This window comes from Lactuca virosa, chromosome 1, assembly GCF_052849685.1.
Source record: "Lactuca virosa cultivar CGN04683 chromosome 1, Lactuca_virosa_CGN04683_v6, whole genome shotgun sequence".
NCBI classification, from domain to species: Eukaryota; Viridiplantae; Streptophyta; class Magnoliopsida; order Asterales; family Asteraceae; genus Lactuca; species Lactuca virosa.
Genome location: NC_136426.1, coordinates 109,007,668 through 109,079,756, shown reverse-complemented (window position 1 = coordinate 109,079,756; position 72,089 = coordinate 109,007,668). Strand labels below are relative to the sequence as shown.

The following is a 72,089-nucleotide window of genomic DNA, read 5'->3' as shown; positions in this document are numbered from 1 at the left end:
AAGAGAGTTGCAAATGACGATTTTCTTGAAGGTTTTTTTTGGACATTTTGAAGACTTTGTTTCATATTTTGAAGTTGTTAATGTGTGGTACAATTAAACTATTTTTGTTAGCTTTAAGTATGCATGGCTAAGCACCCATTACCCAAAAAAAAAAAAAAAAAATAATAATAATAATAATAATAATAATAATAATACTTAGTGGCACATCTTTTTTATGTCATTATATTATATTTTTAGTGGTATATTTTATATGCCACTATAAAGTTAATAGATTTAATGATACTTAATAATTTATGTCACTAATATTAATATTTATTAATGACATAAAAATTTAAAATGCCACTAAAACTCTATATTTTATGTCATGTATTCTTTTATATATCACCAAAGTTTTATTGTGTGATTTTGAAACATCCCAAAAAAATAGTCTAAAATTTTCATTTTAAATCATTAATAAAAGCCATCAATATCATCTTTCATATAAAAGTCATAACCATGTATCTCAAAAATATCACAATATTTGTCAATATATAAAAATCATATGTCAAAATCAGAGTAAATCCTCCCAGACTAAATACTGTGGTGTGTGTCATGCAGTCATCCCGAGCTCTTCCCCTTGCTAGCGGAAGTACCTGAAACCAAAACTGAAAACTGTAAGCACGAAGCTTAGTGAGTCTCCCCAACTACCACATATCATATAACATATCTTGGGCCCCGCCCCTGCTACATCGAGTCAGGCTCGGCATCGGCTTTCCCAGCATCGGGCCCCGCACGGCATCGAGCACATCTCGGAATACATGTGAGCATACTCAAATAATACACATAAACCTAAACATATAACTTTAACATTTAAACATTCCTCGGGCCCCGCCCGGCATCAGACTGTAATCCGGAAACATACTAACATTCCTCGGGACCACCCCGGCATTGGACCGAAGTCCGGAAACATACAAGTACAAACATATGCAAGAATCACAAAGATATCAAGCATACAAGCATTCATCGGGACCACCCCCGCATCAGATCGAAATCTGGAAAAGCATATAAACCTACATCGGGCCCCGCCCGGCATCGGACCGTAGTCCGGAACTACTACTAACTAAACGGGCCGGCCTTGGTGCCTTGGACCCGTTCCTACTGGAGGAAACTCACCTCGAATGCTAGCTGTGAAATCTCGTGTGAGGAATCTCTGACGGCTGCTCCAACGACTCCACGGCTATCAATTTCACAATAACACTTAATCAATATCTGATAATCTTTCTTAGGGTAAAATTTTCATTTTACCCCTGGTCAAAGTCAAAGTCAAGGTCAACTCCCAATCGACTCAACTCGTCGAGTTACCTCCTAACTCGGCGAGTTCCTATACTACTCAGACTCGTGGTCAACCGAGTCAACTCGTCGAGTCCCTTCACAGACTCGTCGGGGTCTACCTGGCATAGAATCGGGACAACCCGACTTCAACTCGTCGAGTCCCTTTCTGGACTCGCCGAGTTCCCCTGTCTGTTTGGGCTATCTTAATGGATTAAGCCCCTACACTTCAGATCCTAGCTTCAAACTTCACATAACCCTGAAAATGTCCTTTTAAGGGTAAAGTTTCTAACTTTACCCATTAATACATATTCTTAAAGGGTTTAGCTCAAACCCAAATTCCTTGGGACCTAGAACTTGGTCCTTCAGCCATCCATACACCCAACTAAAGCTTACAAGCTCAGATCTAAACCCCTAACACTACTTGGACACGTAAATTTCCCACCTTTTTCCACATACATGGCCTTTTGGGGCTAAAAATGCCAATATGACACACTATGGCTTGCATGGGGCTCCAATGGCATAAAGTTTTCACCTTTATGTCATATCAGACCCTTTAGGTCCTAGATCTGGAAGAATACCCACTTGGGTCGATCATTCTCCAAAAGCTATCATTCTTGGACCAAAAACCCTCATAAAAATGGACATAAAGAGATCTAATGAACTAATAGCCAAGATAGAAACTTGATTACCAGAAAATGTAGCAAATGGAGTGTAGTTTCTGGATCTACTCTTTCCTTCTTGAGCCCTCTATCTTCTTCTTCTTCCACAAGCTTCAAAAGTACACAAAGATCACTCAAAATGGCTCACACTCTCAAATAAAGCTCTAGGTTTCGTGGATTAGGGTTTGGGACATGGAGGCTGGAAATGAGGCCAAAGGGTGGGGGTTAAGGAGATTAAATAGGGTGTAAAACCCCGAAATTAGGGTTTCACTATGGCCGATCTACTCGCCGAGTCGAGAGCTCTTGACTCGTTGAGTAGATAGCTAAAACCTCTCATATATTCTGCCCTCTACTCGACGAGTTAGGGCTACCAACTCGTCGAGTTACCCTTCCAAAATAAATAAATTAATGAGTGAATGCATACCAGGAACCAGGCGTTCAAATTTTACCTTGTTTGTTTTTATGCCACTAAAAAAATTGAATTTCCTTTTATTATTACCCACCCCAAATGGAATCAATGTTTATTTCTAAAAAACAAGAAAGAAGTCTGGTGTTATAACATAGAAAATTTGTACATTTCCTCCATTTCTTATACCATAATTGATCGCATTTCATTGGACTTCCCATCTTCGTCAACGGTTGTGATGCACAGTTGTAGTTCATGGTGAGTGTCGAATTCTGGTAGTTATAACTATACAAATCAAAGTAATTTGGATTATGAATCGTCTTTCAGAGCTACAAATTTAACTAGTTATGACTATACGATCTCATGACCGCTGATCACCTCCAACTGTTCTTAGTTAAGGTTTAGAAACAAGACAAAGCTACGGTCGAGGAAGCTGACGCAATTATTACGCATAATTCCCCTTTTATCTTCCATCGTAAGGGGTTCAATCTCGAAGCCTTCATCAGATACCTCTTCGGTGCTTTTAATCTTGTTTTATCTCGATTTGGTTCAATAATCATACTTTAATTCAAATTTCATCTGATTTCATCCTTTGTTTATGCACATTGATAAATTATTGTTCGGATTTCTACGGTTGAGTTGTTTTCTCTCAATTTACTTTGAATATAGTCCTGAAGCGCATTATCTTGTTTCTATTTTTTTCGTGATTGTCATGATGTGAGTCGATAGTGATTTATGTGGAAATTTTAGCTTCTCTTTTGATAAACGCTTACTTTTAATGTTGAAATATTACTTCCAGCTCATAGTTTCTCTTCTTAATATGGTATTCTGAGTCCTTAGAAATCATGACCGTGTTATAGTTGTTCATGCCCTCCTCCCACCCACCTGATAAATGGGGATGGTACTTTCAATAGAATTGGAGTTGATTTCAAATAGGTCAAACTAGCAGAATGTGGACTTTCTTCATGTGCCTGATGCTCCCTAAAGGGTTTCCAAATAGTGTTACCAGTGATTACTTGGAGTATTCTCTCTTGAGAGGCATTCAGGGCATCGTTGCTCGGTTTAGTAGTGCTCTTGTCACACAAGTAATTTTAGTTGATTGGGTTTCCCTTATTGATTCATCATAGTTGATTCTTTACGTTTGCATCAATTTTCGATTAAGGTTTTTTTTAATATGTATCTCTATATGGGTATATGACCATTTTGAAAATGACTATATAATAAAATGTAATATCAAAGGTGTTAGAGGCAAGATCCTTGACTCATATTAAGGATCCTCAAATACTTCTGAAACCTCAAGATCCTCAAACATATCCTAGGATCCTGACTATTATCACTAATATTTCTAACACATGTAACGACTATATTTTCTCTATTTATCTCACATGTGTAGAACTAGTCAACACAAGACCCATTCTCAACGGAGAGTCATCTCAATCAGGCAAAAGACCTGGAATACTTGTACTAACTTTTACACATTCATACTTGTAAATCAACTTTGCATATCAATAAAAACATCAAGGCATGTGATTATTATCAACTTTGTAACTTACTTGTGTCACTTTGATCACCATTTCATACTTGATTTACTACGAACATCACAGCCTCTCATACAATTTAGTTGAATTCTACTTAGTCGATTTTTGACCAAAACAATTTGGCGCCCACCGTGAGGTCGTGGTGTTCAAAATCCTTCAGGAATCATGTATACCCAATCGACCTTATCCTCTTTCTTCATTCCTCCTATTTCCTCTAAAAATCTTCCTCCACCCCCATGGGGAGCTCCCAAGAAAGCCTCTGAGGCACCAAAGAAAAACACCTCTTCGGTCGCTACCCAAGGACTTCAGGATCCTCCTGTGCTGATTTCCAATAATGAAATCTTCACTATGATGAAGAGACTGGAACGACAATTCACTCAACAGCAGGAGGATAACAGGACAATACTCAAAGAAGTGGAGAGAATGAGGGCAGAAATCCACAAGCCTCAAGAAGTAGCATCCTCGATCTTGTAGCCTGAGATCCTGAACTTTGATAACACGGGATCCTCAGCGAATCGCTGCAAGATAGGATCCTCAATACCGGCCTTTGTTCCCGCTTGGGGCGCAACTCCAAGAGAGCAAGCCCATACGACCCAGGATCCCAGCGAAACCTTCATTACTCCCAATAACAAGGATCCTGGTAACTTTATCGATAATAATATCTTTACTACTAACTCTATGGATATTGATGTTGGAATGAGCCCGCTCATAGCCAAAGAACTTCAACAGCTACGACAGATGATCTCAAGTGTACCTGGAGTAGTCCAACCCATACCGGAAGTCTCCCCAACAAGCCACATGATATCGAGATTCGCTCCCACAATCGATGACACCGAGGTCCCAAAGCGCTTCCAAACTCCCAACATGAAGCCTTACGATGGGACCACGGATCTTGAAGAACATGTGGCACAATACAAGGAAAAAATGGAGATCATCCTTATTCCCACACACTTGAAGGAAGCTTGTTTGTGCAAGGGTTTTGGTTCCACCCTCACATGATCAGCCTTGAAATGGCTACTAAATGTTCCTCCTTACTCTATTACTCCGTTTGCATATTTAGTTAATATTTTTAACAACCAATTTTCTTGTAGCAGAACATTCGAAAAGATCATTAGTGATCTTTATCAGGTGGTTCAGGATTCCAAGGAATACCTCAGGGATTTCATGAACAGGTTTGGCAGGAAAGCTCTGAGTATCCCCAACATCAACAAGGAAATTGTTGTGGAAGCCTTCAAAATAGGCTAAAGAAAGACTCCCCTTTCTACGAAGACCTTGTAATGACCCCATGCAAGAGAATAAATGAGGTCCGAAGCAGAGCACTAAGATTCATAAGGCTCAAAGAAGACACGGAGATCCAAAAAGGGAGCAACCCACCAAGCTCATACGATCACCCCAATAGGAAGTTCGACTATTCGGCACAAAGATCCTATAAATCAAAACCATATTCCAAACCTGATCATCATAGGTTTAATGCCCTTGAAGATGAAGGAGATGAAGAAGAATTTCCTAAGATTACTGACTATTGCTTTTCTGTGGATATTTCAGGTATAATATTTGTTATGCAGGATCTTGGCGACAAAGCAAGATGGCCAAGAAAGGGAGAGAAATCCATCACTTGGAAATACAAATCCAAATGGTGTGCATACCAAGAGGACTTTGGTCATGTCACAGAGGATTGGATAACTCTCAGGAAGGAGATCAGCTACCTCTTAGGAAAAGGATACCTCAAAGAAATCCTCGGAAGAAGAAAGGAAAGATCCAAAGAAAAATGTCAGGATCCTCAGAAGATCCTCGATAAGCTAGGATCCTCTCATATTGATGTCAATGTAATCAATGTGATCATTGGAGGATCTGACATTTGTGGCACCTCTTATTCTGCAACAAAAAGGCATGCCAAGGTGTCAAAGACAGAAAAAGAAGAAAGGCCACGGAAGAATACGCCAATAACAAACGAGAAGGAGACCACCTTTGACGAAGCATATAGACAAGACATCCAGGATACTCACCACGACAGATTGGTGATCACTCTTTACATCGCCAACCATTTCGTCAGAAGGATCATTGTCGATGGAGGTTCCTCAGTCAACATTATACTCGTGGATGATTTAAAAAGAATGAATATCTTAGAGTCTGAAATAATCGGAAGATCCTCAGTATTCATAGGATTCAGTGGCGAAACAAACATACAGTTGGCGAAATAAAGCTACCTATCTACACTGAGGGGGTAAACTCTATGCAACGCTTTTGTGTAATCGTTACATTTTCCTCCTATAATGCTATACTAGGTAGACCATGGATCCACGATATGAAGGTTGTCCCCTCGACATATCATCAGTGTGTGAAGATGCCCACCCCTTGGGGGACAGTGAAGATCACAGGTGATCAAAAAGAATCCAAAGAATGCTACAATACCTCGATGAAATCTTCAACAATACCACGACAAGCATAGCAATTAAAGCAGGGGGTACAAGATGTGCTAGGAACAAGAGAGCAAGATGTAAAGGAAGTGCCCCTGAACCTTGAGGATCCTGATGCCAAAGTTCTCATTGGATACTCAATGTCAGAACCAATCGAACAAGGACTACTAAAGTTCCTCAGAGCAAGAAGCAAGACATTTGCATGGAAGCACGAGGACATGACAAGTATAGACAAAAGTATAATAACCCATAAACTTAACATTAATCCTTCTTTCAGACCAATACACCAAAAGAGAAGGAAATTCGCACCAGAGAGAAACCAAATCATACAAGAAGAAGTAGAAAAACTTCTTAAAACAGGAATGATCAAGGAAGTGAAGTTCCTAATGTGGTCGTAGTACAGAAGAAGAATGATAAATGGAGAGTATGTGTGGATTGTACGGATCTCAACAAGGTTTGTCCCAATGATTATTTCCCTCTACCACACATATACTCCATGATAGATGCTACAGTTGGCCATGAATTACTAACGTTCATGGATGCACCATCAGGGTTCCAACAAATCCAAATGAAACCATCTGACCAAGAGGATACTGCATTCATAACCCCAACAGGTATATACAGTTATACTTACATTCCATTTGTGTGACATCCCGTCGATAAGGTACTTCTAATTTTAACCCTTATGATTGTATTATTTTGTAAATTGGACCCTAAGGGCATGAATGTGTTCAATTAAGCCATAGTGGCACTTCAGTAATTTTAAGGTTAAGGGGGTACGCCATGCGTACGTGAGTACGTTGGGCGTACGCTCGTATGTTGGGCGTATGTAGATAGATCCCAAACCCTAGTTTTGAGGGTTTTGCACATATTTAAGCAACATTAAGCCTCATTTCTCTTCTCATTTCCATCCTCTATCAACATACTCGTGTTCTCTTGCAAACCCTAGCCTCATTTGAGCACTTGGAAGATTTAGTGTGAGTTTTTGTGTATTCAAAAGGAAGAGGAAGGTGGTGGTGAAGCTTGGAAGCTAGAAGCAAGCTTGGATCTGGGAGTTTTGCATCTTTCTCTGTCATTATAATGTATAAACTTCAAACCTTGATGTCCAGTTCTCTAGATCTTACTTGTATGATGATTTATGTCCCTTTTTGGCCCAAGTTGTTAAATCTCGAACATGGCATGTTCTTGACTCATTAAGTTGTATTTTCAGACTCTAGTAGTGGGGTTAAGTCATGAAAATGAAGCTTTGATGGCTAGTTTTGGCCCATGCATATTAATAGGAGTCTTAAGGCTTTAAGGTGTTGGGTCTTTAGGGATTAGGCACTTTGTGTGCATGCAATGTCAAAAGTTCCCAACTTTATGACTCTTTATGGCATTTGGACCTTGAATCTGAATTTGGGTGCATTAAGTCATTACAATAAGATCTTAATGAAGGAATCTTAATTTATGGTGTTACGCCCCGCATGCCTGGGAGTACGCCCAGCGTACGCGGTCAAGGGTCCTGATGCGGTCAAGGAGGAGTAAGCCCAACGTACCTCCAAAGTACGCCCAACAAACTCGCTCTAGGTCGACTCGAGTGAGTTGACTCTGATGGTTTGACTCAGTTGACTCATATGTTTGACCAATTTGACTTTGACCTTTACCTAGTTTGACCAGGTTTGACCTTAAGGGTATTTTGGGTATTTTGGATGATGACTAAGAATCGGTCATTGTGATGATTAGGTGTCAGATTGAGCTGAGATTCGGAGTTAGTACCTCAGCAACAAGTGTTCAGTCTGAGGTGGGTTTTCCTCACTGTATCCGTGGGTCGAAGGCACCAATGCCGACCCATTCTGTTATGTATCCTAAATTCCTGATATGTAGGGTGTTAGCATGCAGTAGTGATCTGTGGATCTATTATATGTTTACATGTTGCCCTATTAGTTGTTTATCTGTTATGCACATGTCGACATGCTATGGTGTATGGTGAGACTGGACTACTCTGTGCGTCAGTCAACAGACCGGGGGTATTCCAACCCGAGACTGATTGGCCTGACATGTTGGTATTCCAGCCTGAGGCTGATTGGGCCAACATGCTTATGACACAAGGGTATTCCATCCCGAGGATGATTGGACCCATCATGGACATGCTTGGTATTCTATCCCGAGGCTGATTGGGCAAGACATGAGTGTTTGTGTATGTGCTTTGTTTTGTGGTGGTATTTTAGGGAACTCACTAAGCTTTGGCTTACAGTTTTAGTTTATTGTTTCAGGTACTTCAGATGACGGTGGAAAGGCGAAGGCGTGACCGTGCACATCCTCTTGTTTATGGGTTTTTATGATTTTGGAATACTCTGATATTATATAAGTATTTTGGAACAATGGTTTTGTAAACATTTTTATAATTGTGGGTTGGTTTGAAAAGTTTAAAATTGTTGTGATATTTGAGAGCGTTACAATTTGGTCTTAAAAACACAAGTGCAACATACCAAAGGCTAGTCAACAAGATGTTCAAGGAGAAACTGGGGGACACCATGAAAGTATACATTGATGAAATGGTGGTAAAATCAAAGAACGTTGAGGATCACCTCAGGGATCTTGAAGATGCCTTCAAAATACTAGACAAATATAACATGAAGTTGAACCCTTCCAAGTTCCACTTTGGAATGAGGTCAGACAAGTTCCTAGGATACATGGTGACTAAAAGAGCAATAGAAGCAAGACTGGAGAAAATCAAGGACACCATCGATCTAAGATCCCCATCCTCGATAAAAGATATTCAGAGACTAACAGGAAAAGTAGCAGCGCTTAACAGGTTCATCTCAAGATCCTCAGAAAGGTGCAAACCTTTCTACGGCATCTTGAAGAAGAACAAAAGGTTCGAGTGGACCAAGGAGCATGAATATGCTTTCTATGAACTTAAAAAATATTTAAGTTCAGCACCCCTATTGGTAAAACCATTAGATGGGGAACCACTCATACTCTACCTTTCAGTATCCTCTAACGCTATAAGTGCCGTTTTAGCCAATGATCTTAATGGGGACCAACATCCTATCTACTATGTAAGTAAAAGTCTACTAGATTCGAAGCATTCAGCCTAAACAAAGTTCCTAGAGAAGACAATGCTGAAGCAGATGCTTTAGCCAATCTAGGATCTTCTCTTAGGATCCCACCAGAAATTAAGATCCCGATAATCCACGTGTTGATCCCAACAATCGAGGATCCTGCCAAAAAACTGAAGGATCCCGACCATCACGAGAGGAAACAACCAACGTCGCTACAATCGAAGACCTTGATCCTCAACTTCCTCATCAGGATCCTAAAATCAAGGATCCTTCCCCAACCCCAGGATCCTGGATCCAACCCATTGTGGAATATCTCCAAAATGGTACCATCCCGAAGGAAGAAAAAAGTGACAAGACATTCAAAATGAGGGTCTCACAGTTTGTGATGATCCAAGATAAGCTATACAGGAAATCCATGGCAGGTTCATACCTTAGATGCCTAGAAGATCACGAGGCTGCAGAAGTTCTCAAAGACATACACGAAGGAGATTGTGGTAACCATATTGGGGGCAGATCCTTATTCTCCAAGTTGTTGAGGATGGGATACTACTGGCCAATAATCAGGAAGGATGCTTTCCTACATGCACAAAGATGTGATGCTTGTCAAAGACATAACAACATCTTACACCAACAAACGGAACCTTTACATCCCATCATCTCCCCTTGGCCATTCATGAAGTGGGGGATGGATATATTAGGAAAATTACCTAAAGCACTAAAGTCTTCATGATGAGATTATATGCGATAATGGATCCCAGTTCATAAGAAAAAGGACTAGAGAATTTTGCACTAGTTGGGGGATTAAAATGATAATGTCCACTCCTGTTCACCCTTAAGCTAATGGATAAGACAAATCCAACAATAAGGTCATAGTCAACAATCTAAAGAAAACGTTAGATGAGAAAAAAAGATGGGCAGAGGAACTCCCCCTTGTCCTATGGGCAGATAATACCACTTCGAAGGCAACCACGGGTCAAACTCCATACTCCATGATGTTTGGGAAGGAAGTTGTGATCCCTACTGAGGTGGTGATCACAACACCAAGATATCAACTGCAAGATCAAGAGACCAACAATAGGATCCTGTCCCAGGATCTTGACACTATTGATGAACTCAGGGATCTTGTCAGGATCCACATTGATGCTCATCGATAGAGGATCACCAAAGCATATAACAAGAACATTAAAGTCAGAAGATTCCAGGTAGGTGACTTGGTACTTAGGAAAACGTTCCAAAATACCAAGGATCCTAGTGCAGGTAAATTGGCACCTAAATGGGAAGACCTTATCTCATTGATTCAAAAGTAAAAAAAGGGGGCATATTGGCTAGCCACCCTTGAAGGTCTATGATCTTTCAACCTTCATAAATTTTTGTTTCCTGATCAAAGTCAAACCCAACAAATCACATCTTATTCTGAAATCAAAACAAAAAGATGGTACCTAAAAAGAAAAATATTTCTTTGTGAGGTGTGATTCTATTCCCAATGGGGATCCCTTGCCAAAAACCCATATAAAAAGGGTAGGATTTTATTCTATTATGACAATGATCTTGAAATTCACATTTTCTTATTTTGTTTGTTTTGACGCAGCTTTCAAGTTTGAGGACGTTTCTACAGCTGCTGAAGATACTGAAGAGAAGGTTGAAAGCTTTCTTTCTTTTCCCGAGGCTGAAAGATCTTTTAGATTCGAACAACCCAACTTACAAGAAAGTTCATCCGCTACGGCATCAATGTCAACAGGTAAGGACCCTTTGTCTATCTATTTTGTTTTGTTTTATTTGAGGGATCCTGAACCTATTAAATCTCATTATTATATACATGATCCAAAGCTATTCGCTCCAGCTCTCGGTTCACTCTTGTTGATATCGAGTACGGTGAACAAGGCCTCATCTTCTATTCCTCCAAAGAGGGCTTCAATTGAATTGACCGTCAAGACCCCAATATCCAAGAAGAGGAGGCTGAATGGGGCCTAGGATCTTATCCTGCAAAACCTTGCAGTAGAGGATGCACTATTGAAGCAAATTTATTTCTCGTAATTTGTAAGTTCTTTCGAGCTCCTTTTTTTTCTTTATTTTACTTACCGTGACCTTTTAAAGGCTGTTGATCATGTTTTTCGATCCACTGAGGATCTATGGCTCATAGATAAATGGGTAGAGTATGCCTTGAAGGAGCAAGATGGTACCAACAGGGACCTTATGCAGAGAGTAAAGAAGTTGAGTAAGGAGAAAGTAGAGAGAAAGGAAGAACACACCTTGGTAATTAAAGAGGTAATTTTCGAGCTCAAAAGCATTATCGTTGAGGCCATCTAGGAACAAAGATCAAGTTGGCAGAGGATATGGAGAATGCATAATCCTCGAATGTGGCAGCTTGGCGTGAAACCCTAGCTAAACTTACTGGCAAGCCTGTTAATGTTGGTCATGATCCTGTAGAGAAAAAGAAATAGGAGGAAGAAAAGAATAGGAATGAGGTAGAGAAGAAGAAAAAAGAGACAGAGAAGACCCCCATTGGGGGTGATCAAGCCTAGGATTAGGTTTGATACATTTTTAAAAGCAATATTTTGGTTTGTAAGACAATATTTTATTTTTTGTAGGGTTGGAGGGAAACCCCTTTTATTTAAATGCTTTGATTGTAACGCCCCGATTCCAGGTTTGGATTTAAATAAAAGGTTAATTGGTTTAATGTCCTACTCAACGAGTTGGTTGCCCTACTCGTCGAGTAGCAGCGGGGTTGGAACGCGTGTTTAGTGACCTACTCGAAGAGTCCACTAAGGGACTCGACGAGTAGGAGCTGGCAGATGAAACCCTAAATCTCGGGGTTTTGCACCCTATTTAAGGAATGATAAGCCTCCTATGGCCTCCTTGCAGTCTTTGAGAGCCCCTTAAAACCCTAATACGTGTGTGTGTGTGCCCATTGTGTGTTTGAAGCTTGAAGAGAGGATCCTTGGAGGGAGAAGGCTTAGAGGAGAAGGAGATTGGAGCAAGTAGAGTGTGGGAATCAACTCTTATCTCAATTATCATCTTCTGGAGGTAACCAAATCGCCTTTTCTTTGTGAATCTCTTTTATTGGTTGAGTTTTAGGGTTTTTAGTGAGATATTAAGTTGGAAAGATGAGCTATGGGCTAGATCTGAGGTTGTAACTTCAGATATGGACCCTCCTTGGATTCTATAAGCATAAAGTTTCAGTTTTGGTCATGATTAAGGTCCCTCTTGAGCATGAAGTTCCATTAAGAACTTAAAATAGGCATTTAGAGCCTTTATAGCCATGCATGCACGTAAAGTTTGCAACTTTACGTGATAAGCATGCCCTAGAAACTTGGATCTGTGATTTGGAGCCGCTGCATGGCTCAAAACAAGTCTGTATGGAAAAAGGACTGAATGGACTCGGCGAGTCGCAAGGTTGACTCGGCGAGTCACATGAAGATGGTCGTGAACTCGACGAGTTGGATGAACAACTCGGCGAGTCCGATGAAGATTACCATAAGACTCGGCGAGTTGAAGAACAACTCGGCGAGTCGGATGAGTTTTCCCCAAGTTATGAATGTGTGTGTGTCCATCGTGTGCAAAAAGGAAAACTCGACGGGTGGCCTTAGAGTTGGTCGAGAATCGGAGAAACTCGACGAGTCACCTCGATGACTCGGCGAGTGGGATAGTGCTTCAAGGAACTCGACGAGTAGCCGAGGGTACTCGGCGAATAAGGTCAACATGGACTGTTGACCTTGACTGAGGACTTTGACTTTGACCAGGGGTTGACTAGTGGGTTATGGAGTACCTTATAAGGTTAAGGACTTATGAGTATATTGTGCTATGGTATTAGGTGGTGGAGCCTATGCCAAGTGATTAGAGAGTTGGGTTTTATCTTCCGGGTCGACATTTGCGAGGATAGTTATCCTCACTATACTAAGGGGTCTAAGGCACCAAGGCCGGCCCATTGGATATGATATCCTAGTAGTTGTATTATGTTGAGTATGAGTTGGTTATGCATGCTAGTTTGATATGCTAGAGGGTAGGTCTGTAGGACTACCTGTGATACTGATTGATTACATGTATGTGCATTTATCTGTTACATGTCGACATGTTATGTGGGATGGGTTGAGGTTGTACTGCTCCGTGCGGTAGCCAACAAACCCCATAGTATTCCAGATATGAGCTGAGGGCCCGGTAGGCATTCCAGACTCATACTGAGGACTCGGGAGCATTCCAAATACGAGCTGAGGGCCCGGTAGGCATTTCAGACTCGTACTGAGGGCTCGGTGGCAATCCAGATGTGAGCTGAGGGCCCGGTAGGCATTCCAGACTCACACTGTGGGCCCATGGGTATTCCAGTCTGTAAAGCTGTAGACCCGTTACGTGCTGTTCTGTTCTGTTTGTTATGATATGTTATTGCTGACATGGTTATGTGGACTGTATGTGTATCGGTATTTTGGGGGTAACTCACTAAGCTTTCAGGCTTACAGTTTCAGTTTATTGTTTTAGGTACATCAGGGGATCACGGCAAGGCGAAGGCATGATCGTACAGCTCCTCATATTATGTTTATGTTTCTGGGAATACTCTGATAAATAATATTTTGAAAACAAAGTTGTAATGTTTTGATGAACTTGACATGTTTTAAAAGTTTAAATTGGTTTGAAATTTTTGGGTGTTACATTGATTGCTTATATATTTCTTGCGTGGTTGATGTCGTTGTAGAAACAGGGTTAAAAAGGTTTTTCTAAGGGTTTTCAGATGATTAGGATCCTAAGAATTTTAGGGTTTGCAAAAATTCTTTGGGATCCTAAAGATCTGAGGTAAATAGCTATTCGACCTGAATCTTGAAATAGTCAGGATCCTCAGATTCAAAAAATATAAGTTTTGATCTGAAAAGTAGGAAAGCCTTAGTTTTCTCTTTGAACTTCTCTTTAGGATTCTGAGGATAATTTTTCTAAATATGTTCCCAACTTTAGAATTTACTAGGAAAAGTCCCAACTCAGGTAATATTGGGAATGATTCACCATAGTAATTCATTGGGGAGGATCCCAGCCTAGAGTTTACTGGGGAATATCCCAACTTAAGAGATATTGGGGAATATCCCAACTTAAGAAATATCGGGGGAGATCCCAACTGAAGCTATTATGGGGAAGATTCCAACTTAAGATATTTTGGGGAAGATCCTAACTTAAGATATTAAGGATCTCGACTTAAGATATACCGGGGAAGATCCCAACTTGAGATAACATGACAATGTTATAAACCGTAAATTAAACTTTAGGATCTCAAAATATGTTCATAAATAAGAGGGTTTCCAAGTAACTAAAGCGTGAAATGATCCCCTTATTCACATTCCATATTTAGATATTGTGCGTCCAAGCGAGGTGTAGAAACCTAAACATGGATGAAAGAGGTTATTAATTCTTTAAACCTTAGAGGGTATTAAGTACCCTTGATCGTGATGGGTTTTGAGCACTACATCAATCCTATGGTGTACATGCAAACCCTAAAGCTTTGGATCTAGTTTGTCTAATATACATGCACTAATCATCGGAAGCTCATAAACCCTAGATCTAGCATATGATAAACGATATTAACATAAGAATAGGGTTTAGATCTTACCTTGATTGCTATATAGCAATAACAATCTCAAAACCTTCTTGATCTCGACTTCTGAAAGCTTAGTGCCTCAAATGTTGCACCTCTAATGGAGTCACAAACACCATGTGCAACAAGATGACTTAGGAGAAGGAGGAGGAGTCACAATAACGTCTAAGAACCCTTAGGGATTACTTCCACCCGTTTTTGGGGCCTTAGGGGTTCCTTATATAGTTAGGCTATTAAGGTTTTCAACCAGGAAACCCTAATCTGACTGCTTAGGCCCTAAGCAGCCCATGACCTCCCTCCTTAAAGGCCTTGGACGAATTCTAATGGGTTTCTCCATAGATTTCGTCCACTTCAACTTCTATGGAGTCCATTAGCCCAATTTATGCAATTATCTTAAAATTACAGTATCAGTCCCCTTTATTTAATTAATCTCTTTTAGCCACAAAATTAGTTCTTATTAATTCTTGACTAATATTAATTAAACAATATGATTTCTCTTTTAATATATTATTCATATAATATATTAATAAATCATAATTAATCCTCTTTCTCCTTAGTTCATTCTATCAGTTGCTATGGTGAAGGCAACCCAAAAGGACCATGCTCACAATCGGGCCAAGTACATACCAAAATAGTTATGGGCTTAGACACCTAATCCAACAGTCTCCCACTTGGATAAGTCTATAACTATTCTGTGTCTGACTTCAGAACCTGATCAACAATCGTAGCTTTCAAAAGCCGCTGTCGAACTCTGATCTTATCAGAAACGTGTCCTTTAGATAAGGGATCATATATTCCTCCATTCTAGATATCATATGAACTGAGACATGGATTTAAATCATACTCTATGTTCATGTGTTGTTTCCCGATTTCCGATTTATGACGACTGACAACAGACTACAATTGAACACATTAACTTAGTCCAGGCTTGGCCAAGCCTGGACATATCGAGGCTGAACACATTAACTTAGGGTGTCATCACTAAATTATCGAGGGGCCCACATATATCGCTTTTATCCCACATTGGGTAAAAGGAACGGATAAACTTCGACTCAATGCTCGCTTGTACCTACTCATCAAATCACACACAACAGTATGTTTTATGACACCAAGTTACTGGTGCGTTTACATATTATCAATGTGCGACCGACTTGTAAATTACAACTCACACGTCTCGGTTTCAAGAATATAAGATATTATCGTCTCACCAATCACTCGTGATAAAATCCATTAAGCGATCTAAGTGAGTGTGGTTTTAATCCAATGCTTAAATCTTAATTCATTAGCACTCATGAACATTGTAGCAAACTTTTGCTATGTCTAATACACTTTAGACAATCTACAAGCCAATTCATGACAGTCTTCTTTCATACCTACTTCCAAAGTATGAGCGACTGTGGATGGTTTGAATAATCTCATTATTCGGGAAGTCAAAACATGCAAAGTGAAACACAATAATAATTGAATCCAATATGGCCTCAAACTTTTGAGTATAAATAAAACCCCTTTTAATTAGTCACCATATTGATTACACATTATTCATTGTATAATGTTTCGGATAATCAACTTATTACTTGAATTATAACAGCAGTTGTCCCATGCACCAAGCATGCACACTCTGTTTACCTGTGGTCCATACTTTGTGAAATAGATCAACTGAAAACATTTCCAACGATGCTCATTCCACAATCCCTAATCCTTATCGTTAGTGTAAGAACACAAAATTCTCGCCACTACTAGAATATGTTAGATTCTAACATTTTATGCAATGATCCTTTTGTAATCTTATTGAACAAAAGTCACCAAGACTTTGCCAACGAAATTACAAAGTGTTCTATTGGAGATTGTTACAAGACTATTCCATAGATATGAAGTCTCACATTCAAAGTACATTCCTTTGAACATCCTTCTTGCATAAAAGTTTCTAATCTAGACATAAATTCTTAACGTCCAACTCTCAATATGGAAACATTTCCATATTTTCCATATGACAACTCATTATTAATAGAATCATATCTAATCATAATAATGTCATCATGGTCAATTCATTACTATACTTCCAACTACTCACAAACGACCAATCCTTAGCGAACCTTAGATTGTCCTTTATAGTTGTTTAATTATTTTAGTCAAATCCGGTTCTAGTCCTTTTTCCCTCTTGATGCCCTAGGCATTTGGAAAATTTTAGAACAGTCAAATATTACAGCATATGGAATCGAACCTATACCCGAAGCGTATGAGGCACGATTCATAATGAAAAACGTGATACTTTACCAGTTTCTTGCTATAATATTGCCATATATAGGATTCCCATATGTTGAATCTTTTCAACATAACATCCATATATGTCCTTTGACTAAATTTAAATAAAATTTCTCGATCCAAGCCTTTAGATTTTGAAACGAAGTATAATATTCTCTCCATTAATTATAGAAAAACAACTTTTCAACCCCTGCAACTTTGCAAAGTGAAATTGTTGTTTTCTATAATTAATATTGCTAACTTGCAATACTTAAAATAATAATAATCATGCTCCCACTAACATGATGATTATATCCTTACCAGCATAACATTTATGCTCCCACTAGCTTTGACATGTATTCAGAAATCTGCTAAACTTCTAGAAAACAATATTTATTGATTTCCAAAGATCATATTTCTAATACGATACGCTTCGACAATCTTTTATCTAAGCTTCTAGAAAACAACTCATACACCTTTCCTTAGATAGCTCACATGTGTGTCTAAACAATTCTAGAACTTATAGCAATAAGTCTCGAATGTTCAAACTAATTGCCAAATCTCACAATTCGAACTATGAAGAGGGATGTCGTAGTCATAATCGAATTTGAGAATGCAATTTACATAATCACTATCTCATTAAAATCTTCCTAGTGAAAGCGTTTCCTCACAATCATTTTCATGAAGGAGAGAAACCTTATGACACTTAGATTTTATGGTGTATGTGTTCCTATCCATGTGAATTTGTCATAACCATAATCATAAGATAATGTTTGTGACAAATCCAAACTCTTATGGACATAACTTGTTCATTCTTTATTTCTTGCCATCAAGGGTCCCACCATTGCTTCCAAGTCTTTGAGCAGCTCGCCCCTACCTATCAATGTACTTTCCATTGATCAAGATGCCTTGCCTCTATGCAATCAATTGAGAACTCATAGAACTCATATGCATAGTTGACTTAAACTGGAATGGCACATAAACCAAAAATGTGTCAACACGATAGGTTACAACCCTCAAGTCGTGTGCTAGTGTTTAACAATAGGTTTACCCTTGATTAGTTCTTGAAACTTTTCAAGATCATTTAGACTCCCACTGACCTCTTGACATATAAGATTCTCTTGTCAAGAAACATTTCTTGTCAAACAAATATTCAAGGGTTATTGTGGATCCTTATCAAGACAAAACACTACACCCAATTGGTCTTAGTTGGTCTTTGTCTTATCCAAGACATTACAACTTACCAATTTCAAACGTGCAATAGCAAGAAAACATTTTCCTACTTCACATTTGATGAGTGTGTTATAGACCTTATTAAGATGATGTCACTCAAATCATAATCTTGGAGTACGACTCTAAGACTTGATTTTGGAACGAAGTATGATTCACTTTTTGATTTAACCATTTCAACAATTTTCGATTCCTCTTCTTAGCCATACTAGTGTACTAAGGTGTCCTTAGAGGATCAATTGTGATACGGTTTCAAAATCACTAAGTTAATAAAATAGATACTTAAGTACTCTCCTATCTTTTCAGATTGGAAAAACTTTTATCTTTCTGCCTAATTGATTCTTCTTATTCGTTCTGCTATTTATTGAAACCTTTTCAACGATTTAGAACCATACTTAATCTTTTAAGTATAACCACATTTACTAATCTTTTAGCAAATCATGACGAATATTTTATCGTTCTTTGTGGCGGACTTGACCTAGTGCACAACTATGCGTACTAGATCTCCTAGTCCATCACTTGACTTACATAATTATGTGAACAAGGAATTAGTTTTAATTTCCCAAATACGAAGTTTCTCATTCATTATACAATACCAGTTGCATGATTCCAAGTTTCTGTCCAATTGAAACTTGGGTGATAAGAATCTTTCCTTATTTGGTAAATTTCTGACATTACTACAAATAACATAACTAAGAATCAAATCCACTCACAATATTGCTAACAATAGAAACATTCAAACACCAATTTTCATAAAATCCATCGCAAGGAAACATAAATAAGACAAAATCAAAATTTATTTTATTGCGGAAAAATCTTGTCCTTACAATGCGATTACAAATGAAAACTATGTAAATATTATTAAGCAATCTATCCTAACTCTAAAGTAGCAGCTAAACAATACGATCTTTGAATCATGCGATCGAAATCCATTTCTTCATGACCAAATTCAACTCACTTCTTTCTTTTAAGCTTCCTTTTTCTTCGATCCTACAAAACACCAAATGTAATCTTATCACATCATGTATTAAGAATCTAAAAAGGAACTTAATAGAGTTAGATAGTGGATTTTACCTGAAGTAGAGTCATACATCTTGACTCTCCCATCTCTTGGATCTCTCAGGTAGTCAGGGCAGCTTCGCAACCAATGCCCCTTCTCTTGGCAGTAGAAACACACAGATTCTTTGGGAATGACACAAGGGACTATCTCAGACTTAGCCTTTCTCTTGCGTAGAGAAAACTTTTCTGGACTTCCAATGTTGCCATTGTCCATAGAAGGTTGGTACATTGATTTACCAGACAAATCTGCTTGACCAGTCTGCCAAATCATTTCTGATTCAACAGCAACAAGCAAATAAGTCAAATCAATGAGGATTACGTCTCGGTCCATCATATAGTACTCTCTAATGAACTCACTATATGAGTAAGGAAGTGATTGAAGAACCAAGTCAACAGCCAGCTTCCTAGAGACTTCGACACCTAACATTTCCAATCTGTCAATATGCAACTTCATATCCAAGACATGAGCACATACAGACTTTCCATCTTCGTGTTTGTTTGCCAATAGGGCTTGAGTGACCTTGAACTTTTCAAGTCTTCGAACATGTGGGTCAGGGAAAATTATTGGAGGAGGTGGAGGAAGTGAAGCATGATTTCCATTTCCACAATCCAATCGTGGAACATCATCTTCATGCGGAAAACCTTTTCCAAAGGATTCAGGAAGACCATAGTTGTTAGATTTTTGACATCTATAAAACGGGAGAAATTCAAGTTAGTTGACAAAAATCCTCAATATAGCACCCAAATGAAATATTGAGGCTAGGATCCAACACAATATTCTACAATTTGGAAGAGGGATGCCGTAATTCAAATCGCAGAACATTTGAAGGTAGGTAAATGACGATTTACCAATTTCCACCATGAGAAACGAAAATTGAAAATTAGGTTTTAAATGAATTGAAACTCCTAGATCTTTTGAGATTCATTGAACTTTTCAATGGCATGTTTAATCTCGATTATGCCCTTCATTTGTGACTAGGATGCCAAAGATCACAAATAAGGTGTGAATAACCATGCGAATGTACGTGGTGTCCTCAATGTTACAGTCACCTAATCGACGTGCCGGTTAACCACATACGTTCCATCGATCTATGACAAACATCGAGTCACCCTTTGCCACCAATGCCAATCCCAACTTAGTGTGCCGATTAACCACACACGCTCCACTAATTGTCTTGGCAAGGGTACAAAGTGTAATTCCATGGAATTGCATCAAATTCACTTTTTCCTAAAGTAACTAAGATTTGGGATTTTATAAAAGCATTTAGTTACTTCGTATTTCATTATACTTATAATGGAAGGTTGTTTCCTATCCTACCCGTTCGGCTAACGACCCTCCACTAGTCAAGAGTGTGGTGGGTAAGAGTGAATACCCAATGACGGTCATTTTACAGGCCGCTTCCTTAAACACCCCTTATAGACCAGCTTCGTGAATGAGGCTGACTAACGGTAAGACTGACTCTTTACTCATACATATATAATATTAGACCTTTAATTTCATATATAGTATAAGGGTGTATTTTACACTTTTAAAATACTAGGTGGTCTAATTTAACAAATTATACTTTTAATTTAATTAAATATAAACCAAATCATTATGGATTTATTAACTCTCTTTTAATTATACACTTAATTAACTTAATAAAACCATAAGGGTGTAATTTGAACTTTTCAAAACTAGGGTTTCAAAATTTAATATTTCAAAATTAAACTTTTAATCAAAATATTCAAATTCCAAAACTTGAGGGAAAGTTTTGAAACTTTTCAAAACTATCTAGATCAAATTACAAATAATTAAAATTAATCTAATAATTGGTAATTATCTAAATTTGACCTAATTTAATTTTCACAAGATAATCAAAATTACAAATAATCAAATCTTTATTTAATAAAACAAGTTATTATCTTAATTTTGACAATTATCTTTTATTTTGGTAAGGATAATCACACCAAATCAATAAAAATCGGATTTTATTAATAAAAAACGTTTTTGGTAATTATCCTACAGCAAAATAGCTCAAAAACCCGAAAAATCTGGTATTCGATACTCCGACTCGTCGAGCCAACATTGGACTCGTCGAGTTGCCTATGGACTCGGTGAGTTCACATATGGACTCGGCGAGTCCAGCCTCTAGATCCAAAAAATTTCGATTTCCAGTTTTGAATAATCATGTAAAGCATCAAATACATCAAACAAACAACCTAGGCTCTGATACCACTGATGGGTTTTGAGCACTACATCAATCCTATGGTGTACATGCAAACCCTAAAGCTTTGGATCTAGTTTGTCTAATATACATGCACTAATCATCGGAAGCTCATAAACCCTAGATCTAGCATATGATAAACGATATTAACATAAGAATAGGGTTTAGATCTTACCTTGATTGCTATATAGCAATAACAATCTCAAAACCTTCTTGATCTCGACTTCTGAAAGCTTAGTGCCTCAAATGTTGCACCTCTAATGGAGTCACAAACACCATGTGCAACAAGATGACTTAGGAGAAGGAGGAGGAGTCACAATAACGTCTAAGAACCCTTAGGGATTACTTCCACCCGTTTTTGGGGCCTTAGGGGTTCCTTATATAGTTAGGCTATTAAGGTTTTCAACCAGGAAACCCTAATCTGACTGCTTAGGCCCTAAGCAGCCCATGAACTCCCTCCTTAAAGGCCTTGGACGAATTCTAATGGGTTTCTCCATAGATTTCGTCCACTTCAACTTCTATGGAGTCCATTAGCCCAATTTATGCAATTATCTTAAAATTACAGTATCAGTCCCCTTTATTTAATTAATCTCTTTTAGCCACAAAATTAGTTCTTATTAATTCTTGACTAATATTAATTAAACAATATGATTTCTCTTTTAATATATTATTCATATAATATATTAATAAATCATAATTAATCCTCTTTCTCCTTAGTTCATTCTATCAGTTGCTATGGTGAAGGCAACCCAAAAGGACCATGCTCACAATCGGGCCAAGTACATACCAAAATTGTTATGGGCTTAGACACGTAATCCAACAGATCGGAGGAGAGATGATCAATCTTTATTCGTAGCGGTTAGGATCCTTGAGTTTCTACATGTTGCAAATGTTATCTTGGGTGGGCGTTATCCTGGCTAAAGCCCCTCCGATGCTTAAGTCTGTAATGATATTTGAGAGAGAAAAATTAATCAAAAGGGGAAGAAGTGAAGGTAAGACGTTAGTGTGTACCTTTTTCTTGTTATAATGGAATATTGTGACTTTGACTTACACAAAATATGCCTTGAGGCGTACTTCATTCCATGATATTGGTAAAAGGTTTCCTTCTAGAGTAGCCAACCAATATTCCCCATTTCCTGCTTCTGAATCAATGAGATAAGGGCCTTCTCATTAGGTGCCAACTTACCTTCTTTAGGATCCTTAGTATTTTGAAACACTTTTCTTAAAACTAAGTCGCCTACTTGGAATCTTTGGATCTTAATATTTCTATTATAGGCTTTAGCGATCCTTTTATGATAAGTATCTTGACGATGTCCATTATTTCGTCAATAGTACCAAGATCCTCAACTAGGATCCTATTGTTATTGTCTTGAGTATGGAGCTATTATATCGCCGTTGGGATCACTACCTTTATAGGGATCATGGGTTCTGCTCTAAACACTAAGGATTATGGGGTTTGACCTATTGTCGTCTTAATTGTGGTCCTATCTGCCCACAATACAAAAGGAAGTTCCTCATCCCACCTTCCCTTCTTTTTGCCTAATCTCTTTTCCAGGTTATTAACTATGATATTATTATTAGATTCTCCTTGCCCATTAGCTTGAGGGTAAACTAGGGTGGACTTTACCATTTTGATCCCCCAACTGGTGCAAAAGTACCGTGTTATTTTGCTTATGAATTGGGATCCATTGTCACATATGATCTCTGCAGGGATCCCGAATCTAGTGAGGATGTTATGCTTGATAAATGAGACTACCTCCTTATCTATTACTTGAACAAAAGCCTCAACTTATATCCATTTTGAGAAATAATATGTCATTCCTAGCATGAAAACCTTTCTTCCTGGTGCCTTAGGCAATTTACAAACTATGTACATTCCCCATTGCATGAATGGCCAAGGTAAAATGATGGGATGTAGAGGTTTTTTCGGTTGGTAAAGGATGTTGCTATGTCTTTGACAAGCATCATATTTCTGAGCATGTAGTAAGGCATCTTTCTTCATGGTCGGCCAATAGTATCCCGTACTTAACACTTTAGAACATAAGGATCTGCCGTCGGTATGGTTGCCATAATCCCATTCGTATATCTCTTTCAATAATTCCATAGCTTCATGATCCTATAGGAACCTTAGATATGGGCATACCAAGGACTTCTTGTACAACACTCCCTGGATCATTACAAAGCGTGAGACCCTAATTCTAAATTATCTATCGTTTTTTTCTTCTTTTGGGATCGTACCATTTTAGAGGTATTCTATAAAAGGTTGGGTCCAGGATTTTGAATGCTGTTGTGGACCCTGAATGCTTGGTCCATGATCCTAAGTGTTGAGATCATGTGAGGTGGTTGAAGATCAAGATCTTCAATTTCTGCAATGCTAGCTGTTTGGTCATGGGTAGTGATGTCTTATAGTTTCATGATTGGATCTTCTATTGTTGGGATCATTATGTGGACTATCGGGATCCTGGTTTTCGGCGGGATCCTAAGAGAAGATCCTAGGTTGGCTAATGTGTCTGCTTTGGTATTATCTTCTATAGGAACCTGGATTAAGCTAAAGTTTTCAAAATTCTGAGGCTAAGGTTCTAAGTATTTGAAGGTATTGTGCTAATCTTTCACTTTTTACTACTTAAGATCCGTTGAAATGGTTAGTTATTAATAATGATTCAACATATACCTGAAGATCCTTGATTTGAAGATCCTTGGCTAATTGTAATCCCATGATTAGTGCTTCATACTCTGTTTCATTGTTAGTTGCGTCGAATTCACAGCTAATGGCTTGGGGTAGGATGTCCCCTTGTGGCGATTTTAGTATGATCTTGAGGGCCGTTCCTATGAATTTGGATACTCTATTTGTAAAGAGTGTCCATTTTCCCATCTTTTTGTCTTCTATAAGTTGTCGAGCTTCTAGTTCTACTTCAGATTGTAGATCATCACTAAAGTCAGCCACAAAATCTGCCAGGGCCTGTGATTTTATCGCGGATCTTGGCTCATATATGATGTCATATGTACTGAGCATCACTGACCACTCGGCCATTCTTCCTGACATTTATGGTTTTCTCATAAAATTCTTAATAAGATAGTTTTTACATGTAAGGTATGAGTTTCAAAATAATGTCTTAATTTCGTAGAAGTTGTAACTAATGCAAGTATTAGTTTTTCGACATGAGAATACTTGGTATCAAGATCCAAAAGATTTTTACATACATAGTAAATGGGATGTTGATCTCCGTCGAAAGATATGGGAGGAGTGGTTCTCTATCTAACGGTTTCACCAACAAAGGTGTTGAACTTAGATATTTTTTAAGTTCTTGGAAGGCCTCTTCATGCTCCTTGGTCTATTCAAACTTCTTATTTTTCTTTAAGATATCGTACGAAGGTTTGCACCTTTCTGAGGATCTTGAAATGAATCTATTTAGAGTTGCTACTCTTCCAGTCAAACATTGGATATCTTTGGTCAAAGTTGGGGATCTTAGATCAATTATGGCTTTGAACTGTTCAGTGCTCACTTTTATCCCCCTCTTAGTGACCATGTAACCAAGGAACTTGCATGCCTTCATTCCAAAGTGACATCTGGACGGATTCAGCTTAATGTTGTATTCGTCTAATATGTCGAAGGCTCCATCAAGATCCTTGGGGTGATCTTCAACTCTTTTGGACTTGACTACCATGTCATCAATCTAGACTTCCATGGTATCCCCCAATTTTTCCTTGAACATCCAATTCGCCAGTCTTTGGTATGTTTCCCCTGCATTTTTACGACCAAAAGGCATATCAATATAGCAATATATACCTGTAGGAGTTATGAAGGCAATATCCACTTGATTGGATGGTTCCATTTGTATTTTTTGGGATCCAACCTAGGCGTCCATGAATGTTAGTAGCTCATGACATGTCGTGGCATCTACATAGAGAGTATGTGTGGCAAAGGGAAAGGATCCTTAGGCAAAGCCTTATTGAGATCCGTGTAATCCACACACTCTCCATTTTCCATTCTTCTTTTGTACCACCACCACGTTGGCTAACCACCTTGGGAACCTTACCTCTTTAATCATTCCCGTCTTGAGAAGTGTTTTAGCTTCTTCTTGGATGATTTGGTTCCTTTTGGGCGTAAACTTCCGTTTTTTATGTATAGGCCTGAAAGAAGGATCTATATTGAGTTTCAGAGTTATAATTTCTTTATCTATGCCTGTCATATCTTCATGTTTCCACGCAAAGGTTTTTCTTCTATCTTTTAAGAACTTTACTAGGTCTTGTTCGATTTCTTCCGGTATTGAGGATCCAATGAGGATTTTGGCTTCGGGATCCTCAAGGTTCAATGACACTTCTTTTATGTCTTGTTCTTTCACATCTAGCACGTCTCGTTCCCTTTGCTTTAATTGCTACGCTTGTCGTGGTACTATGGAAAAATTCATCGATTTCTTATAGCACTCTTTAGATTTTTGTTGATCACAGATGATCTCCGCTGTCCCCCATGGGGTAGGCATCTTGATGCACTGGTCGTACGTTGATGGAACTGCTTTCATGTTATGGACCCAAGGTCTACCTAATATAACATTGTAGGAATACAAAGCATTAATAACACAAAAGCGTTGCATAGAATTTGTGACATCCCCAAATTCACGGTCATTTTAGAAATTTTATTTATGCTTATTTGAAAATCAGAGTATTCATTTTTAAAGAATAATATTGCGGAATTTGTTCCCATAAAACATGATAAATACATTATCAAAGCATTTCCGAAGAAATGTATTTTGTTTATCTTAAAACTTTGGGATGTCATCGTCAATACAGAAACATAAGCATACACATATCTTACATTTAGTTACACTAGTGATCTACATCTCCTTAATCTCTCAGTGTAATGTAGTTTCGTATCGATACCTGTGATACAAGTAAACTGAGTGGGTCAGGTTGGGAAACCTGGTGAGTACATAAGGTTTTCAACCTACAATAATATAATTATTATGTTTAATCATCAAACAATCAACCTAATTACAAATCCCCATTATTTTCTTTATTCTTAAGGATCTACCCTAAGAATCATCTATCCTTCATTCATTCATTCCTAAGGATTATCCTAAGGAATAGGCACGAAGTCCATCGCTGCCAGTGTTTATATAACAGGTACCGAGTCCATAGCTACTGATGTTAGGCACAACTGCCAATGGTCTTTCATAAGGCACTAAGTCCATAGCTGCCAGGGTTTTTAGAATACATCCGGTGAACACGTAGTTCAAAAGTTAGGCACAACTGTGAATATTATCCATCAGGCGCAGCTACCAGGATATTTAGAGTACATCTGGTGAACACGTAGTTTAAAAACACCTACAGGTTGCGAGCCTGCTAGCGTTCAACTGGACTGTCTAGAATAGTCCGTGATCGTCATCTATACTCTGCTAGATGACTGGATCATCATAAACATCGAGGCCTCTCATCATTTTATTTCATCACACATCAACTATTTCATCTACCCATGTTTTACCCAACATATTCGTAGATATAAAATACATATACAGTTTAAATCATTTAAAACATGTATAAATCGTTCATCCAACATAGATATCAAGAACACATATAATATGAACACATAGCACGTAATTTATATTAAATACTTCATATCTATGTGTAAGTTGAAAGTAACTATGCACTCCCTTGTTAAAGTGATGATTCCAAACTCGGGCAACGCTTCGCTTCTAACGATTCTATTTTCCTTCGATGAAACCTAGTATCATTACCGCTAGATTTTAGTCTAATATTTATCGCCACTATTTACGAGCGTTATTATTTTATAAGTGTTAAACAATACTTTTCAACCACTATGTACAGACAGGGGTCAGACATGAAACACCGAAGGGCAGCACCTTTTTCGCATTATAGCACTTCTGAAATCCAACAACCCTATGCGGCCCTTCAAACCAGATTCCCCGTACCGCGAGTAGTTAAAAGATATTATAATAACACTTTATATATTATATTTTATAATGTATATATTCTTTATAAGTTCATAATAACCATAATAAATTTAAACCTAAGCTATATTTAAAGTAGGGTAAGCATAACTCACTTACCGGGAGGTTTGGCTAGGAACCGGGCTCTGCGGGGGCAAAACTTCCCAGTCAAAAGCTCTTCTTCTTGGAGCCTTCTGGTGCTCCAGGACTTTCCTATAGCAATTAGAAATTACTAGGGCTTTGGGAGAGGTTAAGAGAGAAGTTAGAGAAAGAGAGAAGGGTTGAGGTGTGAGGAAAACGAGTGAGCCTCGCATGGTATTTATAGGATGAAAAATGGCTCAACTCGGCGATTTATGAGCCTCCAACTCGTCGAGTTGGTGCGCCACATGTCGCCATATGGTGGCAAGGCGTGGGGAGAAATCAAGGGCTCAGATCGTGCCACGTCACCCCATTCGCAGCAGCACCCTTCCGACTTCTAAATTCCGTAACTTTCGCATACAAGCTCTGTTTTCGACGTTCTTTATATCCAAGCGTAGGTATTGACAAGATTTACAACTCGCCTTTTGACTCCATCGGCTAATTCTCGACCCATTTTAAAATTAATAGTATGAGAAGATTATACTGTTAACGACCGTGTAAAATTCATAACTTCTACATACGGACTCCGTTTGTAACACCCTGTTTATTTATTAAATAAATAAACAAATTAATGAATGAATAATAGCCCTAAAATAAATAATTATATATAAAAGGATGGTCTCGAAGGGCTAATTGTCATAAATCTAGAAGTTGAGGGCTGAAGGGTAAATTCTGGACCTTAATTACAAAGAATTTGTCAAGCAAGGGGCGGTTTTGTAAATTCTGGATTAGTTTTGTAAAGATTTTAGAAGATGGGGGGCTGTATTGTAAATCTCGGACCTAATTTGTAATGTATTTAAATGGCAGGGGTTAAAAAGGTAAAATATGGATTACATTTGAATAAAAGGGGCATGGAGGGACTGTTATTGCCATTATGGCACACTCTTGAGTGGAGCCAGGTATAAAGGGTTAAGCAAACCCTAACCTTAACTCATTTCTCTCTAGCCGCCATAGGAAGACTCCAGCCGTCACCCCTTTCCTCATCTCCGGCGCCATTACCATCTGACCCACCTCTCATTCTCCGATATGGTGAAGTTCCGGGCGACAGCCGACGTCCATGCTGTTGTCCGGAGTTGTTGCTACTCCAGTCGCCGACAAGGACTCGAACTGACACCTCCTTCTCCTGCCGCCGCTGCTGCCGTCGTGGGTTCAGCTCCCGTTCTCCGTCCCTCACTCGTTACGCTAGCCACGATCGTTGAAACGTAGCTCCAGGCGACACCATTCTTCAGCGCTCCGGTTATCCTCAACCGCTTCCTTTCTACTGTTACATTGTTGCCGCCGGCGACGCCGGCTGGAGGCGCAGCGGTTGTCGCCACTCGTGCCCCGTCATCCACCATATGTCGTACGTAAGGGTATTGGTATGTTGTCGGGCAGAAGACTAATGAAACCACAGCCGCCACCGTAAGGTGGTGGCTGTCATCGCAAATCATGCCGCCTGCTGCCATTCCTCTCACTTCCGACGTCACTGCCATCAGGAAGCAGTTGTTGCCGCCGCCGTGAGCCAACAGGTGGCTGGCTGGACCCTTGAACAAATTGGAATCGTGTGTGGGTGTGCTTTCCATTGTTAGTGTGTGTTGTGTTTTGTTTAGCCGGAGTTCACGAAAAAGTCACCACCACCACCATGAGGTGGTGGCTGCCGCCACATGCCACCGCCGGCCACCACAAGGGTGGTTGCGGGTGTGTGTTTATTTAGTATAGTGGGTGTGTTTATTTTGTGAGATCATTGTAAAATGTAAAAATTGGAATAATGAAAGGAAAATCAAACCACCACCGTAAGGTGGTGGCTGCCGCTTCTTGCCGCCACCGGCCGCCGTGTCGGGTGGCGGTGTGCTTGCCTTGTTGCGTTTGATTTGTTTGGGGTGCTTGAAACCCTAATGGGCCTTGTAAGCCCTAATGGACCCAATGAAGCTTAATGGACCTAAAAGCCCAAGCATGTGACTTATGGGCTTAATGATATTCTAGTGAGCCTAATAGGCCCAATATAGCCCTAATTGACCTAAAAGCCCAATAAATTGATAAATGGGCTAGTATTTGGGTTGGAAACCCTAATGCAATGAAACCCTAATTTGGGGAATTAGCGGGACACACGGGAATTATTTGATAACTTGAAATATCAAATAATAATCATTGGCAAAAATTAATCTAAGCAATATTGGACTAAATGGATTAAGTCCTTAGTGGAATAAGTCCTTAGTGGATTAAGTCCTTAATGGGTTAAGTAGGAAACTTAACCCTAATCATCATTTTATGAGAAACCCTAATTTCACTTGGGTTTATTGTTGGGCCTTTCTATTGGGCCTTGATGATTGGGTTATTAATGGACCATCCAAGATTAAGCAAATGAACTAGAATAATTAATGGGCTTTGGGGTAAGGCCCATGTAAGGGGTTTGGGGCTAATTTGGAAAATTGGGCCATAGAAGGGCCATAGTCTGGGCCTTAATGATTGTATGACGTTGGGCCTTAGAATAAGACCATGTATAGGCTTGGGCCCAATTTGGAAAATTGGGCCATATGTTGGGCTTTGATTCCCAGTTGACTTTGGGCCTATGGGTTGGGCCTTGGGCTTGAATAAAGCCAACCTTGGGGTAATGTAGTAATTATCCAAGGATGCATTTATGGTTATGTGTTGGGACCCAATTATTAATTGGGTGTTATTTTGGTGTTGACAGTTCGGGAATCTGTCATCCAGCAGCTGGGGTTGAGTCTGCGAAACTTCAGCAGTGTAGGATTGTGTCTACGGGACTTCAGCAGTGCCAGGTGAGTTATCCTCACTATATCAACAGGGTCTAAGGCACCAAGGCCGGCCCTTTATGGATTGTATTCAGATTATTGCATGTTATGCTTACTAATTACATCCTGGTAGTTAGGATGGTGATATGCTATGCTTTAGTGACCTGGTTGGGTCGGTATCCGGGTATATAGGATGAGAATATGTTAGTGACCTGTTAGGTCGATATCGTGGTTATGGATTGTTGCTATGCTTTGTGATCTGTTAGATCGGTTTGACTATTATATATATATATATATATATATATATATATATATATATATATATATATATATATATATATATACACACACATGCTAGTGTTATATGATATCTATGTGCACATGATTGTCCTGGTTATAGGATGATGCTATGTTAGTGACCAGTTAGGTCTGTATCCCGATTATTGGGATGTTGCAATGATTAGTGATCTGTTAGATCGGTTTGACTGTTATATGATATGAGCTAGCGTATGATATTTATATGTACATGTTTGTTTGATTGGGGGTTGGGTTGAGGCGGTCCTGCTTCGTGCTGTAGGCCAACATACCCGGTGAGCGGTCCGGATAGGCTGTAGGCCCTGCGAGACGGTCTGTGACATCCCCTAATTTCTCGGCCAGAAAAGACCGATTTAATTTATGCTTTTAAAATAAAGTCAAAGAAATCCTTTTAAAAGATGTTGCGGAATTGGTCCCCAAAATAAAACATGATAAAAATTTATCAAAACCTTTCTTTAAGAAAGTATATATTTTCCTTTTAGATCAAAACCTCGGGATGTCATGTTCCGATACAGATCAAAAGCATAGACAAGACATTATAAGCCTTACAACAGTTATTTACAACTACTGGCCTATAATCCAAAAATCTCTCATCATCCTCCGACTATGCTCGGGGTCCACTACCTGTAATATAAAAAGCCGAGTGGGTCAGGCTTGGGAGCCTGGTGAGCATATAGGGTTTTCAACCCATAATAATAATAAACTTATTAAGTTCACCAATCAACAATAACCCTGATTACCCATTCTCGTTATCCTCACTTTACGTCCCTAAACACCTATCACAAGGGACCTAGCCTAAGGAATATCATTGGGATGGACACTACTGCTAAGGGGACTCCTCAGCCATACATGTCCTAAAGGCAACCATGAGGGGGATGGAGTACGCCAATGAACATTTAGTTCACCAACACCTACAAGTTGCGAACCTGCTAGTGTTCCACTGGACTGTCTAGAAAGGTCTGTGGTCGTCATCTATACTCCGATAGACGACAACAACAACAACAACAACAACAACAACATCGAGGCCTCTCACCATTTTAACACACATCAACTATTTCGTCTACCCATGTTTTACCCAACATATTTGTAGATAAAATACATATACAGTTTAAAACTTGTATAAAACATCTATTCAACAGTCACCTCAAATAAACAATTAATATAATTACACATAGCACGTATTTTAAGGTAAATACTTCATATCTATGTGTAAGGTGAAAGTGACTACACACTCACATGATTTAATGATAATCGGGCAGCACTTCGTTTCCTAAAACGATTGTTTCTAATAAAACCGGGTGAGATTTGGCCCATTCGTATGTTTCCAACGCACAAGCACTAAATCGACCATCTTGCGTCGCAACTTCTTAGTCTTACGGTCAACGATTGCCTTAGGTTCTTCAATTAACCTTTTGTTTTCATCCAACCTTAATTCAAAAATTGGAATTATGTCGGGCACATCTCCCGTGAACTTTCTCAAATAACACACATGAAAGGTGTTATGAATACCCTCTAGTTCTTCCGGTAATTCTAGCTTGTAAGCTTGATTCCCGATCCTCTGAAGAACTTTAAACGGTCCAATAAACCTTGGACTCAATTTTCCCCTTTTACCAAATCTTATAAGTCCCTTCCACGACGAGACTTTAAGTAAAACCGAATCTCCGACTTCGAATGATATCGGTTGTCTTTTCTTGTCAGCATAGCTCTTTTGACGATTTTGAGCAGCTAACATCCTTTCCCTAATCACTTTCAACTTTTCAGCAGTCTGATGGACTATTTCAGGTCCCATAAACTGCTTTTCCCCAGCTTCCAGCCAACATGACGGCGTTCGACACTTTTCTCCATACAAAGCGTGATAAGGTGCCATCTTGATGCTCGAGTGGAAACTATTATTATAGGAAAATTCTACTAGAGGTAAATGTTCATCCCAGTTACCTTGGAATTCCAGGGTACATGCTCTCAGCATATCCTCCAACGGTTGAATTGTTCGTTCGCTTTGACCATCGGTTTGCGGATGGTAAGCTGTACTCAAACACAACTTGGTACCCAATTCCTCTTGTAGACTCCTCCAAAACCTTGAGGTAAAATGGTTGTCACGATCGGATACAATCGTTAACGGAACACCGTGAAGCCTCACAATTTCCTTCACGTAAGAATTCGCAAGTTTATCCATAGACCATTTCTCGTTGGCTGCTATGAAATGCGCACTCTTAGTGAAGCGATCAATGACCACCCAAATCATGTCGTGACCGTTCCTTGTTCTGGGCGGTTTAGTCACAAAATCCATAGTGATGTCTTCCCATTTACCCATGGGTACAGGAAAAGGTTCTAAACTCCCATACGGTTTCTGATGCTGTGCCTTAACCCTAGCACATGTTACACACTCGGCCACATACTTAGCAACATCGAGCTTCATCGTCGGCCACCAGTAATAGGGTTTTAGATCCCTATACATTTTTGTACTGCCGGGATGAATCAAGTACATGGTCTTGTGAGCTTCTTCCATCAGAAGATCTCTTACTCCTCCCGTCTTAGGTACCCAAATCCTATCTTTGAATACCTTCAGTCCTTGACCGTTTGTATCAAACACTAATGTTTTACCCAAGCGTTCCTCCTTTCGGTCATTTTTCTCTAAAGCTTCCTCTTGAGCTTTCTTTATACTTTCCACAATTGTCGAGACAACTTCAATTCTCAACGCTCTTGGCCTTTTCTTTTCAAGATTTACCTTCCGACTGAGAGCATCAGCAACAACATTTGCTTTACCAGGGTGGTAAAGTATCTCACAGTCGTAGTCCTTGAGTAATTCTAGCCAGCGCCGCTGCCTCATGTTCAATTCCTTATGATTAAAGAGATATTGAAGACTCTTATGATCAGTGAAAAGTTTGCATTTAGTACCATAAAGATAGTGCCTCCATATCTTTAAGGCAAATACTACCGCTGCCAACTCTAGATCATGAGTGAGGTAGTTCTTTTCATGCTCTTTCAATTGCCTCGATGCATACGCTATCACTTTATCCCTTTGGGTCAGAACACAACCTAACCCAACTCCAGAGGCATCACTATAAACTGCGAAGTCATCAACTCCTTCAGGTAACGAAAGAATCGGTGCTTCACACAATCTCTTCTTTAACTTCTCAAAGGCTTCCTTATGCTTCTCATTCCAAGTATAAGTAGCTCCTTTGTGGGTCAAAGCTGTTAATGGAGTCACGATCGAAGAAAAGCCTTGGATAAATCTTCGATAATCTCCGGCTAATCCTAAAAAGCTTGGAATCTCCGTAGGACTTTTTGGTTGTTCCCACTTCATCACAGCTTCAATCTTTGCTGGGTCAACCATTATTCCTTCTTGGTTAACCACATGACCTAAAAATTGGACTTCTTGAATCCAAAATTCACATTTGGAGAACTTTGCATACAACTTCTCCTTTTTCAGAACTTCTAGCACTTCACGCAGATGCTTGTCATGCTCCTGCTTGCTTTTTGAATAAATCAAGATATCATCTATGAACACTATCACAGATTTATCAAGGTATGGTTTACAAACCCTGTTCATCAAATCCATGAAAGCTGCTGGAGCATTGGTTAGTCCGAACGACATAACCAAGAACTCGTAGTGTCCATATCTTGTTATGAATGCAGTCTTTTCGATATCCTGCTCTTTCACTTTTATTTGATGATATCTTGACCTAAGATCGATCTTCGAAAAATAGCTCGAACCTTGCAACTGATCGAATAGGTCATCGATCCTCGGCAACGGGTACTTGTTCTTTATTGTTGCTTTATTCAGCTCTCTGTAATCGATGCACATTCTCATGCTCCCGTCTTTCTTCTTTACAAATAACATCGGGGCTCCCCAGGGTGATGAACTAGTTCGAATAAAACCTTTGTCTAATAACTCCTGAAGTTGTGTCATAAGTTCTTTCATCTCTGTTGGTGCTAATCGATACAATACTTTTGCTATTGGCGTCGTTCCTGGTAACAAGTCGATACAGATTCTACTTGTCGATCAGGGGGCAATCCGGGAAGATCTTCGGGAAAGACTTCCGGATAGTCACACACCACCGGAATATTTTGCACCTCCTTCTTTTCCTTTTTAGCATCGATCACGAACGCTAGATATGATGTACATCCCTTGGCCAAACACTTTCTGGCTTTCATTAGAGAAATGATTCCAGAGTTTACTCTGCGTTTGTCTCCATACACCATAAACGACTCTTTCCCTGGCGGGTTTAATTTTACTATCTTCTTCCTACACAATATTTCGGCATCATTGGCGCTAAGCCAATCCATTCCTAAAACTATTTCGAAACCATTTAACTCGATAGGTAATAATTCCTCGTGGAACTTATTCCCATTCAAGTCAATGAGGATGTTTTTCATACGATGGCTAACAGGTACAAACTTGCCACTAGCAATCTCGACTATCATAGCATTAACTAGTCTATCTACAGGCAAAGCTAGTTTTCTACCAAATTCATGCGAAATAAAGGAGTAATTGGCTCCAGAATCAAACAAAATTTGGGCAGACAATTTGTTTACGAGAAAGGTACCTGAAGCGACATCGGCTTCTTCTTTCGCAGCTTCAAGTGTCATCTGAAAGGCTCTCGCCTTCGGCTTTGGTGGAAGATTGGGCTTTACTGCATCCTTCTTCTTCGGGCAATCCCTCAAAATATGCCCCTCTTCATGGCACCCAAAACAGACATTCTTAAAGGTGCAGTCATTGGCATAATGCCCTGGCTTTCCACATTTGTAACAAGTGACTTCCACGCTGCATTTCCCAGCATGTTTCTTCTTACACTTGTCACACCACTTGGCTTCAGCTCCTCCTCCGAATTTTCTCGAACCAGTCTTCGAGAACTTGTTCTTTTTATTGGAACCTGAAGTTCCTTCAAACTTTCTCTTTTCGCCAACTTCAACCTTGCTGGCGGCTCTCCCCTTAATCATATCTTCAACAGACTTGGCAGCCCAGATAGCTGCCTCCAAAGTAAGTGCCTGACGTACTGGCACCGCATACTCCCATGGAAGTCCCTTTGCGTACCTGTCAATTTTTGCCAGCTCATCTGGGACAATACGCAAAGCAAACTCCATTTTGTCTGTGAAGTTATTCGTGTATTCATCAACGGTCATATTTCCCTTCTTCAACGTTAGAAATTGGTTTTCTAACTCAAGCACATTTTGGGCCGAGCAGTACTTGTGCTTGAAGTGCACCAAGAAATCTGCCCAAGTCAGTTGCAGTGGCTCATTAGGGCTTAGGGTTTTCCTCAGAGTGTTCCACCAACGAGCAGCACTACCCCTGAACTGACGCACTGCAAATGTGGTTTGTAACTTGCCTTGGCAACCACATGTCATGAAAGCCAATTCCATTTCCGAGATCCAATCCATTACTCCGACGAGATCTTCTTTTCCAGTGAAGGTTGATGGCTTGCAAGTCATAAAGTCCTTATACTTGCACCCATTTCTCTCCACTCTATCCTCGTGGTTATTTCTCCCAACCACAAGCGGCTCACTATGACCAACAGATCTACTGTTGTTTCCTTCTTCAGATCGATCGTCATTTAATTCACGTTGTTCAACAGGAACTGAAGGTTCATCCCTGTTGTTCAGCAACATTTGCCTCAATTCCTCCCTTTGTTCAGCCATCATGGTCTGAATCATGGCTCGTACTCCAGCCATGGTGATGGGTTCTGGTTCAGCTCCCACTATAGGCACCTGTTCCACCACTTGAGGTTGAGGTTGTTGGTTTCTGTTTGCATTTCCCGCTCCACTTCGAGTTCTTGCCATTACAATTTATATACCGAATAAGGCGAATTTAGGTCTTTATCCTTGATAGATATTTCAATTCCCTTATCACTCCGAAACATTTACATGTTAATTCTAATCTCGTAATAATACGCTTAGAATCCTACACATATAAGGTTTCCAGATCCGGTCGGCAACATACCATAGATCCGGACAATTAATGGCATATATGGAAAACATATAACATTTAGCACATAAAAGCATTTTAGGCATCTTTCCTAAAATAAACTAGTGCTCGTGTCTAAAATATGGTAGACACTCATCTCACAATCATCACTTAGCATTCTAAGTTTAAGTCTACAAATCCTACAAATTTCTTAGTTCGCTTAAACTAATGCTCTGATACCAACTGTGACATCCCCTAATTTCTCGGTCAGAAAAGACCGATTTAATTTATGCTTTTAAAATAAAGTCAGAGAAATCATTTTAAAAGATGTTGCGGAATTGGTCCCCAAAATAAACATGATAAAAATTTATCAAAACCTTTCTTTAAGAAAGTATATATTTTCCTTTTATATCAAAACCTCGGGATGTCATGTTCCGATACAGATCAAAAGCATAAACAAGACATTATAAGCCTTACAACATTTATTTACAACTACTGGCCTATAATCCAAAAATCTCTCATCATCCTCCGACTATGCTCGGGGTCCACTACCTGTAATATAAAAAGTCGAGTGGGTCAGGCTTGGGAGCCTGGTGAGCATATAGGGTTTTCAACCCACAATAATAATAAACTTATTAAGTTCACCAATCAACAATAACCCTGATTACCCATTCCCGTTATCCTCACTTTACGTCCCTAAACACCTATCACAAGGGACCTAGCCTAAGGAATATCATTAGGATGGACACTACTGCTAAGGGGACTCCTCAGCCATACATGTCCTAAAGGCAACCATGAGGGGGATGGAGTACGCCAATGAACATTTAGTTCACCAACACCTACAAGTTGCGAACCTGCTAGTGTTCCACTGGACTGTCTAGAAAGGTCTGTGGTCGTCATCTATACTCCGATAGACGACGACAACAACAACAACAACAACAACAACATCGAGGCCTCTCACCATTTTAACACACATCAACTATTTCGTCTACCCATGTTTTACCCAACATATTTGTAGATAAAATACATATACAGTTTAAAACTTGTATAAAACATCTATTCAACAGTCACCTCAAATAAACAATTAATATAATTACACATAGCACGTATTTTAAGGTAAATACTTCATATCTATGTGTAAGGTGAAAGTGACTACACACTCACCTGATTTAATGATAATCGGGCAGCACTTCGTTTCCTAAAACGATCGTTTCTAATAAAACCGGGAGTTTTATTGAGAAACCGGGCTCTGCGAGGGTTGGGCTTCAAAACCAAAAAGATAAACTTCTCGGGCTTCTCGGGCACTTCGGGGCGTATTTCGGGTGTTTGGTATAATACCGGGGCTTTGGGGGAAGTTGGAATGAAAGAAATATGGGTTTAGGGGTGTAAAATGTCAAATTTCCAAATTATCCCCCGGAGGTCTCGCACCCTTCTATTTATAGGGGCGAGGCTTCTGATCGGACGGATGAGAGGACTCCACGCGGCAGCAGATCCGAAGAGAAGGCACATGGCTCACACGTGCGAGGGTCCAGCTGTTGGCCTCTGATTGGACCGAGGTCTAGGTCCGAGGTTCGGATCCGAAGCAAGAGGGAAGGGAGACAGGTGGTACGAAGGTCGGACACGCGACAGGGGGAGCGAGGCTCGGACGAAGCTGCACACGCGTCACTCCTCGGATACGCCACAACTTCGGATGACTCAGCAATTTCGGACACGTGGCACGCATGGAGCGAAGGTGATGTGGCCGAAGTATGACTATGCGAATTTTCTCGGATTTAGCATTTTTTCTCGATTTTTGTGCAAAAACTTCTAAAATCCATAACTTTCGCATACGAGCTCCGTTTTTGACGTTCTTTATATTCACGCGTAGGTAAAATTACGCTCTACAACTTTCGTTTAGACTTCGTCGGCTAATTTTGACTTTAATTTTTATATTATTATTTTTAACAGACCGGGACAGGAAATCCGTTAAAAATTCATAACTTCTTCATCCAACGTCCGTTTTCGTCTGTCTTTTTACCGCTGTATTGACGAGACCTTCGATTCTCGTTTAGGTTGTGTCGGCTAAAAATCACTCGATCTGAAATTCGAGTTTTTAGTTGTCTACTGCTAAGCTGAAACTTAACTTAGAAAAATCATAACTTCGTCATACGAAGTCAGATTTGGGCGTTCTTTTTATACATACTCTCGGTTTAAGGAACACTACGACTTTCGTTTAGATCACTAAGGCTAAAAAGTAGTTTATCAAAAACTCACTTTTTACGTCATTCGGTACCGTGCCGGTTTTGTCGCGAAACTTCGACAGGTCATAACTTCTTTGTTATAACTCGGATTTCGGTATTCTTTATATATCCGTAATCCTTGTCACGACCACTACAACTTTCTTAATAGATATCGGCTTTATCTAATATTTATTTTCGACGCTCATTTTTATTCTTAATTAATTAAATCTTAATAATTAAGCATAAAACACATAATTCACATAATTCCTTTTCATTTCTTCAAAATGAGTTACAAAGGTTAACCTAGACTATTATGTTAATATTAATGCCTAGCCTAGAAACACGAACGATACAAATCTCTCCCCCTTAGGATGATTCCGTCCCCGGAATCACACATCAACAAACAACTTGTTGGGGTACAAAATTATTCATGATTGACTTTGTAAATGTTTGACTTTTGTAAAACCCACTTGCATGTGGTGCATTAGCCTTTAGACCCATATGTTAGTGAGAGTGAGAGAGAGACATGTAAACACCTCTATATAAGGTGGGTTTAGTCCACTTGTAGAGGTGTGCTTGAGAGATGTAAAAGTGAGTGTGTAAGTGTGTGTTATTTATGTAGTCTAGATCTAGATGCTTTTTGTGTAACACCATATACAATCAATACATCTCTTGAACACCCAAATCACCATGTTCACTGTGCAATCTTTAATTCCGCATGCCAAACCATGTTCTTATGTCACTACAATTGGTATCAGAGCGGGTCTTCAAGATCAAGGTGATTTTTGAAGAACGATTCTCGGTTTGGCAATTTTTGTCGCAATTGGAGCAATTTTTGGTGAGTCTCTCTCTAGGATCTCTCTTAATCTCATTGAATCGTGTGTTGCGTTCTTGATTTTTGATCGTTTTGATTCATTGGATTAAATTCGTTTCAAACCCCATTGACGATCCAATAAATTTTTGTTTAGATCAAGCCCAAAGTATTTTTCGTTACTGTTCATAGATTTGAAGTTTATAATCCAAATCACTTTGAGTCCGTTACTGTGCATCTCAAATCTATAACAAAGAATTTTATGTTTCGTTGAATCATATTCAAAGCCCAATTCAATTAGTTTTTACTATCCATTATTGATTTGTTAGCCCACCAGTTTCTTTTCATGATCCAATATTAATGTTAGCCCAAAATAAAACAAATGTGTTTGACTCTAAAATTGCAGTTAGTCAATCTTCATTCGCTTTATCTGTTGAACATACCGGTCTTGATTCATGTTTTGTTCAAACTTGTTCTCATGGATTTGATTTTGTTTCATCATCACTAATATTTGATTAACTTTGATTATCGAGTAAGAATTGTGAATCGGTTGTGTTTGATAAGCCGATAATGATCAAGCATTTGTCGATGCATTCTTTGAGTTTGATGAAATTGATCAAGAAATCTCAAAATTTTGTGAAGAACATGGTTAGAACAGTTGTTTGAACATATTTTGATCTAAAATTTGGTGTTGGAATCTTCGATTTCGTGTTTATTAATCCTTGAAATCGAAAAGTCAAATAAAAGAAAAAGTCAAAAAAGAATCAACATCAAAAATTAGTAAGTCGATCGTTCACTGTTAGAGGGTAGATGAGTTCTCAAAGTGAAAGTGATGATTCAATTGGTTTATGAAAGACTGGAATCTGCTTTTGATGTCAATATGATTGATATTGGTCGGATCGAAGGTATACGGCTTGGAAGTTTTTGATATCGACTGATGATTTTTGATAGTCGATAGTCACGAAGATTTTGGATTTTGAAGGGCTATTGATGAACTGGAAAACGAACAGGAAAACGAAGTAGAGTTTAGATGAGTCGATGTCGATTGATAGACTGAAGAATCGACTTTGATGGTATTTTGAATCAAGTTTGGAAATCGGATTTGTTAATGGATGGATTTGTGATAGTTTTGGAACGAACTGGGAAATTGATTTGATTTCGAAGGTGATGATTTGGTATCGATCTTATGAGTCAAGTCTTTTGGTTTTGATTTGGGATCTGTTGATTTGGAGTCGGGAACTCGACGTTGTTTAGATGTCGATGTCGACTGGGATAATTTGGATTCAAAGAACAAAGAACTCGGTAAACGTACGAAGGATGCTCTGATTGAACGAAGGGTTCCTGTATGGTTGTTGTTTGGATTGTGATAACGATTTTGAGTTATTGCTTGAAGAAACGAAGTCTGATTTTGGGTTAAGATTCGAAGATTTGGGAATCGATGGTTTGGTGAACTGGAACGAAGAACTGTAACGATGAGCTGTAAGAACGAAGAATGATTTTTGGGTTGAATGTACGAAGTGAGTAAAGTCGATTCAGAGGTTGGATGAATGGCTAAGAAGTTACTGTTCATTACTGTTCATTGGATAGGCTTCGAATGCTTCGAATTCGTGTGTTTGGGGAAGATGATTTTCATACGAAGGGGAGAGAGAAGGAAATTTTTCGTATCTTTAGCAAAATTTCGTATGTTTGGAAGCAAAACCAAAATTTTCGAATATAGTCCCTCAAATTTCGAATGGTTGTCAATTGGAAAAAGGCTTCGTATGATCGAGCAAAAGTCTTCGTATGTTTTGATCAAAAAGCAGAATTTTCGAATTCAGCCCCTGAAATTTCGAATGTTTGGCAAACTCAACAATTAACTGAAGTTTCGAATATTTGACACTTTTCACCCAAATTCGAAAATTTTCTGAAATTTTGAATTTTTGGGACAACTCTTCGTATGTTTGGTGCATAATGGCAGAATTTTCGAAAATAGTCCCTGAGGCTTCGAATGTTTGGCGGTTCATACCCAAATTCGAAAAAGGACTGTTTTTGCTGAAAATTGAAGAAAATGCATTTCAAGCCCCTGCAGTTTGTGCAAATTGACGCTTTCTACCCAGCTTTGGAAAAGGGGGAGGGTTTTGCATATTTTGCTGTTTTGGGCGCACCGGGTCACTGCAGAATTTTGAAATTGATAATTTCTACCCATTTTTGAGAAATTTTGTCAAAGGCGATCCGTGAACGAAGCTAAAAATTGAATATTTTTTGGGTTTTCTGGATTAAAGCACAAAGTTTATGCCACATGTTAAGGGGGAGTTTTGACACGAAAAATTCCGAATAGAGCACGTTCTTTTTCCTTGGGGGTTTTATAATCAAATTTCGATTATAAAAAGGGGGAGAAGTTTTATATGGAAATTCGAACTTGAATTTTTCATATTACGCGGATTTGAAGACCGAAGTGATCTTGAAGTTTTGAAGCTTACGGAATGATGCAATTGGAAGTTCGGAAATGATTTATTTTTGAAATGGGTTTGGTTTTATTGAAGATTTTTGGGATGTGTTTTTATGCTCAACTTTTGGTGATCAATTTGGAGTTTGAGAAGCTCGTGATCATTCGTTGATGATTGGTTTGTATGGTCTCACATCCTAGAGCCCAAATTGAAGAATCATGGAAGAATTGAAGATGTAAAACCCACTTGCATGTGGTGCATTAGCCTTTAGACCCATATGTTAGTGAGAGTGAGAGAGAGACATGTAAACACCTCTATATAAGGTGGGTTTAGTCCACTTGTAGAGGTGTGCTTGAGAGATGTAAAAGTGAGTGTGTAAGTGTGTGTTATTTATGTAGTCTAGATCTAGATCCTTTTTGTGTAACACCATATACAATCAATACATCTCTTGAACACCCAAATCACCATGTTCATTGTGCAATCTTTAATTCCGCATGCCAAACCATGTTCTTATGTCACTACACAACTGCGGGTAGCGATTCATCATGTCACTCTCCGTTTCCCAGGTGAGATTTGGCCCATTCGTATGTTTCCAACGCACAAGCACTAAATCGACCATCTTGCGTCGCAACTTCTTAGTCTTACGGTCAACGATTGCCTTAGGTTCTTCAATTAACCTTTTGTTTTCATCCAACCTTAATTCAAAAATTGGAATTATGTCGGGCACATCTCCCGTGAACTTTCTCAAATAACACACATGAAATAGCTAATTTCCTTCTTAAGGGCTATACAGACCTCAGTGTTGTGGCCAAAATCTTTGTGATATGCGCACCACTTATATTTTTCCTCCTAGACGCTTGATGTCTCTCATTTCCTTGGCCACCTTGCTTTGTCATCAAGACATTGCATGGCAAAGATCAGAACTGAAACATCCACGAAAAAGCAATAATCAGTGATCATATGAAATTCGTCTTCCTCCCCTTCATCATCAAGGCCATTAACCCTGTGATGATCAGGTTTGGAGTATGGTTTTGATTTACATGATCTTTGGCCGAGGTTTTGGCCTTCCTGTCAGGGTTATCATAGGAATTTGGTGTGATGGACCTCTTTTGTAGTTCTTTGTCTTCTTCTAATCTGATGAATCTCAGTGCTGTACTTCTGACATCATCCATCCGCTTGAATGAAGTCATCACACTATCTTAATAGAATGGAGAATCCTTCTTCAGGTCCATTTTAAAGGTTTCCACGACAGTGGCCATGTCAATGTTCGGTATGATCAATGTTTCCTTACCAAACCTACTCATAAAGTCTCTAAGAGATTCTTTGGGATCTTGGACCACCCGATAAAGATCATTAGTGATCCTTTCGGACATCCTGCTACAAGAAAACTGATCATTTAAGAGACTAGCTAAGTGAACAAAATAGGTAATAGAGTAAGGAACAACATTGAAAAGCCCTTTCAAGGCTGATGTTGTAAGAGTCGAGCCAAAACCCTTGCATAAACAGGCTTCCTTTAAGTGTGATATAATGTAAATGATTTCCATTTTCTCTATATATTATGTTATGTGGTCCTCAGGATTCGTGGTTCCATTGTAAGGTTTCATGTTGGGAGTTTGGAAGCGCTTTGGAACTTCAGTGTCGGCTATCGAGAGAATAAATCTTGAGATCCTGTGACTAGTGGGGGATACTTTTGGTATAGGTTGGACCACCCCTGGTACACTCGAGATCATCTGTCTTAGTTGTTGAAGTTCTTTGGCTATTCCTGCATCGAGATTAACAGAGTTAGTATTAAAAGTGTTACTTTCAAAGAAGTTACTAGTATTTCTATTATTAGGGGTATTGAAAGTTTCATCAAGATCATGGATCACAAGAGTTCGATTGTTTGGGATTGTGCCTCTAGTTGGGTAGCAATGGATGTTGGAGTTGTAGTATCTGGACGTTTCCCTAAGGATCCTGTGTTATTGAAATTCAGGATTCTAGGTTGCGATATTGAGGGTGCCGCCTCCTGAGGTTTAAGGATCTTTTCCCTTATCTTTTGCACCTCCTTGAGCAGAGTTTTGTTGTCTTCCTGTTGTCGAGTCACCTGTTGCATCAACATCTTCATCATGGAGAAGAGTTGGTTGTTATAGATTGAAGTAGGAGGATCTTGGGACCCCATGAATCCTGGATTCCCATGGCTAACGATCGGAGAGGTGCTCTTCTTCGATGGGTCAGAAGTTTTCCTTTGACCATGGGCTTCGCTTGGAGGCGGTGGAAGATTTTTTGAATAAATTTGAGGGATAGAGGAAGAAGATAGGGTTGGTTATGTAGACATGATTTTAGAGAATTATGAACACCACGGCCCCACGGTGGGCGCCAAGTTGTTTTGGTAAAAAATCAATCAAATGAGAATCAACCAAATTGTATGAGAGTATGTGGTGTTGTAGCTATTATGAGTATCAAATTAATATTAAAACGTCACGGGTGGTTTACAAGGAAAGCCCTTGATCTTTGATAGGATCTTCGACTTAAAACCTTTGGAGGTGATAATGATCACCTGCCTTGTTTAATTTTATTGATTATAATGCAAATTCTAGAAGTAAAGACAAGAATACAAGTACGAGTGTTTCAGTAGCTCTAGTTGTGTGTGTAGTGTGAATTATACATGTGTATTTATAGTCTAATCTGGATAACTAAAAGTCTAAGATTTCCGGGATCCTCTTGAATAAGTATTTGCACGTTACTTTGACTTGGTATTGTCGGGTCTTAAGCATGGTTGAAATGATTCTTTGGATTGAAGGAGCCTTTAGTTGACTGATTCTGCATAGATGAAGAATAAATATAACCATTAATTTTGTTAAGGAATATTGATCAGGATCCTAGTGTATGTTTTGGGATCTTGATATTCCTTCCAGATTTGGGATCGTGGATAGGGTTAAGGATCCTAACCCTTAACAATATTGATCCAGGTAAATTGGATTGTATGGTCATTCGTGTACTCTACCCCCCTCATGGTTTCCTTTATTGACTAACGCTTGGTGCCAGGGAATCCCCGAAGCAGTATAATCAACTCGTTGCTTACAGAGATCCATCAGGATAGATCTCATAATATCACTATTATAGGATCAATATGTGAGGATTGACGGGATGAGTAACTAATGGTAGATTGTCTAAGATATATATGTTATATGATATATTGTTTGGTAACAGTTGGTTTTGCAGGTTTGATAATTACGTTTTATTATCATAATAATATTGTGGGATTGAAAACCTTATGTGTCTTACTATGTTTTCCCAAACCTAACCCACTCAATCTAGCATCACGGGCCGTAGCGGTGTTAAGGTTGTTGGATTTTGAATAGGATGTCGAACGATTAAAGAGACATGTATGTTATAGAGTTCATGACCGTTAGTTCTTTACGTTGTAATTTATATATTGTATTGATTATGACATCCTTATGGTTTTGTGTTTTTGAAACATCTTTACTCAAGATATTTTAATAAAATAAGTCAGTTTCCGTAAAATGTTTTACTGTACTGACATTTTTCTCAAACAAAGTTAATATTATTTTTAAAGCATAAAGAAAAGTTTTTTCGGTTTTGGAAAATAGGGTATGTCACATGTTTCATGTGTGTGCCACCTTATTTGGATGTAAGGATCTAAACCAAAATCCCTATTTTGGTTCACACCCAATGAACTCAAAAGAACAGAATAAAACAACTAGGAGGGTGGACAAACTCACTAGGAATTCATCCACTATAGAGGAAGGAAGAAGGATGACGAATTTTTCAAGCCAAGTGCAAAGAATGATGAGATCCCTAATGCCCTATTTATAGCCTTAGATCCCTTCCTTGGTTTTGTCCTCCATCCCTTGTGGGATAGGAGACATTTTCGAAAATCACTCCTTATCCCATATGGGATGAGGTAATTTCCGTCTAACCCTAGTTCCACAAGGATTCTGCAATATTTCAATCAACCACTATTAATTAATTAATATTCAACCCTTTAATTAATTAAACTATTTAAGTAATTCCCAAAATATATTTCCAATTAGTTTCTAATTAATTATTAAAGTTGTTTTTGTGTAACAATAAAGTTGTTCTCAACTTCCATGACATTTATGAAACGAAGTAGTCTTATAATGACATCCATTTCCTTTCAACACGTATATGGATCAACATTTAGTAATATGCATTCAACATAACTGTCTTTTTTGAATTTACCAATTAAGGAAACTAACACAATTAATTATTACTACTTAGGATAATGGGTAAAATCTTTGTTTAGAGTTGTTGGATGTCCAATATGTTCTTATCACAATAGATCAACCACATACACAAAAATCTATTTCCAAAATACATGATTTATGTTTGATGAATGCTGAAGAATGAAATTAAAATCCAATTCTCGTTCTCTTTAAACGAGTAGGTAGAAAATTAGAAGCGGATTAACGTAAATTCCTTTACGCGACTTGTACACAATGAGTTTAAAGGAATATGGAAAACAAAGTACAGAGGGAGGGACGAATGATGATAATATAGGTTGAATTAAGGGCCATCATTGCAACAACAAAAAACTTTGAACTAAGGTTTTTATGAACACCGTGCCCTCTTATTGTGAGCCTACCTGGTACACATGTACTTTTATCCAACTTTTCCAATCATTAAACTACCAAATTTGGAAATAAACCAGTACACACACGTAATCACATTTTCTTTTCATTAACCGAATCATCTACATTACATTCCGATACAAACTTAGTATGCAAAGTATGATATAAATTTCCAAAATAAACATGAATCAAACCCACTATTTAACATTTTACACAACTTTACGAAACCAAAAACCATGAATCAGATCCATTATTTCATCTTAATTTTTGTCACCAACAAATTAACCATCAACCAAACAATCCTTATAAAACGATTCATTTTTCGACTTTATGAAACAAGAAAGTTGTTGTCGACTTCCATGAAACTCATGGAACGCAGTCCTATGATGACATCCATTGTCATTCAACACATTAATGGATCAACTCAAGCCAAACAATCCACATATTTATTACTATTAATGGATCAAATCGACCAAACAATCCACATTTAGTAGTATGCCTTCAAGTTAATTGTCATTTTCAAAGTTATCAGCTATAGAAACTAAATGAGTGTTTTGGTACAAGGAAATAAAACCAGAGAAAAAGAATTGATTTTTTTCTCTTGTTTCGTCAATACAAGAAATAAGGATTTGAGACACCGAAACTCTTATAAGGAAGATATTGTTGAAGAGACACAACAAACTGTCAGTGTCAATAGTAAACGTAAAAGGCCTCCAACTGATGACATTGAAAACTCTTATAAGGAAGCAGCAAAACAAATAAGAGAGACATTCAAGGAGGTTAGTGAGCAGCTGACTGAAACATTATACAATATAAGAAGACAAGAAAATAAGGAAGCATTTGATATGATAGAAAAAGTTATTGAAGATATACAACGAATGCCAAATATTAATGTCAAACAACGAATTAAGACAATTGACATATTTAGCAAAGTTCAAATTGTGCCCAATTGTTTTTTAAGATGACAGAAGAAGAAAAAGATTTGTTATATGGAAATGATTGTGGATGGCTCAGTATCATGATTAATCTATTTTAAGTTATGTTTTTTTTTAGTTTTTACAAATATTAAAGTTGACTCTTTGCACATCCTATATTAGACATAGTTATGTTTTTTTAGTTGTTACGAATATTGAATTTAACTTTTTGCACATCCTATATTTGACATAGTTTTTAAGTAATATGATATTTATATTTATTTAAGTTTGGATCTATTTGTAACTTATTCATTTAAATATGTTTTCAAATACAAGATGTATATAAAATAACAAGAAAATAAGTTATTTTGTAACAAGTAATGTTAAAAATGAAAAATTATAAACATAACAAATACATATTTTAACAAATTAAGATATATATCATAATGCACATTTATAAAAAAAAATATTGTTTGAAAAAGAATAAACAAATTACAAAAACCTCATTTCCATTTCACTGCTTAATACAACCAAACAAGAGAACTTAGGGAAAATGACTTGTAAGGGTAACAAAGTATCAGAATTGTACAAAAAATATCATTGAATTTTTTTTTGTACACATATCGCTAACCAACTATAACGTTTGTACACGTATGACCATTAAACTTCACATTTGTTCAAAAATACCATTACGTTACCGGTAATAGTAGGTCATCAGCCACATGGTATACCACGTGAATTTTACTGTTTATTATGTACACATTATACCATTAAACCTTTTTATACACATTATACCATTAAACTTTTTTTTTGTACACATTTTACCATTATACTTTTTTGTACACATTTTACCATTAATCTTATATAATTTATTCAAAAAAATATCATTTCAAAAAATATATATTGTTACATAAAAATGGGTTTTCCATCACCTATTGTGACTCCCTGATTTTGTAAGTTTTGGGGGAGAGGGTTCGCTTTTGACAATGATACTAAGCACTACTTTTTACAATTGCATCGCATATTTATGTTGGTCATACATCGATTGAAACCCACAAGGTTTAAACTTGAGACTTCCCTGTGGAGTGCCCAAAGAAATACTTAATTATTCATTATTTTAGCTAAAGTTTAATAAACTTACCTTTATAAGTCATTTTCCTATCGGTAAACGACATAATTTCAACGTACTTTTCTAATCATCACCCATAATCAAGAAGGGAGGGGGGGGGGATTCGAAATCTAATATAATGGATAATAAAGTATTTATATATTTATACATTTAAATGTATTAAACTTCAACTAAAATAAAGGATAATTGAATATTTATATATTTATACATTTAAATATAATAATATATACTACATGACCAACATATGGTTTTCAAATGTCAAAATATGTATTTATGCGTTGAAATATCTATTTATACATAAAAAACACATATTTATTTTAAATATGTTTTATATGTATGTAAAAATACGTATTTATACATTGAAGTATTTTATGGTTACTTGTAAAAAGACTTTATACTTATATAATAATGTTAAATTGCCATCTTTGTGGCTCGTTGGGTAAAACTTGTGCACTTCAGATGGAAGTCTCAAGTTCAAACCTTGTGGGTTTCAATCGATGTATGACCAACATAAATGTATGATGCAGTTGTAAAATGGAGTGCTTAGTATCATTATCAAAATTGAACCCTCTCCCTCAAACCTTACAAAATCAGGGAGTCACAATAGGTGATTGAAAACCCAATTTTATGTAATAATATGTATTTTTTGAAATGCTATTTTTTTGAATAAATTATATAAGATTAATGGTAAAATGTGTACAAAAAAAGTTTAATGGTATAATGTGTACATAATAAACAGTAAAATTCATGTCATCAGCCACGTGACATGCCACATGGCTGGTGACCTACTATTACCGGTAACGTAATGGTATTTTTTGAACAAATGTGAAGTTTAATGGTCATACGTGTACAAACGTTATAGTTGGTTGGCGATATGTATACAAAAAAAGTTCAATGATATTTTTTGTACAATTCTGATACTTCGTTACCCTTACAAGTCATTTTCCCGAGAACTTATTCTCAGAAACATTTCTCTAGTTAATTATCGGTTGTACCAAATAGTGGAGTCAGTTCTCTTTCTCCAACTTAATTCTCTTTTATCTGCATTTCCATTCTTTGCTGCAATTCTATTTCTTTATACCAAACGCATCCTTACAAACTTTAACCATTACATTTGATGAAAGTTAGAAGAATGAGAATGAAACTCACATCTCGTTCTTAAATGACCAGATGGAAAAAGATAGATGTAAAATGACGTAAATTCCCTTGTATGACTTACGGATAAGGGGACCTAACGCCATATATATAACAATAAAGTGGGGAAGGAAGAATGAACAATGATAGTATAGTTTGAATTAGGGATCATTGTTGCAACAAACAAAAAATATGTTTCCTCCTTGGAATAAAAATCAGTTCATCCCTGAATAAATAAAAAAAGCATCATTCATCCGTTGAATTACAAAAGAAGAAATCACATTCCGTAAAAAAACACTTCAATTCATTCTTTATATAAGGCTAAAAGGTATGGTTTTGAGATTATTACGCGTTTAAGGGCTGCTACATCATCCAAATAACCACTTCACTACATGTCTACTAGCATTGGGGATGGTGTTCAATAGTGAACATAGAGAGAGAGAGAGAGAGAGAGAGAGAGAGAGTAGCCAATAAGAGTCTCTGCCTTTTTGCTGAGCCAATAAAAATCTTCGTAAGCCTCCGTAATGCATATCACTCCACATCATAACTACTAGTGACAGGGGCGATGTTCACTAGTGAACATCTATGCCACATTAGTTTTTGACGCATGAAAACCCAACCATACCTCAAAGGCCTAATTGTTTTTATTCCGTCGAAATAGTCCATTTTACTTTGATTGGTTTTTATTATTATTATTATTATTATTATTATTATTATTTTTGGAACAGACCAATATACTATTATATATATTAAAGTTGTGGAAGAAAGGAATTGTGAAGTTGGCATACTTTGTCCAGGTTTGGTCCCTTGATTTACATATCCGGTCCCTGTACTTTTTTAATTAATTTATTCATGTCCTTTTGTTTGTGTTCCATTCAACTTCCCATTTTTTTGGCAGAATTGGTCCCTGTATTATTGTTGGAAGTTAGGAATACTAAATTTGGATGTTTTTTGGCAACTTTGCTCATTATTTTTTACCCATTTTGACACTTTTGGTCCTTGCAATCAATATTTTTACACTTTTTTGGAACCTTTTAATATTTAAAGTTTGGCCACAAAACTTTAACGGTTTGACAACTTTGATCCCTTTTCTAAAAAGTTGTTAATTCCTACCCCTTTAATTCTTTAGCCATTTTCACACTTCTGGTCTTTGCAGTCAAAACTTTTACATTTTTTGTCCGGGGCAAAGCCCGGACTTTTCATCCTTGCACTTTCTATGTCTGTCATATTTATCAATTCGGAAACAACATTGAAAGCTTCTGGCCCCCGCATAACGGGGGTAACCTTTCTAGTTAATAATAAAATTGAAAGAGGAGCCGATTTTACTTTGACCGGTAACCAAGTGTTTTTATAGAAGGACTGAAACTGTATTTTGACAATATGATAAGGGACGATTTTTGTGATTCCCTCAAATCACATAACCAGAAGATCGTGGAGTCGCCGTTTTACACAGCGTTGCGCGCAAGGGAATACGCACACCGGTGGACGACCGAAAATGGCGACGGAGAATCGGAATCCCGAAATCAGGAAAGACGCAGTCAACAACCGGTTGGTGATTCTATCACCGGCTCGATCTCGCCGTCCGTCGGACTTCAAATCTAAATCCCAATCCAAATCCGACTCAAGCCCGACCTCCAACGCCCAACCGCAGTGTCCGTTTTGTGCCGGAAACGAGCACCAATGCGCACCGGAAATCTTCCGGTTTCCTGAAGATTCTACTTCCGATTGGAAGGTCCGAGTGATCGAAAACTTGTATCCGGCTCTCAGCAGACAACTTCAAGTCAAATCAGACAACGAGGAACACCGTCAGGCCAACGGCAGCACCGGTGAAGTTAGTTTGGGTGGGTTCGGATTCCATGACGTCGTAATTGAGTCGCCGGTTCACTCGGTTCACTTGCCGGATTTGTCACCAGCAGGAATTGCAGTTGTTTTGCTTGCTTATAAGAAGAGGATAGAACAGCTTTGCGCTGTCGGTTCAATCAGTTATATTCAGGTATTCTTCGATCCCTTTCTGTTTCACAATTTGGAAATCTGAACTCTAAAATTCAATATCTTACAAACTCATATGATCCTGTAAACTCTGCTAACGTTTTTACAAGTTAAGTAGAATGGATCATATTCTAGAATTTCGAAATTGTTCAATGAAGATCAGGAATCGAGTAATCCTAAACTTCTTACAACCTTCATCTGCTTATTTTCATCTTATCTTTTCTGATTGTTCATTTAATTTAGATTTTCTTAATGTAAGCACAATCTAACTTACCGTTTACAAACATATTGTTACTCCTTTGATCCCAAAATCAATACACGAATGTGATTTGATGAAATTTCTCATAAGTTGATCTTTAGGTGTTCAAAAACCATGGAGCCTCAGCTGGAGCTTCAATGAGTCATTCACACAGTCAAATCCTTGCTCTTCCAGTTATCCCAACCACTGCCTCCAATCGTCTCAATGCCATGAAAGAACACCATAACCAAACAGGAAAGTGTAGTCTTTGCAACATTAACACACACAAACTTCTAATCAATGAATCAACACATTTCAGTTCCATTTCTCCATTCGCCTCCACTTTTGCATTTGAGACATGGATTGTTCCACGCTATCATTCCTCTCACTACCACCAACTTGATGAAGATAAGGTACTACTATTTCAGAGTTCAGTCATTATATATTGATTCCTATTCTAGTATCTTAATCTTCCTCAGAGTTCATTTTGGAATACTGATGGAAGAAGAATGTGTGCAGGCTATTGATCTTGGAGGAATACTGAAACTTACACTTGAAAAGTTATCCTTACAGTTGAATGACCCACCATATAATCTTATGATTCATACTTCACCTCTTCACATTGTTTCCTCTGAGTTACCTTACACTCATTGGTATATACAAATAGTCCCACAGTTATCTACAATTGGTGGTTTTGAAATGGGAACAGGGTGTTATATAAACCCGGTTTTCCCAGAAGATGCTGCTAAAATCCTTAGGGAAGTCCAACTTCCAAATAAGGATTGAGTTTTTTTTTTATATAGTTTTGTAAGATGTAACGTAGATTTTTATGATAAAACTACTAGTTTTACCTAACACTATTACCTAAAAGTTGGTTTTTCGGCTACTCTGTCAAACACAGAGGTAAAATGATTGTATCAATAATGATGTTTGTTTGGTTAAAGTGATGTACATTTTAAGGTCTTTTTTGTTTTCTTCTTTTAGATAGAATAAATTATTTGAATGAGACTAAATGACTATATTACCCCTCATTCCAAACAAACAATTTTCACAATATGCATAAATTTCACAAGATTCTCCATCAATTTAAATTTGAGAGTGGTTGGGAGGAAAAGGAAGGGCAAATATGTCATTTATACATAAAGCTAGGTTATTTACTCAACTCATTAAGTTGTTCTATTATCTAGATTGAGTAACAACGAAACATCTATGTATAGTTGTCTGGATCAAGTGCTTAACCCATTAAGTCAAAACGAAACAACTCTTTAGAACATAAAATAGATAAATTTTCATCAGGCAACAACAAACTTATGAAACAGACTACAAAAAAAAAAAAAAAAAAAAAAAAATACAGAATCACTAGAAATCAGGTAGGTACGAGGTTGTACCCTTTATCTTGATCTTGTTTCCAGAAGAAACAAATGACAGCAATAAGTAGAATCACTAGTCCGGAAGAAATTACGACGGCTGACAGTCTTTGAGATTTCGTTTTTGCTTCCGGAAGAAGTACTTGAGACGGCTGCAAATGATCACTCCCATTTGGTGGGATGTCTATGTCTTCAGTTGAAGACACAGATTCTAAGGTACCATAAATTTGTTCATTTTCATCCGTGAAACTTTCATTTTGATCAAAATTCGATGTGTGGCTCTGATTGAATTTGCTCGATGATGGGCTCCGGAATCTTCTACTTTGGTTCCCTGAGCAGTCGTCATCTGGATGCTGAAGTGACATCAGTAGTTTCCTAGGAGTCGTGAAAAGGTCCATGTTGTCAACATTAACATATGACCTTGTTCTCTGAAACAAAACCCACAACTATTAGATACAACAGTTTATCTAGAAGAAAATGTACTCATCTGACATGTATTAGACTTGGACTTAGACTTGGACTGATGTTTCAGTGAATAAAAATTATACCCATACTAAAAAGTGAAACAAAAACTTGTTGTGTAAGACATAAATGTCCTTTCATTCTAATTATTGAAAACAACACTAAAAGAAGTCTGTATAGTCCAATTGTCCTGTCTAATCATTGTAAAAAGTTATAAAAATGTCTAAATTTACCTGAGGAGACCTAGGAGTGGGGTTTCTTTGCATGAATCCTGAAAATCCATCTTCATAATCTCCTTGTGTCTCGGATAACTCGCTATTTTCAGAATTTTCAATAACGCTCCTTGGAGTACTCATTCCACTCGAAAACAACCCGTCTTTTAGAGAAACATCCACATTACTCCATAGCTTTCGGTTAACACTTCTATCAGAATCAACATCACAAGATGCAAAACTAATCGAAAATGGCGAATATGATATAGAATTATAATCACCAAAAGAATCCATAATTTGTGACTGAGGTGGCGATTGATTTTGTTTTGATCCTTTTTGAATCAAGATTCTTTTCGCAGTTTGTATCGCTTCAAAAGCCGCACCTTTAACATACGCCATTTGATCGTTTTGCCTCTTCTCCATTTCCTCAATCACAAAGGGTAATTCCGACATTACACATTTATAATCCAAACTCCTCATCAAAAAATTCACCATTTGAATAGCCGATAACCGTTTTTGTGAATTCCCCTCCTTGACTCCCATATTCAAAATCCCAATCCCGGACTGAATCAACAACCTTGCATACGCTTCAACAATCAACCCGTTATGTTTCGCTAACGCCATAACCAACCCCATATGTGAATTTACCATTTTGCCCTTCTCAAAAGCCGCAGCCACCCTTTGACAAACCTCATTCACCATTTCGCTAGTGGAAAACCGCCAATTATCCGAATCCACAAGCGCTTTCAGACAAAGGGCGGAACCAGAAGATAAATTCTCGTGACTCGATAACAAAGAATCCGAAAGCGGTTTGAAAAGAGATCGAATGATTTCTCGCTTCTTGTTATCGTTTGTGGTGGGGTCCATTCCGTATCGTGCGATTGCGGGGACCACTTTAGCGCAAGCTTGATGAAGAGCGAACGAGCTAGCAGTTGAAGTTAAAGTTTTGATAATGGTGGACATGATATTATCGATTTGTGGAACAATTTTGGTGCCATGAACGCGAGCAAGAACTTCGTAAAGCGAGATTGTGTATTCACCTGATGTGGTTCCGGTTTCTTTGGTTTCAGAGACTTGAGCGAGAAAAATTGGGATTGCTTTTGAATCAAGATCCTTTACGTATGATTTCAAAGCTTTCATGGCGGATTTTCTACTTGCGGCATCTTTATCGAGATTTTCCAACTCGCGGCGTAGAACTGGACTCAAGCTTCTTCCCATCTGGTAAAAAAATTATCAACAAGATGAACAATTGAAGGAGATAGATCTAGAAATGCTTATGAATCACAGATTAAACTAAACCATAGAACTCAGATAGATCGTAGTCGGAAATACTCATGAACATCAAGATCTAAATTCCAAATAAGCTAAGAAAATCCGAATTTAGCAACAATGGTTGTTCGGATTCAACTTCATTTTGAAAAAAAAAAATAATAAAAAAATTAATACCTTGGTGACGAATAATCTCTTCGCAGCTACTTTTGCCTTAATCTTTCTTGAAATCGTTGACTAATTTGAATGAGAAAGAACATCTGAGCTGTCGTTTGTTAGAAGATCGAGAGGTTGAAGAAGGAAATCGATTCTTTGAATGAAAGGATTCGAGAAATCAAGATGTGTTACTATTGAAGTAGTGAGATTGGATTGGATTTTGGAGCACCGGATATATCGCTGGAGTGTAGTAAGATAGGTGTGTTTTAATTTGATCGAGTATTCCCCCCATTTCTTGATGAATATTTGTTTTTTAGGGTTTCCATTTAATTTCAAAACTTTTTGGTTAATTCCACCGCTACCCCTTTACTCTGTTTGTCTCTGACAATTCTACCCCTGATGCTCATTATTATAAACAAAAAAAAAAAAAACAACCACTATATTTTCAAACAATTATCTTAAACGTATACTTTTTTATTTTCCTTTTAAAAAAATGGGGATGACAATTCCAACATAACATAAACGAGTTTCAGTTGAGTTTTTCTAACCCGTTTCTAATATATGTTGTGTTTGTGTTTACAGATTATTTCACGTATTGACACAAAAACTCATTTATTTTATTAGATTAAAAAAATAAAAATATATATATATTTAGTAAATAAAGTAGAGAATAAGTACTAATAACTAAATATCTAATATTTAGATTTTTTTTCCCGAACCAACGAACCCATATAATTAAACAAGTTACATATTAAGATTGAGTAAAGACAACACAAACATTTATAAAGGCCGTGTTCGGGTTGAACTTTTATTACCCGTCAACCCGAACACGACACGATTGTCACCCTAAAAAAACCATTTATATTTCTATTTTTTTTAGAAAAACTATTTGTATTTAAAACACCTTTTAGAAAACATCAATTTTTTAAAGATTTTTTTTAATACAAATGTAATTTTTAACTAGAATTTTCAGAATTTTTACTTTGAAAAAAAAAACAAATCATTAGGCTTTTCTTCTTTTCATTTCTCGTTTATATTTCGCTTATTTTTTTCTTTTTTCTCGGTTTCGATTCCTTGTTTTCTTTTTTCTTTTTACTTTTAATTTTTTTACTTTGAAAAATACCAAACCAACATTTTTTAGTTGTTTACAAAATAACATTTTCGAGGAAAGTTCTTATATAATCTTTATGAGATACGTTGGATGTATTGTGATCGAAGAAAACATGAAAGTGGTGATTAATAACAAAAAAATGAAAAAAAAAAAACAGAATAATCAAAATTAAGAAAAATGATTGGTTTGATATTCCAATGTGGAAAACAAATTTTTTGTTTTGGTTTTGGTTTTAGTCAAAGTCCAACCATTTTACTCCTAATGGTTAACAAGCTCTCATCCATGGTCATAAATTACGTTATATTCCAAAAAAATGTTTTTCTTAAAAAAATATGTATGCTGAAATGATATATATATATATATATATATATATATATATATATATATATATATATATATATATATATATATATATATATTGGGTTTTCTTGAAAATTTTAGACATATTAGTGATTTTTCTGAAAATAAAAAATAAAATTGTGGCTTTTTGGTTAAATGACTTAAAAGTTAAAATGCCGGCATTTTAAAAAAAATCCATGTTACAGTGTTATAAATGTTATATATTTCGACAATAAAAAACTCGCTATATATTGACCTAAGATATTTTTTTATGTACATTTAATTTTCTATAAATAATTAATATCTTTAATATGATTAATTATTAATCGAAATAAAAATAAATAAAATTGTTGTATGTAGTAAAACAACATTTTGGACAATTTTGGTTTCTTTAGCTGTAAAATTTATTTTATTTATTAGAGAAAAGATATTACATAAATCAGTCAATCTATTAGTAAGTCAAAGAGAAGTCATACATGATTTTGCATGCATTGTTTTACAAATGATAGTTTTTTGGTTTTTCATTTAGCATGCCATATTATGATATTTTGTTTTCAATAATATTTTTGAATATAATGACTACTTTAAATGGAAAGCAATCAAGATGGATGTATGCAAATATATATTCATAATTTCACCATCCATAATTTACGATAGGGTAATAAGTTTTGATCAATCAATATATGGGCATAAAGTACTGTAGTGAAAACTGTATTTTAAAGACTTGTATTGTATGCTGTACTTAAAGGAAAATAATTAGAAAGTGAAGGATATTAATGGACAAGGGCAATTTCAGTATTTTGTACTTTAGCTGGGTCCCTTTATTTGACTATTGGGCCGTTTGGTAGATTTCCATTTCCCGCTCCATGCCATTCAAAAGAACTGAATCAAGAAATAATAAGTAAACGACTACAAATACTCATTCTACTTATTTATTATTTTGTATAGATGGTGATGTTTCTTCAAAAAAATTAATATTGTATACAGTTTATCAATTTGAAACCACTGCAACATAATTAACGTTCGGTTAAATAATGAGCAATATAGAAAAGTAAGCTTAACGATTTTATCATGGTTTGGCTTTATTTTTCGTAAAGATGAACATATTAACCGGAAAACTGAACCATAACGAAATTAAGTGAAATATCCAAACTATTTAACCGAACCATTACTAAAAAAAAGTGATATGATTTCTATTTTTGATTAACCAAATACATATGGTTTGGTTATGGTTTTCATCCAAAACCAAACCAATAATATTAATAAATGTTTTTAATATAATATAATATTGAGTAAATTACACAATCGTCCCTCGTGAAGATGTCAAAATACAAGTTCAGCCCCTATTTTTAAAAATTAATCCGGACCGTCTCTGCATTATCATTTTTTCACTCGGGCCATCTCTACAGACATAAAATGACTATTTTATCCTTGATAGTTTCTATTTTGGTTTTATTTTATTTATTTATCATTCTTTGATTAAAAAAAGAAAAAAAATAACTCCACCAAAAAAACCCCATCCCACCGTTGCCGCCTCCCCTTTCCCCCAAATCCCTTCTACGGTTCTACCCATTCGTCTCCCTCCTCGTCTTTTTCTTTGGAGCTGTTGAATCCAGATCTCTGGAGTTGCCATCGTGGGAGCAAAAAGGAAGAACAAATCTTCTATTTTCCGCCTCTGCATCACTGTTAGAAACCCTAGCTCCACCTCCATCTCTTCGAAATCCGACGAATCTGAGGTACGAGTGTAGTGCGACCGACGATGATTCAGGTGATGGCAAAACCTAGATGGTTCGACGATGGCGACGCATTTCGAAGCAATGGCAATATTCTTCGCATCTGTTTCTCGTTTGGGGGCCGAATCCATGGCCTTGATTGCTTTACATTTCGAAGAAATTTGTTAACTTTTATAAATCTTGATGATTTGGTTCAAGTGGGACTAAAAGCATGGAGGAACTCTCTTGATATTAGTGGTGTGACACCTTATGATTATACATCAATGAGAGTTCATTATTATTACATTCATCTGCTTCAAAGAAATATGAACAAAAAAAGACTAGAGATGGGGCATGTGGTTGTTGAAATGCCTCTAGTGGCTGAGCAACCCCATAAAGTCGCCAGATTTGAAACATATATGACTATAGTGGTAACTGATAAGGCTGTGGGTGGTGGTATAGAAATTGTGCAGCAGGTGTGAACGGATTTTGGCATATTATGATGGTGGGTAGTCATAGAAGGAGGTGATGATGGTGTGTTTGTGTAGTAGTTGACAGTGGCTGTTGGTGGGTGGATATAAGGTTGGTTTGTGGTGGTAATGAATTCTAGGTGAGATGGCTTTAGTGATGTCAGGGGTTGTGTGATTTTCTTTGACTGATGAAGGCTGATTAGGGGAAAAGAGGTGGTGGTCGACGATTGTGGGCGATGGTCCAGCGGTGGTGATGATTTTTTTGTCACATAATTTAGAGGGAAAAGGGTTTAGAAGGGAAGAGGGGTGGGGTGGGGTTTTTTATTTTATTTTGTTTATTATAAAAATGGTAAGAAAAATAAAATAAATCAAAAAAGAACAAAAAGGGAAGAATAGTCATTTCATATGTGCGTAAGGGATTAAACGTGTGAATTTAAACTAATGAGGGATGATATGTGCAACTTTTAACCAAATGAGGGACAGTCCGAATTAATTTTTGAAAATAGAAACTAAATGTTATTTTTGACAAATGCATGTGGGACGATTCGTGTAATTTACTCTATAATATTAAATATATGTTATGTAACTATATTTCAAATTAAAAATTTAAAGGGTAGTTATTTGAAATTAAATGAAATATCTAATCTTCTATCATATTAATATAATTAAAAGCATTGAATCGTTCACTTTTTCTAATAATATACTTTATGTTTTTCACTTTTTATTGCAAAATATTTTTTATTTTTATCTCATTTTCGACCATTATGGTTAACCAATATTAAAGATTAACCATAATCATTAACCGACAAAACCGTTAACCATAACAATACTAACCAATACTTAATGACCGCTAAAATGCATTAACACTTATAATGGTTATGGTTTGCTTTTCGCTAAAACCGAATCAAACCAACCCATCCACACCCTTAATTTTTCGCAATATCAAATAGGAGAATGGATAGTAGTCTAGGTCTATACACGTCTTATTTTTGTGTTAACCTTTTCTCTTATTGCATACCTTTATTATGTTTTTTTATGTGCTCCAGAATTGGTACTTGTATCTGGGTTATTCTTATATATGTTCTACTGTTCATATTTGACTCACCCTCTCTAGTATGTTCAACGTATTGGTTCACATATATTGATATACAAATATCGAAGGTTAATTGAAATTTACCCTTACCATTTTCTAGTGGAATTCAAAGGTTCATTGTTGTTGATGTTGTTTTTTCTACGAATATAACATATTATAAACAATGCATATCATAATTTTTTTCGAATATTATAAAATAACACTAAAACTATGTTTGACAGGAATAACTATTTGATAACCAAAAAGTTAGCAAATAAAAATGATGTTTCATAAAACTACCTAATAATGTATGCAACACCCTTCGTTAGGGTAATTGAATATATATATATATATATATATATATATATATATATATATATATATATAGGCTTATGTTATTTTGTTTTTACTAACTATTGTGTGCTAGAATGCACAGATCTAGACTAACAGATGAAATTAATCAATGGACATGATTTGAGAGTGTATGCTATTACAATGAGATATCATGTACCATATAATCACACAAATTTTAGCAAAAGAGTATTTTAGACATTTAACTACATTTATAAAAGGAAATTTTCGGATTTTTAGGGATAATTAATTATCCTAATTTTAAAATTCTGATTTTTTTTAATTAATTTAATTTTAATTCTAACGTAGTTTATAAACATAACCGATTTTATTCTGTCAGAATATTTTTTTTATTAGAATGATGTTTTTTCATAATTTTATTCTAATAGAATATTATTGAAGAATAAAAAAATTCTTGAATCCGAGGTTGAAAAATAACAACATTCTAATATATTTTTATACATCCGAACTTAAATATAAGTTCATACATATTCTTACAGACTAAAAGCCTTATACATTTTAATATAGTTATACATATTCTAAAAGAATATCAACAAAAATGAATAAAATTCTTAAAAAATAACAACATTCTGCTAGAATACTCTCTTTCTCCATGTTTTCTTCATTTTCCACATCAATGGCAGCCCCTTCAAAACCTAAATCTAAAAAAGAAACATAATCAACTTTAATGGCAGCCCCTTCAAAACCTAAATCCTAAAAAAAACATAATCAACTTTAAAATATTCTGTATGAATATTTTTTTTATTAGAATGATGTTCTTTCATGATTTTATTCTATTAGAATATTATTGAAGAATAAAAAAAAATTTTGAATCCGATGTTGAAAAATAACAACATTATAATATATTTTTATACATTCGAACTTAAATACAAATTCATACATATTCTTACAGACAAAAAGCCTTATACATTTTAATATAGTTATACATATTCTAAAAGAATATCAGCAAAAATGAATAAAATTCTTAAAAAAATAACAGCATTCTGCTAGAATACTCTCTTTCTCCATGTTTTCTTCATTTTCGACATCAATGGCAGCCCCTTCAAAACCTAAATCCAAAAAAAAAACATAATCAACTTTAAAAATATTATAACTTTCAGTATATTCTAAAAGAATAAAACTATAATTCTAACAGAATGTGTTATACATTACAGACTTTTAATTTATTCTAACAGAATGTAATACTCGAGTCACTTGATCAAGTATTCCCCAAGTCACCTAATCCAGATAATCGACTTAATATAATTACAATGATTCTAGAGCCTACATTGTAGCTAACACAGAGGACATTACTTTGGAAAAAGGTCAGCTTATTACAAGCTAGAATGTGGTAAATATTACAGTTCAAAGATCACAAAATTTTCTGAACAAAGAAAAAGTGCTAAAAATACAGCTGTAACATCGCATGTTCGAAGGACTATAACTCAGCCAGTATTAATCCAATTAAAATGACTTCTGAACCTAACTTGTAGCTAACACAAAGGAGAATATGCAGAAACAAATTTCAGATCATTCCAAGCTAGTATGAGAGAGATATGATAGTTCAAAGATTACAAAAAAAATGGCTGAAATATTTGATTCAAGGATTTTAACAAACATTTGGCGGGCAAAATCAGATGCACAAATCTTTATACTCTATTTGATGAAACATACAACATATGTAATTAATAAATACATGAATGCGACTAAATTTACAGTAAAAGAGTGTATACCTTCAAATACTAACGAATAATTTGTATTATCAAGAGTATGAAATTACTTCAAAGAAATCAAATTAAATCATCATGTTTATGGAATAACTATCATAAGGAAAGTCAAAATGGAGAAAATAAAGACCCCATTTGACTAACACCATACCAAATTAACAGGTGAAGTAGAAAAGAAACATTACAATTTCAAAAAGCTAAAATCTGAGAACAATACCACGAGGTTTGCCCAGGTCGTCCAACACTTCCATGTTATAACCTAAACATCATCATCCCCACTGGTGAAGCAACCTGATGTGATCATCTGATAAATTAAACACACATGTATTAGCATAGATGAAAAACACTAGAATTGTCAATTGAGAGTATGAATCAGCCTCTTCCTTTTGGGAATTATCACAAAATTTGACATGTGAAATGAAATAGATACATGGGGAATCGAATCTCCTAAAGTTTCAAGATTAGATGCTCACATTGATTTAGGAGGTAATTCTTGAAATCTCAAAATTATTCAATAAAAACAAAAAAGGAGGAAACAATGTTGACATGGATTAAGTAATGATGAATCAGAGTTCCGATTTGTAAACCCTATTTCGTTTGAAATAGAAAGACATCGAATCTGAGATGAAGGCGGAGCAACTCTTTGAAGGTCACACATGGTCGTGTGCTTCTGACCTTGTCGTCCGGGTTGGGGAAATAAGCCACAATCAATTGCAGTGGGGTTGGGCATTAGTCGACGATGGGAGAAGTATGGTGGGCTAGGTTTAGAAGAGGATGATAACGAATAAAGGGATCTCTCGGTGATTTTGTAGTGTTTATTAACAAAATTTCCATATTTAAAGGTTATTAATGATTTTAACTATTTACCATATTTATCATAAATAAGATTACTATTATACCCTTTTATGATTTATTATTGAATTTATTTTTTCTTAATTCTGATTGGTTGTTAGAGGCACACAATACTTGTTGGAAACATTTGAACCTATATATATATATATATATATATATATATATATATATATATATATATATATATATATATATATATATATATGAATAATTGTTTCTAAAACCTAAAAGTTTAAAGTTTAAGTTGAGTAAGATGATAGTAATATAACTTACTCGAATCAAGCATCCAAAATCAATATAAAACTGTTAATTACCATAAGCATTAATAAAACAAATGGTAGAGTATTAAGACTCAAATAACAATGGCAAATGGTATATATATACATGTATTCAAATTCAAGGATATACAATCCATAACCGAAAATCAAGAGTTTGATTACTCTTCTTTTTTATCCAAAAAGGTAATCACCAAATCCAATATCAAGTGCTTACTAACTAACCATCTATAACAACAAGGGACATGGTGTTCCATAATCCAAAGCAAATGTCAAACCTCCAAATTAAATAAACATCACAAATGAACTTGGGGTTCAAAAACCAAAAATGAGTAATATATAACCCATGTCTCAAATTACAATGAAGGCTAAACATTGTCCGCAAAACTTAATAATTCATCCCAAAACCCCAAAATGGTAATTAAGGATTTAATATGCACTAATATGTAACACATGCATCTATTCCTAACTCTTGTCTACATCTGAAACTTAAGTATCGTCTAGAAATATACTCACACACCGACTTAACGACACCTAATTTTTCAAACCCCTTCGAGTATCATGAGTGGCACCCATAGACCCATCCTACATGTATGCACATAAGGGTGTTTTTTTATAACTTTTACAAAACCTATGCATATATCTTTTTTAAAAAAAACAACATATGTATATCTCAAAAAGGATTTCATAAATGCATATGTAACGACCCAAAAATCACGACATATAAATTTTTTGCTTTTAAATTAATAAATCATTAATACAATTGTTTCCATAAAATCATAGTAGCCAACATTTAACAAAACATCATTTAACCAGAGTAATTCACGGAAGACAGAAACATGTGGTTTGTGCTCTGCAATCATCCCGAGCTCTTCCATGAAATAAAATGGAGTACCTGAAACATAAACTGAAAACCGTATGCACAAAGCTTAGTGAGTTCCCCAAAATACCATACCACATACGGCCACATATTATCATGCATATACATAAAGTTGCCATGGGCTCTCCCCATGATCTTTAGCTGAAATACCATGGGATCCCCCACATGGTCTAATATCCAAGTGTCATGGGCTCCCCTCGTGATATTTACTTGGAATGTCATGGGCTCCCCCACATGGTCTGATATCCAAGTGCCACGGGCTCCACCCGGGGTCTTCCATGCAAGTATCACAGAGACAACTAGCATACCACATATCACAGAAACAACTACCATACCACATAACACATAATGGGCCGACATTGGTGCCTTCGACCCATGGATATGGTGAGGAGACTCACCTCGCACTGCTGAATCATACAAAAGCACCCTTGGCTGCTGGCTGACATATCCGCAACTACTAATAACAAAACAAACCAATACCCGATTAACAATTGGGTTCTAATCCATATACATAACCTCAAACCTAGGGTGAAAAGACCATTTTACCCCTAACCTAGCCTTGACCAAAACTATAGTCCAAACTGAAATTTGAAAGGCCCAAAAGGCCAATTAACCAATCAATGGCCCAATTTTCCAAATTGGGCCCAAACCTCTACATGGCCTTACCTTAAGGTCCAACCACCTTTCTAGTCCAAAACACTTGGCATTCCGATGACCCATTAGCCCATAACCATTCATAGCCCAAATATGGCCCACTCATGACCCAATTTTCCGAATTGGGCCCAAACCTCTCCAATGGACCTTATCCTAACGCCCAATAATTTCCTTGGTCCAAAACCTGTTTTCCAGATGTCCACGAAGGCCCACAACAACTTAGTCCAAGAAATGACCCAACCCGAATAATGATGGGTTTTGAGCATTCTAACACTCCTATGGTGTACATGCAACCCTAGATGCTTTGGATCTATGTTTTCTCTAATATACATGCAAACTTTCATTTTTCCAAAGCATCATCCTAACTAGCATATTATGGAGTATATACAATATAAAAACTAGTTGAATGACATACCTTTTGTTGTAGCTTGAAACCTTAGACCTTTAAGAGCTTATCACCAATAGTTTGAATCCCTCAAATGGAATCACAGCACACCTTTGGACAAAGGATGACTTGAGAGAATCTGTCTTGCACACAAATCGGCTATGCTCTTCCAAAGATCACTCTAGCGCCCGATTTCATGAGCTAAGGGGCTTCTTATATAGTGTGACACAACTATGGTTACAACATGCAAACCCTAATGTGCATGACTTTCCACATTCCTTAGGCTCCATTGGTTTTAACCTCCATGGAGTATCCATGGGTCACCACATAGGTTTAGCCCAACATAAAGAACTATGGATCATAAGCCCACTTTATAAGAATGAATGATTTACACAATCAATCCCCATATATTTAGTTAGTCTATTTTGATCACAAAATTAATTCCAAATTAATTCTTGATCAATACTAATTAAATAATATGATTTCATATTAATATATTAGAACTTATAATATATTAATAAATCATAAATAATCTCTTCTCAAAAGTCCATCCTATCAAATTGTCCTGGTGATATGCAACCCAAATGGACCATACTACTCTCGGGTCAAGTACATACCAAATATAGTTATGGACTTAAACACTAATCCAATACATAATTGTGATGTCCACTCTGACCGAGTACGCAGGGCGTACTCAGCAGTGCGATGCGCGTACTCGCTTAACGGCTTGTACGCTGCGCGTACTGGCTTGTACGCCCAACATACTCCCTTCTTAACCCCACTTTTGTCATTAAGCACTTAATGCTTATCCCATAAGTCTAAACCATAGATTTGAGTCCCAAATAACGTCTAGACCCATAAAGTCACTGACTTTGTGACTTTGCATGCCCTAAATGAACCCAAAATCCAAATATAACACTCTACTACCAAGAAAATGGTACTAACTCATGAATGTATGGATTTAAACTCTAAAAGTGACAACTTTTTGGACCTTGAACCTCAGAAACACTAAGAGGGGCAACTCAAAGCTTCTGGAATGAAATCAAGACCACTAGATCTCATACTTGGGACCAAAATGAACCAAAACTCATAAATGGTAGATCTAAGACATCAATGATCAAGTTCAAATATACCTACAACAAGCTGGAAATGAGACACATAATCCAGATCCAAAAGCTCTTCCTTGATTCCCATCCTTGCACCAAGCTCCATCTTCATAGAAATGGACCAAAACACCAAAAATGGACACCATAAGCTCAAGATACCACCATGGAGACTTAAGGACGAATTCTAGGGTTTTAGAGGGTGGAGGCCGACTTAGAATGAAGAAGGAGGCTTAACCTTATACTTATATAAGGTACAACCCTTGGATTAGGGTTTTCAATCTGACCCTCGTACGCCCATCGTACCTTCTCGTACGCCCCGCGTACGAGGCCGAGCACCCCGACCCAACCTCGCACAAACGCCCCACGTTTCTACCAGCTACGCCTCGCGTAGTTCCTTCTCCTTGGTATACCCTGCGTACCACCTTGGTACGCCACGCGTACTAGGGTTTTTCCCAAACCCTAATTCTTACGAAGGCCACAACTCTCTCGATATAACTTCGATTCCAACAATCTATATATCCCTAAAAAGGTATCGAGATGCTCTACACTATTATCAACTCATACGGAACATAAGATATTCCGGACGGACATCCGCTTTCCATAAAATCCCTAACTGAAAAATTACCGAAATGCCCCTTGATTCCAAACACAAACCGAATACCCAAAACATCCAAATTACAGTATCCAACTCCAACTGGGTCCAAAACTCAATTCCTCAAGGATTCGAAGCCTCCTAATACCCAATCCTTTGATCAGCAACTCGAAATGGAAACAATGCGAAACAGGATGTTACAACTCTCCCCGACTTAAATTAGATTTCGTCCTTGAAATCCATCCTTACCTTTCCAACACATCCAACAATCTGGTCAACATCATCACAACCCGAAAATAATACAACCTTCCCAAGGCAACCGAAACCAACCCTAACAGAACCTACCAAACCTGAAAAGGAAAAAACCTTAAACCCCTTGCATAAAACCACCTCTATCTTTCCCGAAACTCGAAACCTCAAATTGATATGTCTTCCCGACAACCCGCCCACACTGAACCACTATCATACCATTTCCTCATGAATACCACACTAAACAAAATTCTTCCAACCCTAATTATCTTGATGCTTCCATCGGAACCAAAACCAATGATCATATACAACTGCAGAATACCTACACTTGACAAAAGTCTCAAATAATCCTTCGAGTAGAATATGTTAAACTGAGAACATCCATAAAAATAACGCCCAAATCTGACTGCGTATGAGGAAGTTATGATTTTTCTAAGATTCGGCTTAGCAGTGCACGACCCGAAACTCGAATTTTAGTTCAAGCGGTTTTTGGCTTACGCGGCCTAAAAATAACCCTAATTATCTTGATGCTTCCATCGGAACCAAAACCAATGATCATATACAACTGCAGAATACCTACAATTGACAAAAGTCTCAAATAATCCTTCGAGTAGAATATGTTAAACTGAGAACATCCATAAAAATAACGCCCAAATCTGACTGCGTATGAGGAAGTTATGATTTTTCTAAGATTCGGCTTAGCAGTGCACGACCCGAAACTCGAATTTTAGTTCAAGCGGTTTTTGGCTTACGCGGCCTAAATGAGAGTTGAAGATCTCATTAATAGAAACTCAACGGTAAAAAGACAGACGAAAACGGAGTCCGTATGAAGGAGTTACGAATTCTTCGCGGTCATTTAACAGTATAATCTCCTCCTACTATTAAATTTAATATCGGTCAAGAATTAGTCGACGGAGTCAAAAGGAAAGTTGTAGATCTTGTTTTTACCTACGTGTGGATATAAAGAACGTCAAAAACGGAGCTCGTATGCGAAAGTTACGGGGTTTAGAAGTCGGCAGGGTGCTGCTGCGAAAGGGGTGACGTGGCACAATGTGGGCCACCCTCGTTCTGCCACCAGAATGATGACACCTAGCCTGGACTCGACGAGTAGAAGTACCAAATCGTCGAGTAGAGTTGTTTCACAGCCTATAAATAGAGGTGTCAGGTTCAACACTTCTCTCACACCTTCAACCTTCATTTTCTCTCTCTAAACTCTCTCTCTCTAACTCCCCAAACTCCCTCAAAAGCCTAGGAAACTTCCCTAGCACTTGAAGAAAGCCTCGGAGAGCCCGGAGTCTACAAGAAAAAGAGTTTTTCGGTTTGAAACTCTGCCCGCGCGGAGCCCGGTTTTCAAGCAAACTTCTCGGTTTCGTCAAAGAAGGTTATTTTTAGAAGCGGGGTGCTGTCCAAATCACTCCGTATCAGGTGAGTGTATAGTCACTTTCATCTTTCACATAGATATAAAGTATTTTATATAAATTATTTGCTATGTGTAAATATATGTTATCTGTTTACTTGAGATGGTTGCTGGATGAAAGATTTATACTTCTTTCTTTCAGATCTGAAACTTTTTCCTTCAGATCTACACTTTCTCATCTCAGATCTAAACTTTTTCTTCAGATCTAGACTGTATACTTTGAGATCTATGTTGGATGAAAGATCTGAACTTCTTTCCTTCAGATCTGAACTTTTTCATCAGATCTAGACCGTATATGTATTTTATGCTTTGAAAGTTATGCTGGGTAAAAGATGTTAGCTTTGTTTTACAGATCTGGACCATGTATGTATTTTATATCTACAAATATGTTGGGTAGAACATGGGTAGATGAAATAGTTGGTGTGTGGTGAAATAAAATGATGAGAGGCCTCAATGTTGAAGTTGTTCCACTCATCTAGCGGAGTATGAATGATAACCACAGACTTTTCTAGGAAGTCCAGTGGAACGCTAGCAGGCTCACAACATGTAGGTGTTTGTGAACGATGTGTTCACCGGTGTACTCCATCCCCCTCATGGTTGCCTTGCGGGCACATATGGCCGAGGAACCCCCTTAGCAGTAGTGTCCATCCCGATGAAATTTCTTAGGATAGGTCCCTTATAATAGATGCTCTAGGGACGTAAAGTGAGGATAACGGGAACGGGTAATCGGGGTAGTACTTTGATGAAAATAAATAATGAACTTATTATTGTGGGTTGAAAATCCTATATGCTCACCAGGCTCCCCAGCCTGACCCACTCAGTTTCTTGTATTACAGGTAGTGGCAAAAGCATAGTTGGATAATTTGACGAGAGATTACGGATTTGAGGCCAGATAGTGTTTTGTGGCCTAAGATGTTTATTTCTTTTTAGTTTATGCTTATGGTCTGTATCGATGATTGACATCCCGAGTTTTTGTAATGTAATGGAAATACATTTCTTTAAGAAATGCTTTGATAAAATTTATATCATATTTTGTTTTGGGAACAAATTCCGCAACACTTTTATGTAAAATGTTACTCTGATTTTCAAACAAGCATAAACAAAATCGGTCTTTTCTGGCCGTGAAAATGGGGATGTCACAGTTGGTATCAGAGAATTAGTTTAAGCGAACTAGGAATTTATAGGATTTATAGACTTAAACTTAGAATGCTAAGCGATGATCGTGAGATGAGTGTCTTCCATATTTTAGACATGAGCACTAGTTTATTTTAGGAAAGGTGCCTAAAATGCTTTTATGTGCTAAATGTTTTATGTTTGCCCTGTATGCTATTATTTGTTCGGATCTATGGTCTGTTGCCGACCGGATCCGGAAACCTTATGTTTTTAGGATTCTAAGCGTACGAGTACGATATTAGAACTAGTATGTAACGTTTCGGAGTGATAAGGGGAATTTAAACGTCTATCGTAAAGAAAAATCTAAATTCACCTAATTTGGTGTATAGATCGAAATGGCAAGAACCCGAAGTGGAGCTGGAAACGCAAATGGAAACAGGAATCAGCAGCCTCGTCCCGAAGTGATTGAGCAGTTGCCGATAGTCGAAGTTGCACGTGAGCCAGTCACAATGGCTGGAGTTCAAGCCATGATTCGGGAAATGATGGCTGAACAGAGGGAAGAAATGAGACAACTGTTGCTGAATAACATAAGTGAACCTTCAATGCCCGTTGAGCAACCCGAGCTGAGTCCCGAGCAATCGGAGGAAGGGAACTATAGCCGCCATGTGAATCAAGTTGGGACTCAAGGAGAACGAAGGAACGACCCGGAGAAGGGAAACGAAAAGGATGGGAGGATGTATAAGAATTTCTTGGGTGCGAAGCCACCAAGTCTCTCAGGAAGCCCAAAGCCTGTTGAGATTATGGATTGGATCTCCGAAATGGAGATGGTATTTGAAAGCTGCAACTGTAGTGATAAGCAGAAAACTGTCTTTGTGGTTCGACAACTGAAGACCGGAGTCTTGAGCTGGTGGAAATTGTTGGCGGATACGATGCCACGAGGAGAAGCCTTGAAGATGTCTTGGGAAGCGTTCCTAGAGCAGTTGAAGATGTAGTACTGCTCCGAGATAGATCTGATCGATCTAAACAATGAGTTCCAAAACTTGAAGAAGGGGAAAATGAACATTGATGACTATGCTACTACGTTCACTGAGAAGATGAAGCTATTTCCTTACTTGGTGCCGACTGAACTCACCAAGATAGAGAAATTTGCTAACGGATTGCCATCGGACTTTGGCCCAACAGTCAAAATGGCAAGCACACTAAAGGCAGCCGTTAGAGCAACCAAGAATATTGAGACCCAGCTAAAAGAAAGGGGTCTGGAAAGAACTGAGGCAGGAGAGAAGAGGAAGTTCGAGGGATCTTCAAGATCCAAGAAGAAAAGTAAATCCTCTAAGTCTGGTTCGAGAGGAGGAGGAGGCGAAGCAAAATGGTGCGAAAAGTGCAAAAAGAAACATCATGGGAAATGTGATGGGGAGGTCACTTGTTTTAAATGTGGGAAGCCTGGGCACTACGCCAACGAGTGTATGTTCAACAAGAAAGTTTGTTATGGTTGTAACGAGGAAGGGCACCTTTTGAGGGGCTGCCCGAAGAAGAAGGAGGCAACAAGGCCTAATGTCCCACCGAAGCCAAAAGCCAGAGCTTTCCAGATGACCCTGGAAGCCACGAAGGAAGCATCAGACGTCGCTTCAGGTACCTTTCTTGTAAATGGATTGCCTGCCAATATATTGTTTGATTCTATAGCAAATTACTCCTTTATATCACATGAATTTGGTGGAAGACTAGCATTGCCTATAGAAAAACTTGATGATGCTCTAGTTGTAGAAGTTGCTAGTGGCAAATTCATACCTGTTAGCAATTGCATTAGGAATATCGTCATCGACTTGAACGGAAACGAATTCCACGAGGAGTTGTTGCCTATTGAGCTAAATGGTTTCGATATCGTACTGGGAATGGATTGGCTTAGCGCCAACGATGCTGAGATTCTGTGCAAGAAGAAGATAGTAAGAGTGAACCCGCCTGGGAAAGAGTCATTTGTGGTCTACGGGGACAAACGTAGAGTGAATTCTGGAATCATCTCCCTGATGAAAGCCAGTAAATGTTTGTCCAAGGGATGTGCATCGTACTTGTCATTTGTGATCGATACTAAGAAAGAGAAGAAGGAGATGCAGCAAATACCAGTGGTGTGTGACTATCCAGAAGTCTTTCCTGAAGAT

The 72,089-nt window shown here is 37.4% G+C and overlaps 3 protein-coding genes across 3 annotated transcripts; 2 read left to right on the top strand and 1 right to left on the bottom strand.

Annotated features, from left to right (window-relative positions):
* The first annotated feature begins 4,592 nt into the window (after positions 1–4,592).
* On the top strand, positions 4,593–6,115 carry LOC145118977 (uncharacterized). Its single transcript, XM_079054622.1, has 2 exons — positions 4,593–4,878; positions 5,043–6,115. The coding sequence occupies exons 1-2, from the start codon at positions 4,593–4,595 to the stop codon at positions 6,113–6,115; spliced, it is 1,359 nt and encodes a 452-aa protein (XP_078910748.1).
* A 45,226-nt stretch (positions 6,116–51,341) lies between these two features.
* LOC145156274 (putative galactose-1-phosphate uridyltransferase) lies at positions 51,342–53,108 on the top strand. Its single transcript, XM_079075712.1, has 3 exons — positions 51,342–51,931; positions 52,288–52,578; positions 52,685–53,108. The coding sequence occupies exons 1-3, from the start codon at positions 51,434–51,436 to the stop codon at positions 52,949–52,951; spliced, it is 1,056 nt and encodes a 351-aa protein (XP_078931838.1). The 5' UTR covers positions 51,342–51,433; the 3' UTR covers positions 52,952–53,108.
* A 306-nt stretch (positions 53,109–53,414) lies between these two features.
* On the bottom strand, positions 53,415–55,919 carry LOC145156264 (protein SINE1-like). The gene is made up of 3 exons (XM_079075706.1): positions 55,653–55,919; positions 54,228–55,424; positions 53,415–53,960 (listed from the first exon to the last, which is right to left on the bottom strand). Exons 2-3 carry the CDS (start codon positions 55,422–55,424, stop codon positions 53,532–53,534), a joined length of 1,626 nt encoding a protein of 541 aa, XP_078931832.1. The 5' UTR covers positions 55,653–55,919; the 3' UTR covers positions 53,415–53,531.
* Positions 55,920–72,089: the final 16,170 nt, after the last annotated feature.

Coding starts and splice junctions, on each gene's coding strand:
- LOC145118977 (XM_079054622.1), top strand. CDS start 4,593: ATGGATATTGATGTTGGAATGAGCCCGCTCATAGCCAAAGAACTTCAA. Junction 4,879..5,042: donor CACACACTTGAAGGAAGCTT/GTTTGTGCAAGG, acceptor GATCTTTATCAG/GTGGTTCAGGATTCCAAGGA.
- LOC145156274 (XM_079075712.1), top strand. CDS start 51,434: ATGGCGACGGAGAATCGGAATCCCGAAATCAGGAAAGACGCAGTCAAC. Junction 51,932..52,287: donor GTTCAATCAGTTATATTCAG/GTATTCTTCGAT, acceptor GTTGATCTTTAG/GTGTTCAAAAACCATGGAGC. Junction 52,579..52,684: donor ACCAACTTGATGAAGATAAG/GTACTACTATTT, acceptor GAATGTGTGCAG/GCTATTGATCTTGGAGGAAT.
- LOC145156264 (XM_079075706.1), bottom strand. CDS start 55,424: ATGGGAAGAAGCTTGAGTCCAGTTCTACGCCGCGAGTTGGAAAATCTC. Junction 53,961..54,227: donor CCACTCCTAGGTCTCCTCAG/GTAAATTTAGAC, acceptor GTTTTGTTTCAG/AGAACAAGGTCATATGTTAA.